General features: G+C 42.7%; 1 protein-coding gene across 1 annotated transcript; it reads right to left on the bottom strand.

The window, feature by feature from the left end:
- Nucleotides 1-55,559: 55,559 nt before the first annotated feature.
- LOC124304981 (uncharacterized) lies at nt 55,560-59,913 on the bottom strand. The gene is made up of 3 exons (XM_046763852.1): nt 58,191-59,913; nt 56,526-58,117; nt 55,560-56,318 (listed from the first exon to the last, which is right to left on the bottom strand). Exons 1-3 carry the CDS (start codon nt 59,911-59,913, stop codon nt 55,560-55,562), a joined length of 4,074 nt encoding a protein of 1,357 aa, XP_046619808.1.
- Between the last annotated feature and the right edge of the window lie 12,176 nt (nt 59,914-72,089).

Below are 72,089 nucleotides of genomic sequence, written 5' to 3'. Positions count from 1 at the left end.
TTCAGATACTGTTAATGTGTTATGCTTACGTTTGGACATTTTGTACACTTTTATTCTTATGTTTGCACGTCAAAACTTGAGATAGTACTGACAAAAGAGCATGTACGTGCGAACGATGCGAAAGAAATTCAAATGTTTGTAAACAAACGTGTCTAAGCCTGTCTCAACCTGATAAAATGTCTCGCTTATACAGGGAATTAAGCTGCAGAGTCCCATTTATAGAGGTAAATATCGAAAAAATTCTAGAAATCGAATCTCATTTAACCAGGTTCGTAAAGTTCCATTAACAGAGGGAATTCGATAAAAAAGTGCCGGGACCTCTTAGGAAATCTCAATAATAGAGGTTTCTCACTTATCCAGGTCCCACTTAACAAGGTTTCACTGTATTTTATAAAAATGTATGTATTATAAAATAACTTATCTTATAACAGTAACTTATAACTCTTGATCCTTACTTTTTTTTTTTAATAAATTTAATTCAGCTAACTCAGCTGTAGCTGTAGCTTAGGGTGCTTTTTTTGGACTATTTTTTTTTTTTCGGTCCCATCGTGAAATTTTGTTGGAAATACAACAAAAAAAATTCCCTGAACGATTAAGCCCTTAATATTAATATTAAGTGCTCGCCCAAGGCATGTAAAGATTTCCCGCTTAAAATACACGTAAACTTTAATATTTTTCTTCAAAACATCTACAGTTCAGAGGCATTCTATGGTGTAGTCTAGGACGTCAGTAGGTTTTCTTCGGAATGAAATGATCTACAAAAGTGCTCATTGCGGTGAAGTCGTAACTCACACCGGCGAAGTCGTATGGGCCACCCAAACCCAATTTTTTCATGAAATTCTTGTCTTTTTGCCCGTATCTCGTAAATAACAAGAGCTACAAAAAAAAATATTCATCAAATTTGTAGGAAATTTAATTTCCTACAAAAAAGTTCCAGAAAACCAAATTGCTAACATCGATATTTATTGAGATATTGGGCTTTTAAGGTGAGTAAGTATGGAATTTTCATGAATTATTGAGTTAAATTGTCGAATTATTGATTGTCGAATATTTTTTTGTTTTGTAGCTCTTGTCATTACAATTACAATTACAATTACAATTACAATTACAATTACAATTACAATTACAATTACAATTACAAGAGCTACAAAACAAAAAAATATTCGACAATCAATAATTCGACAATTTAACTCAATAATTCATGAAAATTCCATACTTACTCACCTTAAAAGCCCAATATCTCAATAAATATCGATGTTAGCAATTTGGTTTTCTGGAACTTTTTTGTAGGAAATTAAATTTCCTACAAATTTGTAGAATATTTTTTTTTTGTAGCTCTTGTTATTTACGAGATACGGACAAAAAGACAAGAATTTCATGAAAAAATTGGGTTTGGGTGGCCCGTACGACTTCGCCGGTGTGAGTTACGACTTCACCGCAATGAGCACTTTTGTAGAGCATTTCATTCCGAAGAAAACCTACTGACGTCCTAGACTGCACCATAGAATGCCTCTGAACTGTAGATGTTTTAAAGAAAAAAATTAAAGTTTACGTGTATTTTAAGCGGGAAATCTTTACATGCCTTGGGCGAGCACTTAATATTAATATTAAGGGCTCAATCGTTCAGGGAATTTTTTTTGTTGTATTTCCAACAAAATTTCACGATGGGACCGAAAAAAAAAATAGTCCAAAAAAAGCACCCTATTGTAGCTGCACGAATTTCAAAGTCAATTTTTTTTTTTAAGTGGCTCATTGTTAACTCGTGGATTTCTTCTTCATGGTTAAATTTTTGAATAAATAATTTTCCTTCTTGCTGCATAATTTTGATTAATCTTTGGCTCCTGTAATTTTTTTCCTCTTCACTACATGTATTTGCTTTACTGTCTTTTTTTTTACGAGATTTTGAAGCTGTAAAAATTCAAAAAATAATTATTGAATTGAATAATGACATTTGAAATCAATCTTCAAAGAAATTACTCACTCTCTCCCAATGATTTTGGGATTTCAGTAACATCTAAGGTTGAAATTTTACCGAAATTATCTTTAGCTTTCTTAGGTATGTGCAGGAAATCATCATCGCTTCCTTCGTCATTACTGATATTTTGTTTATTGCAATTTATTTTGCCAGAGTTGACAGCTGTAATAGTTCAAAAAATGTTAGACACGTCAATTTTTTAAACTCGAATTCAATGTTAAGACTTTACTCACACTCTGCTATTGGCCTTTTCATTCCACTCATCCCAGACGTTGATGCTTCAACTAATTTATCCTCCGATCTCTAAGGTTCATGCCTAAATTGTTGATCAAAATCAAAACTATCATTATCATCCAATGATTCGATATTACAATAGTCTTCGCATTCTAACATATCCACCACATCACGCTTAGCTAAAAAAAAGAAAATAAAAAAAATATTTTATAAATACATTGATATATTATATTGAACTATCTTGTTATTATTATATTAATAGTTAATAATTTAATCAATTGTAAAGTCGTGAAAACAGCAAACAGATTTGAAATTTTAATTAATAAAATGATCACAGAAGAAAAAATGGACTTTCAATCAGTAGTGCTTACCAGAAATTCCATCTTCATCCATGTTGGATGAAAATAAAGTTGGTGCGGTTTTTATTAAACTAGGAGCTGTGAAACTAATTTCAGGATCTACTTCTGCATCCTGAATTGGAGGACCACCTCCTGTAGCAAGGCGCTGTTGTTTTTCGCGAGTTAATGCATTTCGTTGTTGCGTTTTCATGTTGGACCACAGTTTTTTAAGTTGCCCGACATCCCTCTGCAATATTCCCAAATAATATTATAAATTCAACACGCTGTCAATTATTAAAGAACCTACCTTTTCCGAAATTACAGTTGATGAATTATAATTTTCTTTTATTGAATTCCACGCTTCATTTTTGTGGCTCAATGTCGCCGCATCACTTTTTTTGTTTTCAATTACGTGAGAATAATTTTTCAATATTTGAAGGAAAGGTTTTTTTTCCACAGAAGAATAATTGCTACCTTTTACTTTTCCTGTCATTTTTTTAAATTTTTTATTAAAATATAAATTTTTTCGGTTGCTCTTTAGGTTATTTATACGGTATATTTGTTGATATTACTCAATGTAGAACGCAATTGATTATAATAATAACAATAACATACGCACAGTACTTTTCAGCGAATCAGATTGTCGGATACATAAGAATTTTTACGGAAATTGACGAATACATATTAACATAATCTTAAGTTTGGTCTTATTAAAGCTGATGTCACACTAAATAAGATCACACTTAGGAATCTCATCTTACCGAAGATCAACTTATCGTAAATCTATGAATTGATCCTGACTGAAACACAATAAGGCGGCCTTCATGAAGACAAGCTTAAGTACAGCAGACTATGCATACGGCTCTTAGACACCAGCTGCTGTCGAGCTGTGCGCTACGTGTCCATTCCAAGCTAGGTCCGCAGATATATAAACACCGAAATTTCGAACTGTGTCAACGAAAGGCACAGATTTACCTTCGATGGTAATCAGTGGGTTTGATTGGCGTTTTAACTGCTCAACATACGCATAACTACCTAAAATAATTGCCTTCGTTTTGCTGATGGTTAACTGCGGGGCCATTTGTCCGGGCCCAATCCGCGACTGACTCCGCGTCCAAGTTCATTTTGGCTATGGCCTCTGTAGTGCAACTGGGTGGAGCATGCAGCTAGAGAGAGAGTGAGAGAGAGAGAGAGAGAGAGAGAGAGAGAGGGAGGGAGGGAGGGAGGGAGGGAGGGAGGGAGGGAGGGAGGGAGGGAGGGAGGGAGGGAGGGAGGGAGGGAGGGAGGGAGGGAGGGAGGGAGGGAGGGAGGGAGGGAGGGAGGGAGGGAGAGAGAGGGAGAGAGAGGGAGAGAGAGAGGGAGAGAGAGGGAGAGAGGGAGGGAGGGAGGGAGGGAGGGAGGGAGGGAGGGAGGGAGGGAGGGAGGGAGGGAGGGAGAGAGAGAGAGAGAGAGAGAGAGAGAGAGAGAGAGAGAGAGAGAGAGAGAGAGAGAGAGAGAGAGAGAGAGAGAGAGAGAGAGAGAGAGAGAGAGAGAGAGAGAGAGAGAATGAATGAATAAGTTTTATTATGCCCTGGAGAAAAACTCCGTGGGCAATGGGTACATGAAAACAGATTAAATATAAAGTAATAAGACTTAACCTAGGCTTAAAAACCAAGAAAGCTAAGAAAACTAGGAGGAAGCATACAGAGTATAGAGTCAAGACGCGGAGAGACCGCGAGCGAATATAAACACAAATAAAGTATAAATATAGCACTAATAAAGCATACAAATAGTGCAAAGAAAAAGAAATAATAATAAAAAGAAAGAAAAGAAAAGAAAAGGAGAGTAGCAAGCAAGCCAATTTAACCGCATGCAATGAAAGAAACCAAATATATTAGAGCTGGGATGCCAGCAAATGCGTCCGCAGATCTCTTTTAAAGGTGGGGAGACACTGCAGAGTTGTGATGCTAGGAGGAAGGGAATGCCAGAAATAGGAAGCAGAGAGAACGAAAGAATTGCGTAGTGTCGAGGTACGATGTAGGGGGATAGAGAATGTTGGTGTAGAATGGAGACGAGTTGGACGAGTAGATGTGGGAGCAAGAGAGAAGAGGTCACGAATGTAGGAAGGGACATCTAGTTTGAGGAGCTTGAAAATAACGATGCCCATAAAATAATTTCTGCGATTTGAAACCGTAAGCCAAGATAAGCTGTTGCGATATGGGGAGATATGGATGTCACGACGTACGTTAAAAATGAAGCGAATGCAGTTATTGATTAATCGTTCCAATATCAGGTTCTGTTCACCGGTTAAATCAATATAGGCGAGGCAACAATAATCGATTAGTGGAAAAACAAGTGCAGTTATAAGCGTGATGCGCAATTTCTTCGATAGAAGGTTCTTGTTATATTTTAGGCGAAAAAGAGTAAAGTTCACCTTGGCCGAGATGTGCATAATGTGCCTGTGCCACGAAAGATTTGATTGCATAATGATGCCCAGGTTGCGAGCGTGCGAGACATAGGGAAGCTCGTTTTCCCTGACTCGAATGCGAGGGAGAGTCGAAAAATCAATTTGATTTATGTAAGCACCACTGCCCAAAATCATAACCTTTGACTTCGCAAGGTTTAACCTGAGTCCATTCGCCACAGCATAATCAAAGATATAATTCACGTCGAGAGTCAGATCGGATAGAGCACGAGCCAGGTCACTGGGGTAGCAGGTGAGATAAATCTGTGTATCATCCGCATAGGTAAGGTATTGGGTATAGTTCAGACCAATGCCAATATCACGGATGAAGATTGAAAAAAGAAGAGGACCAAGAACTGATCCCTGTGGAACACCCATATTAGTGGGGCACCAGGAGGAAACAGCTCCCCTGTCATCAACCACTGCTTGCGATCGTTTAGATAAATATGAGAAAAACCAGGCAAGCACTCCATCCGAGCAACCCAAGAGACGAAGTTTACGTAGGAGTAGGCGATGTGGAACCATGTCAAACGCTTTGCTAAAATCAAAGAGAACAAGCACCGTTATTTTTCTGTCATCAACTGCCTGTCTGATGTCTTGATTAAGCTTAAGCAAAGTAGTTAACGTGCTATAACCCTTCCTGAAGCCAGATTGAAAGGGATCAGCAAGATCATTGGCATGGAGAAAGTCAGTAATCTGACCGAAAACAATTCGCTCCAGGGCTTTAGAGAGCTCACAGAGGTTTGCGACTGGTCTTGTGTCAGATGGAGACGACGGAGGAACAGTTTTAAGTATTGGGCGAATGAAGGCACGTTTCCATGATGACGGGAAATGTGACAGACGGAGGCTTGCATTGAATAAATCTAGAAGGCTGTTAAACAGAAGCGGGACAGCTTTACTAATTGCATAGTTAGAGAGTAAGTCGGGGCCCTGGGATAATGAGGAAGAGTGGGGAACACTCAAAACTGATGACAATGAATCAGCGGTTATCACAGCAAACTCGAACACAGGTTGAGAGGGAGACAGTGGGGGTAGACATAGGGAAGATAGAGAGTCTGGATAGGGAATATCAGAGGTTGAGACAGCAGAATAAAACTGATTCAGGCTATCAGGAGAAAAAAAGGAAAAAGGAGAAGATCCCCTAGCTTTGGTGAGACCGAGAGACGACAGCTCCCTCCAAATTCCAGACGGATCAGAGATCGACGAGATGCGGGAGCAGTAGAAATTATCTCTAGCGATACGTAATTCACTACAAAGGGCATTGCGATATTGACGGTAGACGGCCATGGACAGTAAATCACCCGTACGCCTAGCACGGTTATAAAGCGAGTTTCTATACTTAATTTTCGATCGTAGTGAATCGGTTAGCCATGGCGCCATCCTTCTGTTTGTGGTCCATTGCTTCAGCGGAGCATGGGTATCAAAAGCCTGAGCGATGGCAGACGAAACACCACGGACCATATTATCAAAGTGATTAGGTGAGGAAAGAGTAGAGATGGACGGAGTATTTAGTCGGGACAGAGAAGATGACAGCGATGCCAGATAATCTGTCACAACAAAGTGTTTTAGGTCTCTGCGGGCAATCATATGTGCTGGGCGAGGATCGGGTTGAAAATTGTAAGTGAGCTCAAGTAAATCATGACCAGCGATGAAAGGAGCCGAGGATTTATTAAAAGAAAGGACCTTAGAGGAAGAATCAACTAGGAAAAGATCAAGTAGAGAGTGAGAGGTACTTGTGTGAAAGGTCGCTCCAGCCTCAACAATATGAAGAGCTTGTGTGCTGGCAAATTCACGAAGTGAGCTTGATTCAAAATTATTCTGTAGTAGATTACAGTTAAAGTCGCCAGTTAAGATAATGTTTTGGTAGTTTATGGCGATAGAAGAGAATATGTGCTCAAAATTGTGAAATAAGAAGCCTTTTGGGCGTCGATATATAGTGGCAAACAGAACTGAGCGGTCCTGGGTATTGCGAGTCTCGAAGATCAGATATTCTGGAGCATTAGAGAAATCAGGGGTTGAGAGCGCCAGTAGTTTAAAGCGTAACGATTTGTGAATGTAGCAGGCAACCCCACCACCCCTTTTGCCAACTCGATCATTGCGTAAGAGAAAATAGTCTGGCAGTTGTACAAGATCGTCTGAAATATTGTCATGAAGCCACGTTTCCGAAATAGAAATGATGTGATAAAAGTTATGAGCAACATGCGCAATAAAGAACGGAAAATGGCCAAGGAGCGAATTAGCATTAAAGGACACAACCTTGAGATGTGACATAGATGGTTGCATTATCATATTCGGCAAAGTCGGCTTAGTACATCGCGGTAGTCAGGCTAGTCGATTGAGATCCGACTCGGACTGGAGAATTATAATATCAGGACAGCCTTCTTTCCGAACCTTGACAACACCCCGATTAGCCCACACATGGCTTAGGTTGAGTTCACGAGCTTTGGATTTGGCTAACAGTAGAAGCTTATGGATGTTTGTTGGAAGCAATTCGCTAATGTAGATGCGGTCATCACGGTTCATAGAGAAGATATCACGGACACCCTTCTAGCTGACACTTTTTCTAGGACGAAGTCACGAGTTACCGATGATTTCAGGCGAACCACTAGCGATCTCTTGGACACAGCGCTCGAAGTGGAGTTACGAACGTGAGGATCATTAGGCTGGCGCGTTTTGGGTTTCATGACGCGTGAATCAAGAACGTCACCTAAGAGCTGAGAGACACCCAGAGTGGAGAAGATGGCATTCACAATCTCAGAGTCGGATAGGGAGAGCTCCAATGGTAGACCACGAACAACAAATTCCGTTGTCGTAGATGAAGCTGGTGCAACAGAGAGAGAGAGAGAGAGAGAGAGAGAGAGAGAGAGATTGATTGATTGATTGATTGTGCAGTTTATTATGCCTTGGTAGCACCCTGAGGCAAATTACAAAGCTATGGAATAACTAAAAATAAGTCAGTAATTAGGTTTAGAATAATAAGTAGAAAAGAAATATAACATAATAAAAAAAAAATAAAAAAAAACCAAATAAGATAAAATAAGTAACATAATAATAAAAATAAAAACGAATTAGAAATAAAGATCTGAAGATATAATTGATAAATACTGAGTAATTAGTACTAATAATACAAAATAATTAAATGATACCAATATTATGAGAAAGACAGTAAAATGATTGATCCAACATATCTAAGTCGACGTGTCGAAAATGTCTACGCCATTATTCCATCTAAGGAAAAGAGGTAGTTTCGTAGCCGGACTTTTAGGATCGGAAGTGAAGGTGACGTAGCTACCTCTTCAGGGAGGGAGTGCCAGAAATAAATAGCAGACAGGAAAATGGAGTCCCTGTAGGTAGTTGTGCGGTGTTGGGGTATGAAAAAATAGTCCGTTGTTTGTTGTCGTGATGGATGATTTGGCTGATTACGTCTGGTGAATAGCTCAGTGAGATATGAAGGAGAGTTTCCATGCAATACATTATACACTAAAATGCCGAGAAAATACAGTCGTCTTGACTTCACAGTGAGCCAGCCAAGAACTCGTCGATATGGTGTTATGTGGGCGTCGTGTCTTAAATTAAATATGAATCTTATTCCATTGTTAACGAGTATTTCGAGCTTGGTGTTAAGCTCTGAAGTCACATCATTGTATACTAGGCAACAGTAATCAATTAGTGGGAATAAGAGTGAGACGATCAGTGTAGTTCTTAGTTCCTGTGATAAAACGTTCCTGTGATATTTTAATTTATGGAGAGAGAAATTTATTTTCCTAGAGATTAAAACTACGTGTTTCCGCCATGAGAGGTTTGACGACATTATCACACCGAGATTTCGTACTTCATCAACGTAGGGAAGAATAACGTTATTGACGACAATTGGAAGAAGAGATGTGACATCGATTCGGCTAATATAGTTAGTACTTCCCTGTATTAGTACCTTGGATAAGTTGAGCTTAAGCCCATTATCGTTTGCGTAATGAGCAATCACGTTGACATCATGTGTGATACGAGCGATACCCTCATCGAGTTGTGAGGGCAGACAGCTCAGATAAATCTGTGTGTCATCTGCAAAAATAATGTGTTTTGTGAATTTTAATTTCTGGCTGATATCGTTGGTGAAAAGGGAGAACAGAAGCGGACCCAACACAGACCCCTGGGGAACTCCAGCGGTTGTTTTCAACCAGACAGAGTGTCCGCCATGGTTATCCACTACTGCTTGCTGCCTGCCCGTAAGATAAAAAAATATCCAGTGTAGCACGTTGGACGAAAAGCCAATTTTATGCAATTTTGTGAGAAGTTTGAAATGTGAGACTGTGTAAAATGCTTTGCTAAAATCAAACAACACTAGGATTGTTAGCTGTCTCTCATCAACAGCTCGTCGAACATCATAGCATATGCGCAACAAAGCAGTGTGCGTGCTAAAACCTCGCCTGTAGCCCGATTGACGCGAGTCAAGGATTTTATTCGCTGAGAGGAAATCATTGATTTGCTTGTGAACTATTTTCTCGTATATCTTAGAGAGTTCACATAAGTTGGCTATTGGCCTGCAGTCAGACGGAGACAGGGGAGGATTCACCTTCAATAATGGCCGAATGAATGCACGCTTCCATGAAGTCGGGAAACACGATAAACGAAAACAATGGTTGAACAAGGACGCTAGGATTTCTGCCAAAAGAGGTGGTGCTTTTTGAATCGAGAAAACCGAAACGCCATCCGGGCCAGCAGAATGAGACGAGGAAAACGAATTGATAATTCGTTTAACAGCCTCCGAAGTAGTCGGTACAAACTCGAATTGCGGTTGATCATGCGAATCATCGGCGATAATGTCGTCAAGGTCTTGTATTTCACACGCCGGGGAAGAGCTGGAAATACTCGCAAAGTGTTTATTTAATTCTTCAGGCGAGAAAAAATTGAGCGGAGAAGACGTAGTCGGTTTTACAAGTCCCAAGTTGGCTAGTTCTCTCCATAATTTGGCAGTGTCAGTGATTGACGAAATCCTTAACAAATAGAAGTTATTCTTAGCTACCTTTATGTCGTTACTAAGTTCATCTCTGAACTTTCTGAATGTCGCTAACCCGAGGAGACTGCCTGACCTTCTCGCTCTTTTGTAAAGAGAGTTGCGTTTCTTAATACGTGTTTTCAGATCTTCTGTTAGCCAAGGCGCATGATGTTTATTAATATTGTACGTTTGCCTCGGGACATGGATATCCAAGATTGAGGAGATCATAATAGAAAGAGAATTCGTATGAGAGTCATTATTAAAACTGGACAGAAGTGGATTTGAAGATAACGCCTGGCTGGTCCGGAGTTCGACTGAAAACATATTACGAAACGCCAAGTCATCGAATATCTTGAAATTACGCCGAGAGATCATATGATTCAAAATAGGTGGTGTTTCGAACTGATGGACCAATTCGATCAAGTCGTGCCCGGCGATAAACGAAGCGTCAGACTTGGAAAATGATACTTTCTTGGAAGAAGAAGCAATAATAAAAACATGAAGTCAAGAGTGGGATGTGTTCGTGTGAAAAGTGGCGCCAGATTCTATTATGTGCAACGATTTAGATGAAGAATATTCTCTCAGAAACTCCGCCTCGTAACCCGAACTTAAAAGGTTGCAGTTTAGATCACCAGTGATAATTATATTTTTATACGCAAACGCAAACTGATCGAAAACAGAGAAAAAATCGGCAAATAAGAACCCCTTAGGTCTTCTATACATCGAGGTAAACATAAGAGATTCCTTGTTTTGACAGCGTAATTCCAGGATAATGTATTCTGGTGCATTTGAAAATTGGTTCGGTGAAGCGGCTAAGATCTTTACAGTAAGAGATTTGTGAATATAGCGTGCCACTCCACCTCCTCGTTTTCCGTGCCTGTAATTCCTTATGAGTAGGTAATTATCTAGTTGAACCAGATCATCGTGTATTAGAGGATGCAGCGAAGTCTCGGATATTGAGATGATATGATAGCTGTGGTTAGATACGTGAGCTCGGATAAGATCGATGTGAACCAATAGGGAGTTCGCGTTAAAATGCGCAATGCTGAGATCAACGTGAGACGAGTTAGTTTCTGGCGGCGGTGATATAACGTTGACGTTGGAAGAATTCAATTTGAGTCATGTGAGTGAGTCCAAGTCACTCTCGGCATTGATTTGGATAATATCGGTTTTTTCACTCCTTCGAACGTAAATATTCCCAGCCTTAGGCGATACGAACTTGTAGCCAAGTTCCTTTGCTTTCGCTTTTGTGCGACGCAGCAAGTTATAGGTCGCCGACGGCAAGAATTCGTTGATGAAGATGTTTCCTTTTCTATTAAGTGCGAGTAGTGTATATATGACAGCTCTAAATCAAAGATGGCGGCGCTCCCCCCTAGCTCCCCCCTAGCTCCCCCCTAGCTCCCCCCCCAACTCCCCCCCCCCCCCCCCCCCCCCCCCCGGTCATTTTCGGTGGCTATTTTCATAGGATTTGACAAACGCACACCCACACACCCCCACACACACACACACACACACACAAAATAATTCCTGTCGAGACTTGTTTGGCGCCGGAAAGCCGCACATAAATCGGATAGGGTAAAAACCCGCTAGATCTATTTAAAAAATTCCAGGAAATTGCTCTTTGAGATGGTGCCGACAATGAACTTTGTTGGTGGTGATGCACTTGAACCAATCTGGGGCAGTGGGAGTGGTCCCATAAAAATTCCTCGCACAATATGCGTGTCGAGACTTGTCCAATGGAAAAATGTAGTGGGGGTGGGTGGTATATAAAGCGTACGTCTATCGTGATCGTCACTCTGTTCTCATCGTATTCTCATTGTGAACTGTTCTCGCTCGTGAAATAACCTCGAAACGCGATGGATCTAGCAGAAGTTAACCACATCAGCCGCCTGGAGAATCTGCCGACCAAGAAGATGTCGGAACTCGAAATTGGGGGAGTGTATCACGTCATCGGGTTACGACTGGTCAAAACAAAACTCGGGGTACGTGTTCTGGCGACGATCGATGGAAAATACAACGTCTTCTCACCACCGAGAATCGCAAGAGTTCTACAAGAAGATTCCAGTCAGCTGACTGAAATGTGTAGTATGGCCGGGGAAAATCGTCTGCAAATGAAATACCTTGGTGGAGAATTCAACGAGTTCGAATTTTCATGCAGTTATGCGCCTTAAATGAACTATGCGATCCCCCTCTACTTCCACAAAATTCATCCACGAGGGGGTAAGAGCGGGTGTGCTTGAGATGGAATAGTCAGTCTTCCATATACCATCCGTCAGTATATAATCGAGCGCAACATTCCCACTCCTCAACATGGCGATGATCCTAGACGTGCAATGTTTTATCGGTCATAACATGAAGTTTGTACCCAAGGAAGTCGCAGTCGTGAATGTAAACGGGTCGGGTCTAGATTACATCATTTTCAAGCCGCCCTATGATTTGGCAAGCTTACCACTTGAATGTAGAGCTACCAATGTATGGTTGACGCACAATCACCACGGAATATCATGGAATGCGGGCAACAAATCTCACGAGGATGTGACGAAGATTGTGAGAAAAATGGTTGAAAATGCGTGTTACGTATACGTCAAAGGGGCGGAGAAGAAACCATGGCTGACGGAGATCGTCGATGGTACAACGAGGGTTATTAATATGGAAGATTTGCACATCATACCCCCTGAAATGGAAAAATTGAGGTATATGGAAGCGGCATCGTGGCACGACGCGAACCATGGATACTCTCCAGCGAATAACCTCCAGCAAGCAGCAGCGCCAGGCTCAATTTGGTATGATGACAACTCTGAATACATCCCGGCATACAATTGCGCCTTTGAAAATGTGCAGCGACTAAGGAGTTGGTATTCGAAGGAGTGTACCAGCTCCCTCGAGAAATCCTTCCGTCTGTACAAAGAATTGGACGGTTTAAGGGGAATGATGTCCGAGGATATAGCTTTTTTGCCAAAAGAATTTATCTGCACGTTCGCATCAAACTCCATCAATGATGCGTGGGATAAACTACCAGAGAATATGAAAATGGACTACGTCATCGCAAGGTTCCGCAGATGTAGCATACATTACACACCAGGACCCGATGGCGATATCGTGGATGGACCGAATCCTCTAATTAAAGACTGTTTAGGTTGCAATCGTGTGTATAGATAATATGGACAATATCTATCAAAATAACAATAGAATTTATTACGATATATACAATTATATTCGCGTTTATGTGTAGAAAATTCGATAGAATTAATCTCAATTATATCATAGCTTATACATAGAATTAAAAAAATTTACCCATTCTCGTCATACAAAATGTAAATGTTATGAATTTTTACTTGTGAAAAATATATAATCAATAATTATGAATTTAGCGTGGTTTATTCCTCGAAATAATCCATAAAATCATTATCGCTATCCTGTTCGTTAACATTATCATCATCATAATCATCGCTATTTTCGACATCTATAATTATTACGATAGTTTCATTCGCCCATTTTTCTACAATTATTTCCATACATATATCACCGTAATTTATATAATATTGGCTGTTTGGTCTCACTCGAGCAGCTCGCGCATCCTCAAGGAGATCCCGAAGCTCCTCCAACGAGAATTCGCGTGTTGCTTCGGAAAAGCCTATAATTATCTCTTCCTCAGCCTCCTCATCCTCGCCCCAATCAACGCTCGACCACTCATCGTCGTCATCACTCGAATGAGATGACATTTTTTTTCTTTCCAAAATTGATTCACGATGAAAAATCTGTAAAAAGAGCAAGCCGATATAGAAAAGTTGATGATGCTGCACTCATCATTTATATGCATGATAAATCTCCAATTCAAAGAAGTTTCCACCTATTCAAAATGAGTGATACGGAGAAGGTGTGGAAGATACTAGAATTTTATTTTAATGTAGTGCTACACACCAATCCTCGTCCGAATAATAACCATCATCGTCAGCTCTATGTCTCCCAGCATTTGACGGATTTGATCAATCTGATCCAGAAGTAAACCGAATTCGATGCGTACGTCATTACCATCACCGCCATTCCAAACACCCTCCACCTCCTCCTCCTCCTCCTCCTCATCCTCCTCACTCGATGATGATGATGATTCGAGATGATGCTCGCCAGCCAAATTATGTTCAAACTCGCGATGATCATCACCAACACTATCGTCAATACATCGCTCGGGGTCGATAATTAGCGTATCAGCATCACTATCAGTCAATTCATTCTCATCATCCTCCTCATAATAAGCCGCCCCTCTGCACACCCGCTTATATGTCGGCGATCGTGGTGGTGAATGGGGTGGGGAATCTGATGGCCCCCTTTTCTGTCCGTTCATATTTTTTTCGATATGATTCTAAAATTTTTCCAGAATTTCTATGGATACGATGATAGGGAATACAGAAAAGTTAAAACAAATCGGAATAAAACTTTTGTTAACATACTAATCAAATGCGATAATCATTACGGAATTCAAATCAACATTCACAGTATCGTAAGAGGATTGGCGTAGCACCATATACATATATGTGTGTATTCTATAAAGTACTCACAAAAAATATAAACTCGTTGAAGTCTTGAGATTTTTGAAATGAACACCGATTTTTTTTTCTTTCTCACAGCCCACTTTATCAAAAACGCCTGTTTTCACACGAAGGATTTTCAAAATTACTAGAGAAGTTTCAAACCACTGTTCGAATTTATACTGAAGGACTCGCACCCACCCTCCACCGAGCAAAACCCAGCCGGCTAATCATTCGTACAGCATGCACCACATGACATACAGACAAAAGAGTGAAGAGAGAAAATTTTCTCAAGAGCTCGCCAGCTTTCCGTTGCATACCCCACGCTAATATGGTTGGGGATGTGCAGGCTCGGACTTGTTCGCTATGAAGAGTCGTAAAACCCAAAACTGTGTGTACACATACCAGCCGGTCAGAAGCGGGCAAGACAGGAGTTTTCTTACACCAAACACTATTCGCCACCTGCTTTTCGTTGACCGATTTATCCCACCACATGTCCCACGCTGCTTAACGACTCATGAAACCCAAAAACTACATGTGCATATACCATCCGGTGAAGAGCGGGCAAGACAAGATTCTTTATACCTGCACCGCCCACTTCCTGCACTTCGTTGACCGATGTCCATTGCATGCTTGGGAAACTATACATTGCTACTTTGCTCACAGCATTTGCGCAGATTTTTGTACTTAGGTGGGCATCCATCGCAGGCGGCGGTGGGTTAGTGGACAGGGGGAGGGGGAGAGGGTGAAAACCTGTTCCAACACGTTTTTAGGCAAGATGCAGCTGCGGAACCGGGTGACTTCAAACGAGCAATAAACCGCAAAAATTTAGGGATGGTGGCGGCGGGGACTGCAGACCCCGCCGTCTTTGGTGTCATTTTTTACATGAATTTCATCATCTCTGCAGAGCCGGGAAAGCAATAAAACCCAAAAATTTAGGAATGGCGGGTCGGATAAAGGGTGGACCCAGTCGTCTCTGACGTAATTTTTCCATCCGATATGCGCAGAACACAGTGCGCACCGTCCCCAAATTCTTGCGATCTATCGGCCTATACGTAAGCTGAACGCATCCGATGCAGACTCGTCAGTCTTACACGATACGTGCAAGTAAAAAAAGTTATACAAATTTCAGCTTATATCAACTTCAAAGTCATAGCAGTCGAAGCGTATATGGGACTTGCGGAACAGATGGAGGGGGCGTGCAATTTGGTGAGAGAGCAACCACCCGGAGAAGAGAATGACGCTGTCATCAATCATTGGACTGATACTGGAATTGCAAATATCCAAGTTCTGCGCGATATTTCCATGCAACGAGGAACAACCGTTGGTGCGAAAATACGGTTCCAACATACGATCGCACTCCTGCAATCTTGGGTGACCAAGATCAAGCAGTTGCAGCAGCGCACAGTGGTGACGGGTGGAAACATCGGTACTCCTGCGGGTGTACAATGGGACGACGTGGATAGTGCTTTTGCCAGCCGAATCAGAACGGGGGTTGTCACAAATCTCCGTCATAAAAATTTGGACGCCTTTCTGGACGATGTGCAGCGAGTCGTCACCGAGAAGTTGGAGCTGATACTGCGCGAGGAGGGAAATGTGAAGGTTAACCTCATATTATCATGCAAATTCGAAAATGTCAAGCACGAAGAGATCTCCACTGAAGTTAAGAGTTTCAACACCTCCAACGTGGCAATTCTGCTCCCATAGAGCGATATAAATGGTTGGTTTACACGTGCACGGGGTGATCTGCTATCAAAGGTGGAAGATTTCGAGCCACGTGATTCCGGCTGGAGTATGATTGAGATCCTCAAGATCGCTGTAAATATCAATCGCTACCAGCCTCTTGCCGCGGGAGCTTCAACATTCATCGAGCTGCCCCAAAACATTCAACGGAAGAAGGCTGTGATCAACGTGAGGAACGAGGACGAAAGATGTCTTCTCTGGTCCGTCATAGCAGCCCTCCACCCAGTCAACACCCACACTGAAAGGACTAGCCGTTATCATCGTGTATTTCCGAGTTGGACTGTACAGGTATCAAATTCCCTGCTACTCTACACGATGTGAAAAAGCTTAAGAGACTGAATGATTTGCGCATCAATGTATGTGGTATAGAATCTCAAACTTTTTCGCATCATGCAAAATCAAATAAAAGCGTCATCGTGCCAATTTATTTAAGTAAAAATTTGCATAGCGTAAACATTGACACGATCCATCTTCTAATGGTTGAGAGCAATCCGGAAGACGATATGACTGGTGAGTTTGCACCGAGATTCCACTTTGCTTGGATTAAAGATCTTTCCCGATTGGTGAGCAAACAATTGTCCAATCATGATGGTCGACTGTTTTTATGTGACAATTATTTGTGCCACTTTAGCGTGAAACACGCCTACGACAATCATCGACAAGATTGTATTATGCTAAATAAAGTACGCATGGAATTTCCCAAGTGTAAAGATTTAGTATTTTTCAATTTTCAAAACAAAGGCACCGTTCCATTTGTCGTATACGCCGATCTCGAATGTATATTAATCCCTGAACCTGCAGATGAATTTAAAACTCGTAAGACTTGTGAAATTCAAAAGCATATCCCGCACAGTGTAGCGTACTATGTACATTGCGCGTACGATGAGACTTTATCGGAGTTTCACGGTAAACGCGGTGTCGATCGCATAGATTGGTTTATGAAACAGCTTATGGATTTATCAATTCAAGTAGAGTCACGCATCAAAAACATAATTCCGATGAAGTCTCCTACCCAAGTGCAACGCGATCATCACATGCGCGCAAAGAATTGTTATATTTGTGAAAAACCGTTTACCCCTGAGGAGAAGAAGTGTTACGATCACCGTCACTTCACGAGTAAATATCGTGGTCCTGCTTATAATCGGTGTAATTTGAATTTCAGAGAGTGGCACACAATTCCAATAGTTTTCCACAATTTGTCCGGTTACGATTCTCACTTTTTAATAAAATCCCTCGCGTCAATTTTTCCCGGTAAAATTACACTGCTACCCATAAATAAGGAAAAATATATTTCCTTCACGAAACGCGTCGATGGAACAATGATGCACTTGAGATTCATCAATTCGTTTCGATTTATGGCTAGCAGCATCGATAAACTTTCCAAATATTTGAATGATGCAGACAAGCCCATAACACGTAAATTTTATAATAATCCGACTCAGTTCAGTTTGATGACCCGCAAAGGCGTTTTTCCCTATGAATACTTCGATTGTTGGGGAAAACTCGATGAACAGCGATTGCCTGCAAACAAGCATTTCTACTCGCACCTCTGCGATGCAAATATTTCAGACATCGATTACGAGCAGGCGAAAACAGTTTGGGGGGAATTCCATTTAGAGTCATTGTGGGGCTATTCAGATTTATATTTAAAGCCCGATGTTCTTTTGCTTACCGATATTTTCGAAAATTTCTGCTCTAGCTGCTTCAAAACATACGATTTAGATCCGTTGCACTACTACACTGCACCGGGACTTGCTTTTGACGCGATGCTCAAGCATACTAATATAAATTTGCAACTTTTAGACAACACTGAAATGGTGTTATTTATTGAAAGAGCCATTCGAGGCGGCGTACCAAAATGTTCTAATCGACACGCTCGGGCCAATGATAGATTCATGGGAAAAGATTTTGATCCTAGTAACGTGGAATCATATCTCACATATTTTGACGTGAATAATCTGTACGGTGCAGCTATGAGCGTGCATTTACCAATCGGCTCGTTCGAGTGGGAGTATCAGCACATCGATATAACGAACCATCCGGACGATTCGCCGATCGGTTACTTTCTGGAGGTAGATTTGGGCTATCCTGTAGAACTCCACGAGGATCACAAAGACTTAACTCTTTGTCCCGAACATTTTACTCCTCCAGGTAGTAAAAATGCCCAACACGCGACCACCTTTCACCCCAAAAAAAAGGATACATTGTACTATAGAAATTTAAAACAGTGTTTGAGTTTAGGATTAAAAGTAACGAAAGTGCGCAGAGTTTTAAAGTTTGCATACAGACATGCGTAAGCGGTCTAGGAATGAATTTGAGAAAAACTTTTACAAACTCATGAATAACGCTGTGTTCGGCAAGACTATGGAGAATGTGCGGAATCATAAAGATGTTAAATTGGTCACAAAATGGGGGGGAAGAGAAAGTCCGAGAGCGCTTATTGCCCGGGCAAACTTTCACAGCTGCATCTTATTTGGCGCTGATATGGTGATCATTGAAATGAATCGTGTCAAAGTTCACTTCGCTAAACCTATTCACGTCGTGGCATCGATTCTAGATTTGTCAGAAATCATTCTTTACGATTTCCACTATAATTATGTGAAATCCAACTTTTCGAATAGCGAGGCCAAATTGTTGTATTCCGAAACAGACAGCCTCATTTATCAATTTAACGTATCAAACATCTACGATATCATTAAACGTGGTGTGGATACAATGTTTGATACCTCTGACTATCCGCCCGACAATGTGTATGGTATTCCCCTTAAAATCAAAAAACAACTAGGGCTAATGAAGGATTTAAATAATGGTAAAATTATGACAGAGTTTGTGTGACTGCGAGCAAAGCTGTACACATTTACTACGATGGGTGAGGATGGGGAAAAATATGACAGTGGCGTAAATTTGAGTAAGCGTGCCAAGGGTGTAAAAAATTCATCGATAAATAGCATCACGATTGATGATTATAAGCGTTGTCTGATAGCTTACTGAGAGTTGACTCTTCCACAGTGTTTAATACGCAGGAAAAAACACGAAGTATGACGGGATGACAAGCGACAATTGATAACTGGACAGACCGACACCGTACCTTGGGGGTTTGTCCCAGCCCCCCAATAGCTATAGAATAAACTGTAGACATAGAATTGATGTAAATAGTCGATGTTTGACGCCTCGAACGATCGACCATGGGGCGGAAACGTTTCACGATCAATACGATATTTAATGGATTCGAAGTTTCAGAATGGGAATTCATATACTCAACAATTGTTTATTTATTCATTATTAATATATCAAGCAATCATTCATATTTATTCTTTTACCACGAGAAAAGCTTTCAGAAAATGAAAAAAAATTTTCAGAAAACGAAAAAAAGTTTTCAGAAAGGGAAAAAAAGTTTTCGGAAAACTTTTTTCCCACTTGATTAACACGTAAAAAAAGTTTTCAGAAATTGGAAAAAAGTTTTGCAAAAAATAAAATGTGTAATAATCGTATGGCAAAATTTCATATTGTCATTATTATTATCATTATCATCATTATTGTTATTATTATTATTATTATCATTATCGTTATCGTTATCGTCATCGTCATCGCCATCGCCATCGCCATCGCCATCGCCATCGCCATCGCCATCATCATTATCATCTTCATCATCATTATCATCATCATCATCATCATCATCATCATCATCATCATCATCATCATCATCAGTACAGAGTAGTGCACATGTACGTACAAAGTAGATGAAATGTGGAAATGTTTGTACATTCAAAATCTTCTATTGTCGTTCGGAAAATGCATACAAATTATGTTACATGTCTGTTTCATTTATCCAACTATTGTGCGAACTATCAAAACCCAACCACTTCACATAGAACAGATTCCCCTGTTGCGTAATACTTTCTCCACAAGGTAGCCGTCGGGATATTTCACTTTGGCGAGCTCTTCCTCGTAGAAGCCCCCCTCGATGGGATGATTTTGATAATCGGTAAGTTTGTAGGTGGGTGGATTGCTATTTTTCACCTCACTCACGGTGAATATTTCTGTCGTCCAATTGGGTGTATAGCCTTTTTCGAATACATTCTTGTACTTGCTGATTCGAACTCGATCGCCTACACTGAATTTCCGCGCTCGATCACTTCGTTTGATTTGCCGAGGCTTGTACACGCTACGATACAGCTGTTTTTCATTCTCCGTGCTAACATCTACCGGTTTCATCCGAATCGTGCGATGTTTGGTGTTGTTGTAGGACTTCATTAAATCATCCAAAATATTAATCCACTCGTACGATCCTTGGAGAGTGAACCGCTTCCACATTTTATTCTTCAATGTTCGATTGAAACGTTCGCATATCGACGCCTTTAAGTTGCTAAATGTCAAATACATGTTGATATTGTGATGTTGGTATTGATGAGGGCTTTGAATTCGCTGTTGTAAAATTCTTTGCCTCGATCAACGTGCAGATGTGTAGGTATACGACTCTGGATCAGTACAGATTTCATGGCAGCGGCAACATTTTTTCTACTCTCGGACTTTATCAGCACCGCCCACGCGTACTTGGAAAATATATCGATGATTGTTAGTAGGTATTTGTATCCCTTGTTGCACGAGCTGTATGCGGTCATATCGACGAGATCACCTTGCCACGTCTCATCCAGCCCGCGTACATCTATGAATCGGTGCGGATAGTTGCGTCGAGCCTGTCTGTGAAGTTCGGCAGCTATTGCAGTCTTCATTGTTCCCAACTCTTCACATATCAATTTTTCGAATTGCTGTCCAACCACCCTGGTTCCTTAATCGATACTAATTCCCTGCTGGTCCGTCCCAACGTTGGTGTTGCCTGCTCCGCAATATGTTTGATGCAATTCAACGTATTTTCAATGATTTTGTTATTTATGTGTAGCTGTTTCAACTCCTCGTTGCGATTATGCGCGAAACTCTCAAAATTTGATTGAAAAGTATCCACAATATCCACAGCCATAGACTGTAAAGCAGTATTGAGAACTTTTAAGGAAACAGCGTCGGTGGAGTGCTGCGGATCAGCTGTGTTACACAATCGTTTACCGTCCAAATAATACTGATTGTCGCTGGTGGTTTTGAAACCAACACCCGGAGGCCCTCGAATAAATTTTTTACCCCCACCACGCTCGAAGTGTCGTCCGAATATGTCTATGCTCATCACTGGACGGTCTCTGAACAAATGATAATTTTATGTTTACACGCCGCTAATAAACGATTCCAGCCTCGCGCAACTCCTGAATAATGGAGACTATTTCGTTGGAATGGCTGGTATTGCCTGCAGCCTGTGACGCCATAAGCAGCCGGAGACGATCTACAATTTCATTTGGATCATCCCAGTAGACGTAATCGACATCTTGCCCCTCCTTTCGCGCAATCTTATAGTCGGGTAAGCCTTTACCTGATTTTTTCGGCGAGCCAACGTGTTGTGCAATGAAATTTCTATACTTTGCACTTTTTGAATCATCTCGAAGGCTTCCATCGGCTTGGTAACGTTTTCGATGCGCATTGATCGTCGTTACAATTTTCATATAAATATTCTTGTCCGCGTCATTTACAACCGATGCATCGGGTGATTTTTTAAACAGTAATTCGAGTAATCCAGGTGTTCTCTCATAACTTTTATCCCCCACATTGACCAGATTATCAGTGAAATTGATCGGTGTATCGCCAATCCTCATACCGCTTGTCAACTTTCGAACACCGTATGTGGTATCCAAATACCTCTTTTTACTTGAGCTGAACATTTTCAAATATTGTGCCGTGGAATCCCTTGTTTTCTTCACCGGTGTACTTGGAGTAGAAATTTCACCAAACTTCAGTGTTTTATCATTTGCATCCATGAAATTCCCCTCATCCATATCCACACCCTCTCCATCATCATCATCATCATCATCATCATCATTCCCGGTACTCTCGTCATCTTTTTCTTCTTCTTTTTTCATTGTCACATCCGGTGATTCCGTTTCAATTTCACGTTTAATATGCTGCTGCTGCTGCAGCTCTAAAGTATCCGCCCATTCTTGCAACAGCGTTATTAACGGCTTGAATACCTCTCCCATAACCTGTTCGGTCGTGTCCTTGTCCAACTTGAGCATTTTATGCTTCCGCCGTATGACATCGGATGCTTTTGATATTTCACTCAATGTATCGCTATGCTTACGAATCTTGGCACTCTCCATGTTACAGGCTCGATTGTTGCAACTAAACTGTGCAAGTTTATGTTAGTTTATGCTTATAAAGCAGTCAAACCCCATCCTCTATCGCCCCCCATTGATTTCGCTATCCTTGTCAATTACGGTAAAACTGTAATTGTCATCATTCCAGCATGCCGAGCACAAGTCTTCAAATTGCTGGTACGTCATGTCCGTGTTCACACGATCGTTGTAGATATGTTTCAGATTCATATCATCCTGCCGAAATAGCACCAATAAGTTCACATTGTCACGCACTAGGTGTTTTGGAATGCGCGCGTACGTTTGACTTAGATAAAAGCTATCGATATCGCTATGCCTGCCGATGCTGAAGTATGCTCTGATATTATCCTGCTTTTCACAAGCCACATCGTCGAAAATCATAACAGAGTAGGGGCGAGCATTTTCCGGTTTTACAACCTCATCGTTCTCGTGAAACGGGAAATAACCCACTCCCTGCACAGGTTCTAGTAACTTTTGCAAAAACTGATACTTTGGTTGGATGAGAGATTTCGAATGGACGTAGACATTTTCGAATCGCAATCCATTGCCGTGGGTGATGAGTGCGAGAAGAGCGTTAGTTTTACCGCAATCGGATGGCCCGCAAAAAATTGCTCTCACGGTATTGGGCAGCAATTTTCCATGTCGTTTTTATATCTTCCTCTTATCACGTCGAACCATTTTATCGAAATTTGCGATAGGTAGTTTATCGGGCTGATCTTGAAATCTCATGATGCTTCGTTAGCATGACAACGAGAACTGAGATAACGGTATATAAATTCCGCCTTTTATAGAAGTCACGTTAGTTCTTGCCCGACTATGAGGATGTGCACACGGAAGAAACGCGGTGGTGGTTTGTTAAATAAAATCATCAATCATCTCCCAGTTGAATTGCATGCGCCAGGGTATCAGTACTGCGGACCTGGAACGAAATTGGCCAAGAGGTTGGCTCGTGGAGATTTGGGGATCAATCCGCTGGATGCCGCGTGTAGAGACCACGACATTGCATACGCAAAGAATCGCGATATCGCAACGAGAAATCTTGCCGACAAAGCGCTCGCTGAGAAGGCGTGGAATCGCGTCTTGGCCAAACACGCTAGTGTGGGTGAAAAGGCTGTAGCCTGGGGAGTCACCAACACCATGAAAGCTAAATCTAAACTCGGAATGGGCTTAGCTGCGAAGCGGTCGAAACTTTGAGTGACTGCGAAGAAGAAATCTGGAACTGGCGGGAAGAGTAAACAGCGGAAGAGAACTGTGAATCTTAAATCCATCATCACAGCAGCAAAGGTCGCCATGCGACCGGGTTATAAAGCCGTCGAGTCGGCGTTGGCGGGTGGTCGTGCGGCTGCGCGTGGAACTGGGAAGAATATTCGTATGCCTCGCGTTATACCTGTGCCTGATAAAATTGGCGGCATCCTGCCGTTTCTCATTCCAATTCTGACCGGTCCAAGCTCTACCGGGGCTCTTGCGGGTGGTGCTGCGGGTATAGCTAAAGCTGTCAACAAAGCTAGTGTCAACAAACATCAGTTGACTGAGGCCAAACGGCACAATACAACAATGGAGGCGATTGCTTTGGGCAAGGGATTATACCTGCGACCCTGCCGCAGCGGAATGGGCCTGTACTTACTTCCGACAAAAAACTAGTAAAGCTGCCACACCGAGCTCTCACCAACATTGATTTACGCAACTATGCTGAAAAATTGAAAATTTCGCATTTCCGAGGTGTTTTCATGCGGAATGATCTGCCGAAATCAGGACCAAAAATGCGAGAATCCGCAATTATTAATCTTGATGATAAAAACGGTCCGGAGGCACATTGGGTTGCGTACAAGAAAAATGGCGACCATGTTGTGTATTTCGATAGTTTCGGTGATTTCACACCGCCTAAGGACTTGATGAGGTATCTCGGTGTTGGTAGCGTTGAATACAATCATAAGAGGTATCAAGAATATGATACTGTGATTTGCGGCCACTTGTGCCTCAAATTTCTCAGCGAACAACTATAAAAAGACAAGTGTTACATGAGCAAGCATTAGTCATGCCGGAATCGTTGACGTTAACACTGTCAGGCACATCCTTCGTGCTGGAGGCTCAATATTTCCCCCCAATCGAGTTATCACCAGAGAAGAACTATGTTCTCGGACTCGTCGAGTTTCTGACATTCAATTCAATACCCAATATTCATAAGAGGTGTAATAAATTTTACCTGGAACGAGCTGACAACAGCAGACAGAGCATCGCGATACCCACGGGAAGCTATGAAATTGAGGATATTAAAAATTTTCTGCATAAGGAGCTACCCTCCGACATCACCCTCAGTCTGACAGCTAACAACAACGAGCTGAAAACTGAAGTCACATGCAATCATGTGGTAGACTTTAAGCCCAAAGATCCGATCGGCCGATTATTGGGATTTAAGGCGGTTGAGCTATCACGAAACGTTACTCGTAAATCTGAATTACCCGTAGCCATACTGAAGGTTAATACTTTACGCGTTGAGTGTAGCATAACCACAGGGGCGTACATAAACGGGCATCGAGCTCACACGATTCACGAATTTTTCCCAACCGTTCCATCGGGATATAAGATTGTCGAAGTGCCCACCAACGTCATTTACCTGCCAATCGCCGTACAGCCGATACATCATTTACAGCTGAGAATAATCGATCAAGACGACGAGCTGATTAATTTTCGCGGCGAAACGATTACTGGTACGTTTACACGTGAAATCACTCAGATAATGGGAATCGTGTTTGAGACGAGAAAGTTGGGCAAAAGTTATAAAAGTCAAACGTTATGGTCAAAAATCATCAGTCGCCCGACACCTCTGACAACGTTTACACCGCCTGCGAGACTGACACATCTGAACGTTCGGTTTCTCCAAAGCCTGGGTCTTCGATTACGTGGAAATTCCACAAAATAAGAATTCGTGTTTGCTGCATCCTGTGTGTGTTACCATGGAAGAAATAATAAGAATACAGAAACCTGTGGTATTCGACGAATCGATCGCGCACTCTGAGATTCATGCTCATCAACCGTTTGCATTATCCACCTTCCAGAACAACGATGAAATCCATATTGTTGTTCAACATCAAGACCTGTGTCTACTGCCCAGTTAAAGCTCTCTACACATTCATGGAAAAATCACAAAAAATGATGGTGTGGCTGCGGTGACGGTTACAAAATTGATCAATATGGCCGTTTGTCATTTGTTTGAGGAAGTTCGCTACGAGTTGAACGGTGTAGAGATTGATCGGAATAAAAATGTTGGCATCACCAGCACTATGAAGGGTTACGTATCCTTGACTCCAGGCCAGCAATATAGTCTGGAGAATACCGGGTGGTTGAGTGGGGATAAGGAACTAACCGATGCTGCTGGAAACTTCGATGTTGTTTTACCGTTAAATTATGTGCTAGGCTTCGCCGAAGATTATCGTCGAGTCATCGTTAACGCTAAACACGAGTTAATTCTCACACGTTCCAACACTGTTTTTAGTGCCGTGATTCAGACCTCGGCGACGGAAAACTTTAAAATCACCCTGAATAAAATCGAGTGGTTGTCGCCCTTCATCAAACTGGCCGATAAACCGAAAATCCAGCTACTCAACTACATCGCCAAGGATCCGGCCATATCCATGAGTTTTCGTTCTTGGGAAACGTACGTGTATCCGATGTTCCCATTAACAACGCGGCATAAATGGTCAGTCAAGACATCGACGCAGCTTAAGAAGCCGAGATATGTCGTTCCAGGATTTCAAACTGCGAGGAGAAACGAGCCGCTAAAAAATGATGGCGTATTTGATCATTGTTGGATCAGACATGTAAAACTCTTCCTCAACTCACAGTGCTATCCCTACGCAAATATGAATATTGATATATACAATAATCAATACGTCATTCTCTATGATATGTATGTTCGGTTTTAAATGAGCTACTATAACAAAGAAGCTGAGCCTTTGCTATCGAGGCGGAAATTTATAAACCAAGCTCCCCTTATCGTCATCGATTGTTCCAAGCAGAACGAAACATTGAAAACTGGACCTATGGACATTCGATTGGAAATTGACTCTAGCACTATGTTCCCACCACACACTTCTGCCTACTGCATGATCTTGCATGATCGCATTGTTGAATATAATCCGATCAGTGGTACTGTTAAAAAATTCGTATAAGTCAATTTTGGAATAATAATGTGTTTAATTAAAATGGATATTGAAAATAATATGTATAATTTTACTCGTTAAAGTTTAGAATAAGATAATCGAGAATACAATAAGAAAACTAAATGTAATTGATGTTAAAATAAGAAAATTGATAAAAGCATTCAAAACGCCATTTTAAACCTTCCTTCAGGGGTCATTTCCAGGAATTTTTTCAATAGATCTAGCGGGTTTTTACCCTATCCGATTCATGTGCGGCTTTCCGGCACCAAACAAGTCTCGACAGGAATTATTGTGTGTTTGTGTGTGTGCGTGTGTGTGTCAAATCCTTTGAAAATAGCCATCTTGCGGCAAACCGCGATAATGACCAATTGGGCGGGGGGGGGGGGGGGGGGGGGTAATGCCGCGGCTTTGGGGGGGGGCAGCTAGGGGGGAGCTAGGGCGGAGCTAGGGGGGAACGTTGCCATCTTTGGATCAGAACTGTCATATACACACTACTTTTATATTTATAATTTTTCATTGAAATTTGCACAAAGAGCACCACAATAACTGGTTTTCCTAATAGGCTCTGGCCTCGAGGAAAACCGTACTGGTTACAATACATATATGTATTCACATGTATACATATATGTATTGTGACGTGGATTTTTCTGCACCTCGGTCACTCGGAGGAAATAACCGGGAACTTACCGCGTGCACAATAATTTGGCGTCCGCGAGGTATCCTGAGCCTGAAATAATATCGCGAAGTTTGTTGGGCGCCTGGCGTGATCAACACGCCTCGAAATCGGTAATACGACACACCGCGACCATATGCTCGGTAGCTCAGTACCGCGGAGAGGGGAGGGGTAAATTTTTGGGTCGAGAGAATTGCAACACAAGTACGCCAACGCGTGATGTGGCTAAATTACTGTAAAATTCCAATGGTATATTTCTCATCAGCGATAATACAAAAACAAAAAGAAATAAAAATAACAAAAGAATAAAAAGAATGATAATACGACCACGCAAGTCGTCCTTCGCGATTCCAAATACAATGTTACTTTTATCTAAACTAAATAAGAAAGGTAGAAATACTCCAAATAAAATAAAAATAAAAAAAAATAATAACAAAAAAAAAAAAAGGTGAATAAATCTAGGAGACCTCTACGGCCTACGTGCGCTAGTCGCCGTCTTAACAATACCCTACTTCATAAAAAACCAAAAACAAAATCGGACTCGATGCGCTGCCCGCGAACGTCCTTTACAAAATGGCGCTGATCGCCAACTTAATACTAACTGATAATGCAAACAAAAAAAAAAGAAGAAAAAAAAATAATATTAAATAACTAAATTGATGCGAGGCTCGTCGCGACCCCCGCGATCCTCCTCTACAAACGCATACTCTTATCAGCACGCACCCGAGCTTCACTTCCTCGGCGACGGCGGGGCGCCGTCGCGAATTCGAATGCTTCCCGTGACTGCTCGCGACCTACACGAGAATCGAGGATGTGCCGGATGACGTGAAATGACCCCGTGTAACGGACTTCGGTCACACTCAAACTCGAGACAATAACGTCTCGGCTCAACCCGTGGCTCGACTCGATTTTCTGGATCCCCCGAAATTAACGTTACTCTCTTACGCGCAACTCAGGCTACGGTCACCAAGCAAAAGAATCGGCAAACGAATTTCGAGTACTTTTCGACACGCAAACTACAAAACGGCTATCCTTTATCGGATCAGCCTTTACTCAATTACCCTCGAAATTCGATCGCGAGAATGTTAACAACGCTTACCGCTCCACATCCACTGCACAAAACTTGCAACTCCCTCGTGACGGCTCATCGTCTTCCTCGCAACGAACAAAGAGAAAAAAATCTCTCAACGGGCACCAAGCAACCACAACTCTAACGCAAAAGGAAAAAAACAACGACTGCCTCGTTTCCTCGCCAGAACTAGAGTGATCTCGGATGGTCGTAACGCCGATCTCGTCGCGCTAATTTTTCGTGACGTCATCACCCTAAGAATGCGCAACAATCGATCGGTCATCGATTTTGGGGATTGCGCAACTTGCCGCGCACCTGTCGTCTCTACGCGGCGCAGAACTTAAGGCTAGATCGCGATGTCGTCTCCCGCGCAGCTGTACGTAGTCCTGGGGTTGGGCGGGGTGGTGCTCCCTCGTCGCTAGCTGGTGCCTCGCGGTTGCCTTGGTTGGGCGTAAGCGGGGTGAGCGGGGAGGCTGCGGCGCGCCGGCCGCCAGCCGGAATCCCGTCCGCCTTGGATTCCCTCGCTGCAGGGATCTGCGTTGCCTCCCCCTCCGCAGCCTCGGTGTCCTTCCCGCGAGATCGTCGTGGTTTCGCCTTGCCTCGAAAGATGTTCGGTGTCGGAGTTGGTCACTGGAGGGTAGCCGGTGCACTCGAAAAAAAAATAAAAACAAAAGCCTGAAATATCTGGGTCGCAGTGCTCTATTTCGTCCCTGTCGAAGCTCGGGTGCGTGACTCCAGTTCTGGCGCTCTCTAAGATTATTCCGCGACTCGATTTTCTAGGCCCTGATTCTGGGATCTCGCCCAGGGTTCAGGGAGTCTCTTGTAACGGGCAGGCCTAACCGAACTGCCACGTTACAGTATATATGTAATGTTTCTTTCTACAGGAGGTTGGGGTTGTCGAATAAATGAGCTAAATTTATTTATCTGTAAATAAGAGATCTTAATGTTATGACCGATGTTACTATTTACAACATATACACAAATTTCCAAGTACCTGTAAATAAGAGAGACGACAATTAAGGCCACTTATTCGTCTACCTTTCACCGGTCTGTACATTGTTTATAACTCGTAGTTATCTTAACGCTACCTTTATCCTGGCACGTATTCTCTTTTGTGTCTCTTCTCTTCATCTGTCCCTCTCTATCTCGCCCTCTCCCTCTTTCTATCTCGACTCTGTTTACCTGTCGATCCATTTCATACTCGACAAGGCATCTATCAGGTGTCATATGAGCGTGCGTGGAGACCATTAAGCGCGATAAATTTACAGAGAATATATTCTCTTTGGATATATATTAAAAAAAAAAAACCAAAAAAACCAAAGAACTACATCTAATAGGTCTAAGATTTGCAATAAATATACATCCTTCATAAACATACATACCTATCATCATAATCATGTGTTCATAAAGCCAATATACATACATACTCGCAACAATTACATCTCTGATCAACTACCTTTTGACATAGAGGACGAGGCGACTCATATAATTACAATCGAACTTCACTTAGATAAGTTCGTTAGATTGTTCAATTATATCCCAACTAGGAAACGATCTCGTCCTGTATTAGTTCAGATTCTTTCTTCGAACTATTATTTATTTGTGTGAATATTCAAACCTTGAATCATTTCGACCCTTCTTACAATTCTCAAAGAATTCTTAAAAATGTCATTTTTTATTCCAATCATTTTGAGGATCGGTCTCATTAGAGATCGGTTTTTGGAATTTTTTTCTCCACCACTTCCATGACGTCTGAATATTTTGGATCGAAAAGAAAAATACTACGAATATTTTATTAATGAAAATATCAAACGTTAAGTTTTTAAGTGCTAACACTAATCTTATTATAATATTTGAGAATTGTATTGTTTTTTTAGTGTCTTGAACATCCAAGCATTGTTTCCTGATGTGAATATTAAAAATGATATTCAAAATATTTAAAGTTAAAAGAAAAAATAAAGAGTGTTATGATACGAGGAGGAAATGACTCGAGATCAGATTGATACAATATTTTTTTGAATTTATTGATTCAAATTGAATCATGTGATTGTTTCATTTTAAATAATAGTAGTATGGCTATGAGAGTTCTTCACGCAGATTCCGGTTACCGACACTTACTGACCGAGCCGCTCCCCGCAGCCCACCAAGCCGCTCCGCGCAGCTCAGACTCAAACCCTTTTCCGCTCCGCGCACCCCAGACGCGAACCCTTTTCCGCGATGACGTTACAGTCTGCCGTACCGAAGGTCAAAGTCTGTAGTGCTCGCCTGCCGACGGTAGAGGGCGCAGCGGGGGGGGGGGGGGGGGGGGGGGGGGGGGGGGCGAGAACTTTTTTACCGTCCCGCATTCTTTTCCCACGATATGACTGCTGATGTGTAACATTAACCACTCCGAATTCCTTTCCCACCTTATCAACCACGTGACATTCCAAAATAAATAGTTCGAAGAATTGTTTTTTATCCACTCGGATATCACTGACGTGTAACATCAACCACCTCACATTCCTTTCCCACGTTATCAACCACGTGAAATTCCAAAATGAATGGTTCCGAGAATTGTTTTTCATTTACTTGGATGTCGGTTTGATATCCAAGGTCGACCGATAGTCGCGGTACATTCAGAGCCATGGATCTGCGGTGTTGGGTTACCATCGCTCTTGGAATGCTAAAAGGTGCGCGCGCATAAACAAACATACGTATTTGATATCAGCCCCGTGACATTCCTTACCCTCCACCAAATTTCGAATTATGTGGTGGGGGAACGTTATATAAGCGAAAAGTGAAAACTTCATCGCCAGTCTGAAGCTGTTCTTCTTGCAAATGAGAAGTGCTCTGGAACAACAACGTGAGTTGAAGAAACGACTAGAACTGCTCCTCAAGAATATTGGAGAAGTCAAACATCTGCTGAAAATCAGATCTGACCTCAATCAACTCACAAGAGATTTCGAGCACATACAACTGGACAGTAACGATCATGGACTTTTCAAAATTGAACGAAGTCGCTCGCCTGGAGACATTTCTGCCCTTAAAAAAGCTTTCAGACCTCGAAGTATACTTCGAATACCGGGTCAGTGGCGTTCGTCGGGTTAAAACAAAATTTGGTGACAAAATCGTTCTGGACTTGGATGACTCTTTCACGATTTTTCTGCCCAACTGACTGACCAAGGCCCTCCACGAAAATGAAGATTTGTTCCAGAAGGTGACGACAGCTATTAAGGAGATACGGTTGCATCTACGCTATCTTGGCGGACCGTACGGTCAACTTGAATTCGTATACGTATAATCTGAGTATCGCATACGAACATCCAATGTTCTGTGTAAGTCTTACGTTTAATAAACAAAAAAAAAGATTTAAATTATGAATATTTTTTCATTCATCCATCTTGTATACCTTTGATCCTACGTACGTTTTGTACCTTGTAATTGTATCTAGAATTAAGTCTCAAAATCTAAGAAAATGCTACTCCGAACACCACTAAGCAACGATGAAGGGTTTCGAGCTGCGTCTTGTAATGTGAACTCTACGATGAATTTTGGACGGGTTCAGACAAGACCAGAGTGCAAGGTCGGCCGATAGCTGCGGTACATTCAGAGCCAAGGATCTGCGGTGTTGGGTTACTATCGCTCTAGGAATGCAAAAAATAACTCGGTTTGAGTGAGCAAGGTCGAATCTTACATAAGCTTCGTATCGAAAAAAATTCTCTCTTAAGAGCTAAGGTGAAGGTATAAAATTATTTCATGAATATTCTTTAAAAAAAAACAGTTTTATTGAGTACAATTTTTAGAGTACGGTTGACAATTCCTTCACAAAAATAGTACAATAATTCTATTCAACAGTATCATGACCAGGGTGATATATTCGCCAGGAATGCGGGACCGTTCTTGTAGACGCTTCTGCGCAGTAACACAAATCGTACAGCCTCGCCATCCGGACAGTACGATGATTTTGTAGCCAATTCTGAAGTATGCAAACGTTTCGTGCTGCACAGATTGCGTTGGGTATTGTGTGAAGGTCGCATCTCAGAGACACAGCTGAAGTTTTTTGCAGTGTTTCAAGCGACGGGCATTCAAAGTCCAGCATATCGATGATTTGAACTTTCGGAACGATTTTGAGCAACCAATCTCGTTTTTCTTCTCCTTTTACGTACACGGTTTAAGCTTTGCACAGCCTGTCTTCAATGGTCCACTCAACTTCCTCAAAAGGTATGGTTCCACAGCTCCAACGTAAGCCGTGGAAATCGCGTTCTAACCAAGAATTTTGGCTTTTGTATTTGACGTCCAGTAAATTCCATTTGTAAGGTGGCTTAAAGAAAAACACTGATGGAGATGCTTCCGAGTAGATTGAAATTATAGCCAATTCTTTTAATGTGAAGGTATTGTTGAAAGGTCTACGAAAGCCTTGTATGTCAACGATAAGCTCCATCTTTGAACAGTGCGAGATGGTGGGAACGAGTCAGCTTTTATACCAACTTTTTCACCCCACCACTGAGCGGGTTGTATTCGACAATACGATCGTGAACAATCAAGCAGTACGCTGATGTTTCAGCGGGAAAGTTGGCTTTAGCTTCAAATTCAAGACGGATGTCGACAGGTCCGTACTTCAAAGATTCGTTTTGTTTTGAACAGTCGATAACGAATAAGGGGACGTCTCGAAGGAATTCACTGTTTGTCAGCAACGGCTCGGGGTTCTTGTCGTAGAAGGTACCTTGGAAGTTTGCGTACATCTCGTACAGGAGCGCGTACAGATTACGACTCATGTTGAGGTTCATGTTACCGTACGGATAAGATTGAGAGTTCAAAAATAGCTTCACGTCCGTGATATTGCAATGATCGAAATGACTTGCGTTCTTGCCAGTCTTGTTCTTTTTACTTGTTTGGAAACTCAAAATGACGTACCGAGGTTTTTCAAGCTGAGTGGAAGTTTTCACAGTCCAAACGTGTTTCGATGTTGTGGGAAGTAAGGGATATTCGTACAATTCCCAACTGCGGAAGCTCATCGAAATAGGCGGATCTCTCTGAATGAAATTTAGTAGGTCAACTTTTTTCTGATCCGCGAGTTTCAAATACGGTATTAGCCATTCCACTGCATTGATCGTGATTTTGAATTCCTCCTCCTGAGTCTGCATGATTGCGTTGACGTCAGTTTTTGATCACGTCAAAATTAACTCATGTTTAGCATTGACAACGATCTTGCGCTAGTCTTCGGCGAAACCCAATATCATGCTGAGCGGTATCAGTACGTCAAAGTTACCATCGGCATCGGTTAATTTTTTCTTCTCTTCTACATCGAGCCATCCAGCGTTCTCCATCAGCCAAGTCTGACCAGGGTGCAGGGAAGCGTAACCCTTCATGAGACTTGTCAAGCCAACGTTTTTGCTTCTATCAACCTCAACTGCGTTAATTTCGTAGCAAATTTCTTCAAACAGATGACAGATGGCGTTGTTTACGAGCTGTGTGTTCACAGTAGCTGTACCATCAGGTTTGAGGAGTCGTCCGTGGATATGTACCGAACTTTTGCTGGGTAATATGCATAAATCCTGATGCTGAACGGTGATTCGAATTTCATCGCTGTTGTTGAAAGTTGACGAGGCGTAAGGTTTGTGAGCGTGAATCACGTAATGCGCAACGGATTCGTCAAAGACGACTGGTGTTTGAATGCTCAAGATTTCCTCCTCCATGGTACGTAGCAGATGACAAAAAAGCAAAATCGGATTTTTATTTGTCGGAAATTCCTCTTCCAAAAGGTGTCAGTTTCAGACCCAGAGCTATCAGAAACTCTACGTTTCGAGGTGTTAGCGGTTCGGGAATCGATCGACGACTGACTTGATCGGGGCATGTCGACTTACTGATATACCTACTCTTTGACAGTCTGTTATATACAATTCCCATCGTTCATTGCGATTTGTTGTGTAGTCTCACAGTCATAATCTCTCCACGAAAATTAACCAGGTCTCCGTCTTGATCCACTCACCGGAGCTGAACGTGATCTATGGTCTTGACGGTGATCGGAAGGTAAATGACGTGCGACGGTACTTCCACGATCTTATATCCTGGTGGGACGGTCGGGAAAAACTTGTGAATAGTGTGTACTTTGTGTCCATTGACCTAGGCGCCCGTTGTAATGCTACACTCGACTAGCAACGCGTTGACCTTGAGTATAGTTACAGGCACGTCTGATTCGTGAGTTTTATCAACCTCCAATACACGTGGTGTAAATCCCAAAAGTTGAGCAACGGAATCATTCGGCTCAAAGTTAATCGTGTGGTTGCATGTGATTTCGCTGCGTAATGTATTATTGTTGGGTTTGATGGCGAGCCTGACATCTGTATTTCTTAGCACGTTTTGAAGAAACTTTTCTATGTCCTCGATCTCCTAGCTGCCGGTAGGTATGGTGATCACTTTGTCAGCTACGTAAATTTTAATGTGACCGACATCAACGTTGGGAATCGAATTAAAGGTTAACAATTCTACCATAACTTTTATCACGAGCAAGTTCGATCGGTGGGAAATATTGTGCCTCGAGTATCGAAGAGGTTCCCGAAATCGTTAACGTTAACGAATCATCCATGACTGCGAGTGGTAGACTGACTTTGACGAATCACGCACCATGTTTATATAGCTCACCACTTAGAAATTTCAGACACAAGTGTCCGCATTCAAATGTATCATAATTCTGGTACCTCTCACGATTGTATTTAACGTTACCAACGCCGAGGTATTTTATAAGGTCTGAGGGTGGTTGAAGGTTGCCGAAACTGTCAAAGTAATCGATATTATTGTCGCGTTTCTTGTATGCAACTCAATGTGTTCCCGGACCGTCTTTGTCGTCAAGGTTGATTATAGCTGACTCGTTTTTTCGTGGACCGTTTTCGGGCATTTCGTTTCGCATTAAAACACCGCGGAAATGCGGAACCTTAAAGATTTTTGCATATTTCAACAAGTCCCAATCAGTCAACGCTCGACGTGGTAGCATCGTATTTAGTTTTTTGGAAGATGGAGACCAAGACCTGTTTCGTACGGTTTCATATGAAGCCCTTTGCCCAACGCGATAGCTTCCATAGTTTTGTTGTGTCGTTTGCTTTCCTCCAATTTTCGTTTAGCCGCGCTTGCATCGTTCACAGCTTTTGCTATACCTGCCGCACCACCAGCTAACGCACCCGTAGCGCTGAGACCAGCAAAAATAGGAATCAGAAACGGTAGAAAACCACCGACTTTCGAAGGTACCGGTAGGACGCGAGGTGTTCGCACTTTACATTTACCACCCGCTTTTTAACGGCGTTCTCAGCTCCCTTTAGCGCAGATTCGATAGCTACTTTTGCATCGTTGCTTGGAACCATAGAACGTTTTGCAGCATTTACAATTTTTCTCAAGGTCACATTTTTTGACTTTCGAATTCCCATTCCGAGTTTTGGTTTTACTTTGATTGTATTAGCTATTGCCCAAGCGTCTGCCTTCTCACCCAAATTTGCGTCCTTTGCGAGAACCCGTTGCCAAGCTTTCTCAGCCAACACCCTAACAGCCTCGTTTCTAACCTCAAGGTTCTCACGATTTTTCGAATACGCTATATCGTGTTCCTCACACGCTGCATCGAGAGGATTGATACCGGAATCGCCTCTCGCGAGTCTTTTCGTCAACTTCGTACCAGGACCGCAGTACTGGTAACCGGGAACATGCAACTCGATCGGAAGTTTGTCGATGATTTTATTTATCAGACCCTTGCCACGATGTTGCCGCCTGCTGCTGCTTCGTTTACCTCTGTACGTGATCATATTCGTGCGTTGACTGAAGGAAAGTGCTTGAAAACGGGGTATTTATAGCAAATCCGATCAGTGTGACGTCCCAGACGCACTAATCAACAAAAAAAAAACAATTCTTATCGTTGACGTACGCGGCGCGACACTGAAATAACGGAGCCCTGTTTTATTTGAGGGACCCGGGCCCCCGCTATGGATTATATTCGACGTGTAGAGGGATATGCGGTAACGTAAAAGAGCGTCCTACCTTTAATCGAGGAAGATGATCTCTGGTTCTGAGTCCAAGTCGATGCTTCTAGGTTCTTCTACCCAGTCGTATACGTGTGGTACCGGGAATAGCTTCCGCCTGATGTCGACCTGCTCGTACAGCAGCCCCTCGTTGACTCTCGTAATCGTCTGTATTACCTCTCGCTCTACTCCGTGAGTAGAAAACGGCTGGTCAACCTTGGGATGGCTGAACGTATTCGATGAGAAGGTGCCCGATTCTTCGTTGGAACTGGTTCGAGTATAGATCGGAAGGATCTCTAAGCGGCTATGAATGCGTTTGACTCTAGCTTGTAATGCAGCTTGTTTCTTAGCTCGCAGTCGTCGGCCTGCGCGATGTCTATTCTTACGGTTTTGACGTTTGCTGGACTTTGACATCTACCGATGGAGAAAAGGGTGTAAGGATTAATTAACGTTGGAAAAGCTAGTTTTGCAAGCTTAATTATGTCAGCGTCTCCGCTAACGACCAATATTAAATGAGGTAAAAGGGGAATTACCTTGGAGGATTCACTGACTCTAATTTTAGGATGCAAAGAAATGAATACTCGATGAATTAAATCTTTGTGTTTCGATATATTGTTACAAATAAGTCGGCAAAAAGTACAATGGTTAATATACTAGACGCGTATAACTAATGTTTAACGTAAGGCAGAGCGCTAAGCTGTTAGCGAATTTGTACAAGTCCTAAACGTACAAGTTAATTATTTGGCTTGAGGAGCTTTACTAGAACTTGACTGTTCAGCTTGAAGCGCGGATAAGAAGTGACGTCCAGAGTCTGCGGCGTCGACCGTCTCGGTTGCTGGGCGTGCTGGTGCGCATGCGCGGGGCTGTGTTGCGCGCGCAGTTGTCCCGCCTCTACGCGCTCGGTGTCACGTAGGCGCGCGTGACGGCGTATTGTGAGTGCAGGGATAAGGTTTCCCTTTGCGCGACGATGGCGTGTACTCCTTTTGTATAGCATGTATATGGGTATATTATATTTGTGGGTAAGTCCCTATGATTATTTATTATATCTTATTTATTTTATTATTCATATATTTCTAGTAGTGTAATAAGACAAGTATGTTGATTATGAGTATGCATATATATATGTATACGATGAGTAGAGCAAGCCAAGATGGCGGCCTTTTACTTACTTAGCGTGACTGTGAACACGGCTTGTTGCCTGGTGCTTTCTGACGGGTTCGCCATGTTGCTTTGCCCTTTGCTTACGATATATGCTTATAACTTAGGTATAATGTAAGTACGTGTTATAATATAATAGTATGATCGAGGTGAGAGAACAACAGTCCTGAAATGATAGTAGGAAAAAATATATGTATGGTAGACGTTCTCCTGGGGACGTCACATCAGTCATGTCCGAGATGCGGTTTGAGAAACAACCTACCAAGCTTCCCGTGATGAATTTTGACAAACTTTCGGAACAAAATGTCAAAAGGCACAAACGGCACGGTGAATTACTCCCGAACAGTGTACGTGCAATATTCTGTGGACCGTCGAATTGTGGTAAAACTAATGCGTTGCTCACACTTATAACCCATCCCAACGGACTCAGATTCAAAAATATCTACATCTACTCGAAATCTCTCAACCAACCTAAATACCAATTGTTGAAACAATTGTTGGACCATGTTAAGAATACGGAGTATTTTGCGTTTACCGAGCGTGAGCAAGTGATTTCACCGGAAGAAGCACGGCCCAATTCAATAATCATATTTGACGATGTAGCGTGCGAGAAGCAGGACAATATTAGAGCCTACTTTTGCATGGGTAGACATCACGACGTTGACTGTTTCTATCTCTGTCAGACTTACGCGCGTATTCCCAAACATCTCGTGCGCGACAACGTAAACTTACTCGTGATATTCAAACAAGACGATATGAACCTGAGACACGTATACAACGACCATGTGAACACCGATATGTCTCACACAGAGTTTAAAAGTGTGTGCTCCTCATGCTGGAACGGTGAGAAGTACGGGTTTCTTGTGATGGACAAAAACAGTGCGCTCAACAAAGAACGATACAGGAGGGAATTCGATTTTTTTGTTAGTCTGGAAAACAAATAAAATCTAACGTTCTTGAGCGAGAGACGCAGTAGTGTTGCAGACTCAGTTGCGTCAACATGCAGAGCTCTGAAATTTCCGAGCAAATGAATGTCCCACATCAGATCGCTCAAGCAAGTGCAGCGATTCGCCGAAAACAGAGATTGCTCAAATCGGGCAAGGAATCTACGGCTCAGAAATTGACTGACGTCTTCAAACCAGTAGTGACTCCGGCGCAAGAACTGGTGAATGTTACAAAAGATACCAAACCTGTCAAACAAGAGGTGGAAGAAATTAAAGAAGAAATAAAGCAGATGAAAAATAAAACGAAAAATGAAACTGTCTCGGAAACGGACGATTCCTTTGCTTCAGCGGGGGATGAAACAATCGTAGAAACACCGGTCGAGAAAATCGAGGACGAGTATTTTGCACTGATGAGAGATGCGAAGACAAAAGGCGAATTGGACAACGTGTACGGTGTACGCAACCTCTCAAACGGACTAATGATTGGTGATTCGTTGATATCTTTTGAGAGTGACTACATTCGTATCGGCGATACGCGATACGCGTTACCCGAAAACGAAGGGTTTGCTGGAACTTTTGTTAAAAAAGAAGCCTGACGGTTCTTCTGTGAGCGCCGGAGATCGGGAAAATTTTAAAAACATAATCCTCGCAACGAACGCGAGCACTCGCGGTCCTCCGGGTGTCGGGTTTCAAATAACAGCGGACGGGCATTACGATATACGGAACAAGAGACTGTGCAACGTTGCAGATCCCGCAGAGCCGAACAATGCTGTAACTTCAAAAACCTTGAGACGAAAATTCAACGTGCTGCAAAAACAAATCGACAACCTCGATCAAATGATCGAAGCTTTGGAGATCACCACGAAGAAAGCTTCGGATACCTTCTACACAGACTTCAAAACAGACAGAGACTTGTCGATTCGAAACGCGGAAATCATTTCCAAATTGGACACCAGACTAATAGCGTTGGAATATGAACGAGAAAAAGCAAGCACTGGTGACGGAACTGCATAAGCCTGCACGCCGGAATTACACGCGTCGACGTGTAGACGTGCGCGGCATCGACGAGACCTGGCAGGCGGATCTTGTTGATATGACGTCGTACGCTGGACAAAACAAAGGTGACAAGTATATGCTCACAGTCATTGATATCTTTTCAAAGTATGCGTGGGCCATACTGATAAAGAGCAAGTCTGGAGATGATGTTACGAAGGCAATGGAATCTGTGCTTGTCCAAGGACGGGTACCGAAAAATTTACACGTCGACAGAGGAACGGAATTTTACAACTCGAAATTCGAATCGCTTATGACACGCTACGGAATCAAACTTTACTCCACGTACAGTAATTTGAAGGCTTCGATCTGTGAACGTTTCAATCGCACGCTGAAAGGTGAAATGTGGACACGGTTCAGCATACAAGGAAGCTACAAGTGGCTCGATATCTTATCCGATTTGGTTTCGGCTTACAACAACGTCAAACACCGAACCATAAGAATGAAACCGTCGGATGTCACCGTTGCTAACGAGAGGCTGTTATTACGTCAGGCGTACGGAGGGCTTCGAGCGATACCTACTGTATCGGCAAAATTCAAATCTGGCGACAAAGTTCGAATCAGCAAATTCAAAAATGTCTTCAAGAAAGGTTACACTCCCAATTGGACGACTGAAATATTCACTATAAGTCGAGTAGAAAATACTCATCCTGTGACGTACAAGCTCAAAGACTACCGAGATCAACCCATCGCTGGTGGTTTCTACGAACAAGAGCTCCTCAAGGTTAAGTATCCAGATATCTATCTGGTGGAGAAGATGCTCAAGAAGCGCAGGAGAAAAATATACGTTAAATGGTTAGGTTTTGACAATACACACAACAGTTGGATAAACGAATCGGACATGTAACTTTTGAATAAATGAATTTTTTTGTAAAAACGTATGTCCCTCTTTATTTTATATCCGACACACAACAAGTATGCGTCTTTATTTTTTATACAATCGACAGACATATGCATCGTTGTACAATTTTTTATAATTCGGAGCGTTCTTATTCACTACATAATAATATTTTATACATCATTGTACAGTTATAAATCACAAAGCTAAAGTGTGCAGGCTTGTAGCCCCACGGAAGCGTGTCGGTTGTGTTTTGAAACACGATCCGCTTGTCGTCATTCCAGCTCAGTGCTACTTTCTGCTGTTATACGGTGTATACCTCGTGCTTTCGACCGAATATCAAATGCTGATTCGAGGATAGATTTTCACGGTTCAAAACACATTCCAAATAATCGTTGAAAGTTATTTTTCTCAACGCTGATCCTTTGACACCTTTGGCACGTTTATTGTCTTTCTCATCTCCCAAGACTCGGAATGCGTACTGTTTAGCTCTTAATCCTACAAATTCCAGCATTATTTTTCCATTATTCTCATCTTTCATCAAGCCGAGAACTTTTTTGTTTGCTCGAGGTATTCCGTAAACGTTGTCAAGCGGATAATCAGACGTACCGAATTTGTGCAAGTCCTCCTTCATGTGTTCGTATATGTCGGGGACGGTAAAATTGTAAATCAAACTGTCGGTATCCGTGTACATTAATTTTGCTCGGTTGCCGAATTTCTGCTTAATGTAATTGTAATGAAAATCGTAGATGTATGTTTTGGCCAGATCCATGATGGAGAAACCTGCATACAATGGTTTATTCAACTAGACTTTCGTCTTACTCATTTCAACGATAATTATATCTTTGCCGAAAACGGTGCAGCTGTGAAAATTGGGTTTGGCCATGGTAGCTCTAGCACCGTATCTTCCATCCCATTTCGTGATCAGTCTGACATCTCTATACTTCCTAACATTTTCCATTGTTTTGCCAAAAACTGCGTTGTTCATCAGTTTGTGAAAATTTTTCTCGAATTCGTTCTGAGATTTTTTGCGCAAATCGGTATTCAAATCTATGTATTTTTTGAGCCACGGGGTTTGTCTGAATTTGAGAACTCTGTGTATTTTGAGTAATTTTAAGCCTAATTGTAAGCATTGTTTCAAAACGCGGTAGTGAACAACGTAGTTTTTCTTGGAAAGTAGCGTGGGCGTCAATTTCGGTTGCTTACTATTCGAGATCGGAGGTATGTAGTACTCCGGACACAGTGGTAAATCCTTATGAATTTCATGCAGTTTCTCAGGATATTCTAAATCCACCTCCAGTATGTAACCGAACTCCGCATCGTCTGAGATGGTAAGAACGTCGCATTGTCCGAAGTCTGATAACCATTCGAAGGAACTGTATGGCAAAGCAAAGCTCATAGCAGCACCGTACAAATTATTAACGTCAAAGTACATGAGATAAGTTGATTAAAGTTATTCTTGGATATGAAGGTCACAACTCAAAACACTTTTTATCGTGTTAACGTTTCGGCCCTGGTGGGGGCCCTCCTCAGAACAATTTTATTCAAAAATATCTGTCACGAACAAAATAAAAATGATATACAAATAGGTTTGACAAAGTAAGACATGTTGATGTAACTGATATGCAAAGGTGTTGAAGAAGTATAAAAGAGAGATTACCTCATATGTGATAACACTTCCGATTAATTAATGCGTGTTGATAATTAAGTATAAATAGAACAAATAGGCAAAAACGACAGAAAACGAAACACACTGCGTTCGCGACACGTAACTCCCACGAATTCATATTTATAGTTGGTATGTTAAAAGAATTAAAATGCACAGCCGTTATGGTTGAGTCAGAGCACATAAGCACAGTGGAACGTCTAATGTGTAGTGGGAAGAGGTCGATCTCAATAGTTATCAGAGCAACGCAGAGTCAACGGGTTAGACAGAAAAACAAAAAATTTTTTTTTTTTTTTTTTTTTTTTTTTTTTGTGTTAAGAAGGTAAAATCGAGAGCAAGCTCAGTCGGTAATGGACAAATTACGAAGGTCGTATCACAGAGGTGTAAATATTGCTTAGGTGTTCTATGTCTTGTTTACGGTTGACAGAATTAGGATGTGCTACGATATTGCACATTTCCAACAGAAGCCTATTATAATACAAAGGTTCGACATCAATAATACTAGCTTGAGAATAATTAAAAGAGTGGTCGAAATCGATGGCATGTCTCGTCAATGCAGTATAATTATCCTCGTGTTCGTGGATGTTGCGTCTATGTTCGGTTATCCTGGTGTGTAGTTGTCTACTAGTTTGACCTATGTAAGCCTTGTTGCAATGATTGCAAGGTATTTTGTAAACTACACCCGAGCGATTGACCAGGGGTAAGGGGTCTTTACCCGAATCGAACATCGAGGATAAATCATGTGCACATTTGCCCACAAATTGAATTTTGTATTTAGAGAATGTATACATTCTCATTCATACATTCTCTAAATACAAAATTCAATTTGTGGGCAAATGTGCACATGATTTATCCTCGATGTTCGATTCGGGTAAAGACCCCTTACCCCTGGTCAATCGCTCGTGTGTAGTTTACAAAATACCTTGCAATCATTGCAACAAGGCTTACATAGGTCAAACTAGTAGACAACTACACACCAGGATAACCGAACATAGACGCAACATCCACGAACACGAGGATAATTATACTGCATTGACGAGACATGCCATCGATTTCGACCACTCTTTTAATTATTCTCAAGCTAGTATTATTGATGTCGAACCTTTGTATTATAATAGGCTTCTGTTGGAAATGTGCAATATCGTAGCACATCCTAATTCTGTCAACCGTAAACAAGACATAGAACACCTAAGCAATATTTACACCTCTGTGATACGACCTTCGTAATTTGTCCATTACCGACTGAGCTTGCTCTCGATTTTACCTTCTTAACACAAAAAAAAAAAAAAAAAAAAAAAAAAAAAATTTTTGTTTTTCTGTCTAACCCGTTGACTCTGCGTTGCTCTGATAACTATTGAGATCGACCTCTTCCCACTACACATTAGACGTTCCACTGTGCTTATGTGCTCTGACTCAACCATAACGGCTGTGCATTTTAATTCTTTTAACATACCAACTATAAATATGAATTCGTGGGAGTTACGTGTCGCGAACGCAGTGTGTTTCGTTTTCTGTCGTTTTTGCCTATTTGTTCTATTTATACTTAATTATCAACACGCATTAATTAATCGGAAGTGTTATCACATATGAGGTAATCTCTCTTTTATACTTCTTCAACACCTTTGCATATCAGTTACATCAACATGTCTTACTTTGTCAAACCTATTTGTATATCATTTTTATTTTGTTCGTGACAGATATTTTTGAATAAAATTGTTCTGAGGAGGGCCCCCACCAGGGCCGAAACGTTAACACGATAAAAAGTGTTTTGAGTTGTGACCTTCATATCCAAGAATAACTTTAATCAACAAATCTCCAAGGTCAAGATAAATCTTCTTCTACATGAGATAAGATTCTTCGACCTCAGGATCGAATTCCTCTCCCATATATCTATTGTTGGCCTTTGCGTATCTGTTCGAACACTGTGAGACACCACCACGAATACCCTTTTCGATAAACATAACCATGTCTATGTCGGTGAGAAGCTCGAGTTCGATGCCTGTACATTTGAACATTGCATCAAACGACAGACCGGGCGCTGTGTAGTAATGTAACGGGTCCAGTTTGTACGTCGTCCAACAGCTCTGTCGAAAGTTTTGACAAACGTCGGCTAGTAAAAACACGTCCGTCTGTAAATATAAGTCCGAATACTCTCCCAAAGTTTGAACGTTAGAGGTTTGCCAAACTTTACATGCATGTGCATAGTCGTCGTCTGATATATCCCGATCATTTAATTTTGAGTAAAATTGTTGTTTGGATGGTAGCCGTGTGTCCTCGAGCTTCTCCCAACTGTCTATATATTCGTACGGGAACACTCCTTTTCTGGTCAATAACTGAAATTTATCTGAGCTACGATAAAATTTTCGTGTGATCGATTTCTGATCATCACCGAGATACGTTGCTAATTTCTCAAGACTACTGGGCATGAAACGGTACGAATCTACGAATCTAAACTTTATATCTGTCCCCTCGACATATTTTGTAAAAGAAATGTACTTTTCTTTGTTTACGGGTAGAAGCTTAATTCTGCCCTCGAACGATGTAGCCAGTGCTTTGATCAGAAAATGTGAATCGTAACCCGACAGATTGTGGAATATCACTGGGATAGTGTGCGAATTTTGGTAATTTAGATTACAACCTCGGTGAGCAGCACCACGGTACTTTCCCGTGAAATGGATCACGATGTTTCACGTCTGCGAGTGTAAACGGTTTTTCACAAATGTGACACACTGTCGTTGAATGAAATTCGTTGATTTGATTGAAATTGAGCGGTTTCATCGGTACAACAGTTTTGAAATAAACTTCTAACGAATGTGACAATTCCGTGAACTCGTTCCCAAACCATTGAACGCAAGTCTCTCCGCGATTAATTCTGAATTTTGAAAGCGAATCGTCAAACGCGCAATGCAGATAGTAAGCTATACTATACGGGAGATGCTTCTGATAAATTGTTCTATTTTCCCCAAAACTTTCATGTGTGAGTTGCAGTAAACATTCTAGATCTGCGTAAATGCAGAACGGAACGGTTTCTTTGTGCTTGAAATTTTTAAATTTCAGAATTTTTTTCTCCTCTGTAGGTAGAATAACTTTGGTTTTGTTTAAATTCGTGCAATCTACATTGTGCTTTGTTAAACACTCTTCAGAATGAAAGTAAGTCAAACATCTATCGCACAACCAAGTACGACCATTGCGTTCAGAAATTTGAGAACTTGTTAATCGAGACAGATTTCGAATACAAGTAAAATGAAAGATTCTATTTTTTTCATATTTTTCCATATCTACATCATCATCGTCATCGTCAGTGATTTCAGTTTCTATTGCCAAAAGATGAATCACAGGTTTATCAGACTCATTCTGACTCAGGTGAATCGGTACTATTTCACTTTTTTTCGATCACCTTGGTCTATACCGTAAACGTTAATTGAAAGACCGTTAAGCTTCTCAAATTTTTAAATGGTGTTTTTGTCTAGAGACATAGAAAACTTTATACCATCATAACGTAGCACTGAGCTGAAATGCGGGTACGAGCTGGTCGCGTTAGGATGGTTGTTGTCGGCTGGGAACAGAGCTGCGGTGACCGACCAAAGAAAGCAGTAAGAGTCGTTGTTTCTGATGTTTACTACAGCTATGCTTTATCACTGATATGCTTAGGTAACGGGGTGTACGTGAAGACACCGCCTCGTAGTGGCACGTACTTGTTGATATTCACAGTCAAATTGATTATTTCGGTCAGCGACCAGCCTGAATCCTTTTCCTGGAAATCTTCCACCTTTTTCAACAAACGCTCCGTCGCGTTTTCGATGGACCATTCGTTTATATCCGTTGTCTGGAGGATGATTTCATTTCTCGTATTAAAAAATTTGATCTCTTCTACCGTGCGATTATCTTTTCTAAGTTCAAATTTACAAGCCAGGATAACGTTGGCTTTCAAGCTCCTGTCTTTCTTCAGAGCGTTTTTCAGTCTCGTCACAGCTAATACCTTCGCGTCTTCTAGAAATGTCTCCACATCTTTATGCTTCAAAATGACGATGGATCCAGTTCGAATTCTCTTCTCGAAAGCTGATTCCAAATCTTCCCACCGTACTCGATCGCTTCTTCGTCGGCTTCGTAATCCGTCACCCACTTTTTGAAATTGTTTAAATTTGACTGTCAACGATTTCAGAATTCCAATTGTAGTCAAAATTCTTGTCTTCTCCCCGATCGTTGAGGCGTTGTTGCGTAAGATTCTATTCAAAAGCCTGATATTTTGGGTTCCGAATCGAATCCATTTTGCAATTTCTGCCGGCGACGATTTTTCCGACAAAATCTTGAACGCTGATTCCGTAATATCGATCAATCTCAAACTCTTCGCGGATTCCATCTTGAGCTTTTTCCTCACGTATACTTGACAGGTTGTGACGTAATGATCGTTTGCAGTGATGAGCGTCCTTTTTATAGGGCAGCTGTACGGATGCGCGCGCACCTTTTAGCATTCCCTGAGCGATAGTAACCCAACACCGTAGATCCTTGGCTCTGAATGTACCGCAGCTATCGGCCGACCTTGCACTCCGGTCTTGTCTGAACCCGTCCAAAATTCATCGTTGAGTTCACACGGCAGTTACAAGCCAAAAAATGTCACGTGGTCGATATCAAACCGACATCCGAATAAGTGAAACACGATTCTCGGAACTATTAATTTTGGAATGTCACGTGGTTGATAACGTGGGAAGAAATGTGAGGTGATTGACGTCACACATCAGCAGTCCTACCCCGGGAAAGGAATTCGGAGTGGTTAATGTTACACATCAGCAGTCCTATCGTGGGAGAAGAATGCGGGACGGTAAAAAAGTTCTCGCCCCCCCCCCCCCCCCCCCCCCGCTGCGCCCTCTACCGTCGGCAGGCGAGCACTACAGACTTTGACCTTCGGTACGGCAGACTGTGACGTCATCGCTGAAAAGGGTTTGCGTCTGGGGTGCGCGGAGCGGAAAAGGGTTTGAGTCTGAGCTGCGACGAGCAGCTTGGTGGGCTGCGGGGAGCGGCTTGGTCGGTAAGTGTCGGTAACCGGAATCTGCGTGTAGGACTCTCATAGCCATACTACTAATAATTTTTTTTTTTTTTAAAATGCATTCGAATTTATGACTTTCGATTTTTTATTGATGATTCTCGATAAGTCACTGTAATTCAAGTGAGTTTTAAAAAATTTCAAATCGCTTTTTTGTATATCCTGTTAATTAAAGTTAATTCTTTTTTTCAACACAACTTAATTTTTTCATTGCATTTCATTTATTTTTCGAATTTTAAAGAGATGATTCTGGCACTTTACATGAATTATAAATAATTCATTGACACATCAATTCAGCAAGCTATTTTCCCCTCGTCATTATAGGGCCGTACTGGAAAGAATTGTCATAAAAGTTGGAATATTTGCCAGTTTTTTGAGAATTTGTATGAAGGTAGAACTTTGCGAAGGTTTGAATACTTCTGAATGAAGAAAGATTTCAGAGGAAACTGTGGGAAAATGCAGAAATCCATTTTTGAGTTATAACAGTCGTATAAAGAAATTTGAATCAAATAAAAAATGGTGAGGGTCAGACATTAGTTATTTTGGCGTAGAATACCTTATATGAATACTCATTTTTTCACCTTTTTTTGGATAGTTTAGTTTAAAATTACGTTCAACATATTTCCGAACATCGTTCGTACATTATACATACTTTGAAAATAATAAGCACAATAGTACAATCATTTTGAATTTTGCAGCTTATTAAAAAACCAGGACTTTGCATACTTTGCCAGCAATATTGTAGAACGCTTTCAAACGAATCTGAAAGTACGTATCACATTCCTCCAATGAGAAAACGGTTTTCTTGAACCCAGAAACCAATACCGTCTCGCGGGAAATTGGTCGACAAATATAGAAACAAGTTATGAAATTACAAAAGAATATCTGGTTCATACGATTCATCTACTTCCTGCACAAGCGAGATCAGTATCGAATTGACATCAGGTTTGTAATTTTTTGACATTAATAACATCTTCACCATTTTTCTCATAATTTTACAGTCAATTTGCTTCCAAATGCTTTTCACTCGATCGAGCGGTGAGTTATATATTATCGTATATGAGGGTGTTGATGATTTTTCTTCAACCTCCCCTCCCCCCAATTATCTTCAAATAATTCAAAAACAATTTCCTATTTCTTCAGATTCTTACCTTAACTCGAAGACGTGCCACCGACAGATAAATGGAGGAAATCCATGCTGTCGGTGGCATGTGTTAGAGTTGAGGTAGGAATCTGAAAAAATTAGGCAATTGTTATTGAACTATTTGAGGTTAATTTGATGAACGAGGGGCGGGGGGATTCGTCAATATCTTAAATACGTAACACTGTAATATGTATATTATATCAAATTTATACTACTGAACTATGAGCATTGGATTATATGAATCAATCAATTCGTGGGTTACCGTATAGTAATTCAATTCCTTGTGTTTCGAGAATGTTTGCAAATCGGGTTCGCAACATGATCAATACCTTTGTCAGACATCTATGCAAAATTGCTTTATCAAGTAACATATTTTGGTCCGAAAAAGACAAATTTAAAAATATTTCATTTTAACTTTTACGAAAATTTTGTACATGTAGAACAGATTCAGCAGAGTACCTTGTGACTACAGCACAACTGAGAACCCTGGGAAACTGTATTAAAACATTGGGAGAAAACTGCATCAGTGCGCCACAACGTATTAAGTAATGCTGCTCTGAAAAGTGTTGCTGATTTGGTGGGTGAATGGAAAATTCTCAAACGTCCTATGGATGACACCTTGATAGATCTCGACTTCACTCATATTTATGATGATACAAATCAGGAAGCTCCATTTGGAAATTGGGAGAATTTTTTCCAACAAATCAAGAATTGGCGGCAGGACTCAGAATTGATTAAGGTAAAAAACGCTTTAGATTTACTAGAACTACGTAATCAGGAAAACCTACCGAATGGTAAGAAACTATTCAACCTGTACTACTCACCCATCCATAGTTTTTAGTTTCTATGTAACTGATTGCATATTGTAACGTGGCAGTTCGGTTAGGCCTGCCCGTTACAAGAGACTCCCTGAACCCTGGGCGAGATCCTGGAATCAGGGTTTAGAAAATCGAGTCGCGAAATACTCCTAGAGAGCGCCAAAACTGGAGTCACGCACCCGAGCTTCGACAGGGACGAAATAGCGCATTGCGACCAAGATATTACAGGCTTTTGTTTTTCTTATTTTTTTGTGTGCACCGGCTACCCTCCAGCGACCAACTTCGACGCTAAACATCTTTCGAGGTAAGGCGAAACCACGGAGATCTCGCGGGAAGGACACCGAGGCTGCGGAGGGGGAGGCAACGCAGATCCCTGCAGCGCGGGAATCCAAGGCGGACGCGATTCCCGCTGGCGGCCGGCGCGCCGCAGCCTCCCCGCTCACCCCGCCTACGCCCGACCAAGGCAACCGCGAGATACCAGCTAGCGACGAGGGAGCACCACCCCGCCCAACCCCAGGACTACGTAGAGCTGCGCGGGCGACGACATCGCGATCTAGCCTTAAGTTCTGCGCCGCGTAGAGACGACAGGTGCGCGGCAAGTTGCGCAATCCCCAAAATCGATGACCGATCGATTGTTGCGCATTCTTAGGTTGATGACGTCACGAAAAATTAGCGTGACGAGATCGGCGTTGCGACCATCCGAGATCACACAAGTTCTGGCGTTCGTAGCGAGCGAGTGAGCTAGGCTAGTTTGCGTGTTTCTTTTCTCGTTGGTAGCGTGGGTACGGAAAATGACAACCAGGGATCACGAGGGAGTGGGCCCGTTCGTGCATTGGATGTGGAGCGGTAAGCGCTGTTAACCTTCTTGCGAGAAAATCTCGAGAGATCATTATTAAAAAGGCTTGCCGAGGACGGATAGCCAGTGAGGATTGGCGTTAGCAACTGTACTCGAGATTCTTTAGCCGATACATTTGCTTGGTGACCGTAGCCTGAGTTGCGCGTAAGGGAGTAGCGTTAATTTCGGGGGATCCAGGAAATCGAGTCGAGTCACGGGTTGAGCCGAGACATTATTGCCTCGAGTTTGAGTGTAACCGAAGTCCGTTACACGGGGTCATTTTACTTCGTCCGGTACACCCTACATTCTCGTGTAGGTCGCGAGCCGTCACACGGGGAGCATTCGAATTCGCGACTGCGTCCTGCCGTCGCAGAGAAAGTAAAGCTCGGGTGCGCGCTGATAAAAATATGCGTTCTTAGAGGAGGGTCGTGGGTGTCGCGACGAGCCTCGCCTCAGTTTAGTTTTTTTTTTTGAATAATTAGTTAGTATTAAGTTGGCGATCAGCGCCGTTTTGTAAAGGACGTTCGCGAGCAGCGCGTCGCGTCCGATTTTGCCATTGGTTTCTTTTAGTGTGTGAATTAGCGGTCACGAGTAGTATAGTGACTGGCGCACGTAGGCTGTAGAGGTCTTCGGGATCCCTTCATATTTTTGTTTCATCTTTTTTTTTTCTTTTCTTCTTCTTGATTGATTATTTTGTTGGCTCGTTTCTTTTTTTTGTAAGCTAAGCGCTTGCGTTTGGGATCGCGAGGACAAGCGTCCGCAGTATTGTTATTATTTTTAATTTTTTTTTCGTATTATCACTATTTTGAAATATACTGTTTAACTTTCTCGCTGCTTTGTGAAATAACTTGTCAACGTACGTGTGGCGTATCTCTCTCTACCCAAAGATTACCCCTCCCCTCTCCGTGGTACTGAGCTACCGAGCATATGGTCGCGGTATATCGTATTACCGATTTCGAGGCGTGTTGACCACGCCAGGCGCCCAACAAATTTCGCGGTCTTATTGCAGGTTCAGGGAACATCGTGGACGCCAAATTATTGTGCACGCGGTAAGTTCTCGGTCATTTTCTCCGAGTGACCGAGGAGCGGGAAAAATCCACGTCACAATATTTATCTATACATATTGCGGAGCAGTTGTTTAACTATTTGTCCTGCCATATTTGATACCACCAAAAGGAAGAATTCGTTACAAGACTCAACACTGGAAACCATCTATTGCTGAATCCCAGGAGCGTATAATCATTCACGTTAAGGTGAGCAAAGTTAGGAAATCATATGAGCTCAAGTTTCGGTTCAGTATTTTTCAATGAAAGATTAAATACATATAAGATAAAACTATTTAAACAAAATTTAGTCTACATTTTCCGTCGTAAACTTCACATTTGCACACTTATTAATTATTGAGCGAATCTAACGCATGCGCATTACCAAATTTCATATCAATTTTTGTTTACAGTTTTATTTAATAGTTTACTCGTAATAACTTCGCATTATCTTCTATACTTGGATTATTTACACGTAGAACTTTTTTTTAGCACCGAGGAGACATAGAGGGTGCCCAAGAAACCAAAAGGCAAAAATTGACGAGCCTTGGAGTGACAGTTCAAACCTACGTAATTGTTGTTGGTCCATCTCTGGAGAGTATGCACAGTTCTTACGTGTGAATCGATTCGATACTGTACAAGTTTCCATCCGCTCTCAAAGCACTAGATATAAGTTTCAAGAGCTTCCACGTGTTGAACGCCCGGTATTCTCCGGCCAGCGAACACATCTGATATTTAATACAGTAAAGCCTTTACAAATTTAAGACCAAATGGGATGGACAAATATCTTAAATCATGGAACTTGTTACGATGCTTATGTTATTATTATTTGTACTTTTAACTAGGAGTTTTATGACAATTTTCCAAGTTACCTATTTGCAGTCGTCGTCCATAGAAATAAGTCAGAGATGTTTCAATGTTCGTTTTGTCAGTTTCACGCTTCTACGCCCAAAGGTCATTTGGTTCATATGAAAGTAAGGCATTGCACATTAATTCACATGAATGTCGAATGTCAGCAGAGAAAATGCTTGAGAAGGTTTAGTAATACATATGCTGCAATGCTAAATTCTGTTACCCTCAGATGAGTACTTACCGTTGACACTTTGGCGCGATTCTCTACTTATTCTGAACACTAAGCTATAACAAAATCGATTACGTTGGGCGCCAGACATGGTAGCGTCGAATTTTCAAACAATAATACGAATCAAGAAAACAATACGACGCCATACAGAAAATAACTAGAGAACCCGTTGTTTGGCTGGCTAGGCTCAGGTACTCACACAAACTGGTAAATTGGCGGTATTCAAGGCAGCTAACGATAATTAAAGAATTGAAGAAAATAAAGAATAACCACAAGTCAGGGAAAAAGAACAGGTCAATAAGTCATATATTGTCAAGTAGTTTACAGGTTCACGACAGGCAAATCATATGGCATCGATAGCAGTAGTTTACAAAACAGGCAATAGTTGTTCACAGAAATTTCGGTAGAATAGAATTAAACGATAGCTTTGAAACGAAAGACGAGAGTTAACAGTGAAAAATGAGCGTAGGTCGGGAGAAGCGATATAATGCAAGAATTTACTTAAAACTACATGTCACTGGGTGACGTGATCTTACCCAAGTTGCAAATGACGCTACGCGAATTATTATTCGGTTAGTTAAAAACGAGAGTGAGAACTTTATTGCAATCGGTAGAAAACACAATAACGATAGCTCGGGAGGTAATAACGGGAGAATAGGACGAATTCACCATAGATTCTAACCAGTGCGAACGATTGACATTCATTAATAATTTACAAAAAATCGGTAGCGTAAACGATAGACTAGATTTAACGGTCAAGTACGAGAGATAATTTTCGGGAGGGTTATTCATTAATGATAGAATCAATAATCTACAATATTTAGGGACCCGAAGAATTAAATAAAGAAATCTTAAAACGTAACTTTCGAGAGAATAAAAAATTATGAGAGAGTGAGAAATTCGGAGAATTCGCAAAATAAAAAAATACACTAAATACACCTCAGTACAAAAAGAATCAAGAATTATACGCAAAACTTATATTAAAAAGGGAATATGATACTGCGAAAAGACACAGAGAAAAGAATAACAAGCAAAAATAATATAAGATTGCCAATAGCAATAGAAAAAGGTGCGGTAGTATTTAAAGGCTAATTCTACGCTCGATTATACTCCAAGGAACTCGATATACGATACAATAGGCAGGATATGTATAAAAATATAATAAGTAATTCCAGAAATAAAATACAAGACACACTAGTATTAAAAAAAATTATGAAACCGAGGTGGAAGCCAATAGGGCTCAAAATCAGTGCTGGGCAAAATTGTAATAAAAAATTAACAATTACAAATCACTAAGGATAATTTTTAATGACATTGAATGCCATTGAAATTATTTTCAGTAATAATAATTGAATCGGAGTTCGGTGAAATTACTTTTGATAATTGTAATTGACTCAGAGTCCATCGAAATTATTTCCAGTAATTGTAATTGAATTGGATTTCATTAAAATTACATTGAGTAATTTGAATTTAATCAAAGTTTATCAAAATTACTTTCAGTGATTGGAATTTGATCAGAAATCATTTCAATTATCCTCAGTGATTGTAATTAAATCAGACATTATTAAAATTCTTTTGAGTAATTGTAAACCACACGATGTGGTCCAATTGAATTTTTTTCTCTAACGTTATTCCTGTGAAATAATAACAAATAGACAAATAAATTTACTCCGTTTTTGGAGTATTCAAATGGTGTGATCGGAACAAGTCTTTTACAGTCAATATGTGAATGGGCTATGGTTACCAAAGTTTTTTGGGTAGCTGATCGAGGATTTCACATCACTTTGAAAAATTAATTTGTTTAAATAATTTGCTTGACCAGTCAATGTGAATATGTAAGCTCCATGAAGTTCCCGATGTTTTCGGAATTTGAAATTATGTTGAGAATTCGACATTACGTTTCCAAAGGTAATTTGTTCAAATAAATTATGAAAAACAATTGAAATTTATAAAAAAAAAACAATCATTTCCATTAATTGTAATGGATAACAGAAAAATTACAATTGTTCCAAGTAATTGTAATTATTAGCAAAAAAATTACAATTTTTTCAAGTAATTTTAATTGACAACAAAAAAATTACAATTATTTCGAGTAATTGTAGTTGATAATCATAAAATTACAATTGTTTATACTAACTGTAATTGGTAAATCAAAATTTATAATTATTTCCCGCAATTATAATCAGTTACTAAATATTACAGTTATTCACAGTAATTGTAATTTACGGGTAATGAAATGACGAAAGTAATTTCTGCTGCCCAATTCTGCTCAAAATACGATAGAAACTACAGAAGTAGACTAATAGAAATTCATAAATAATCAGAAAATTCATAAATACAAAAGAATTCATTATTCGGCAGTTACGAGGCCACTCAGACACGGAAATTATTAATTACTGAAATCATGCAGTCACACGGCGGCTTACCGCAACTCTAAGCCGTGGACCATGATTCACACAAAATCGGCATCATACGATGCAACCACGAAACGATAAATACAATAAGAAAGAAAATGGAAATCATGAGCAACTTCGTAACGATACAATACAAAGCCAGAAGCCTTAATGGACGATTTCAGGCACAGAATACTGAATTTATTTCAAAATAGACTAAAAGGAAATAGCGAGAGAAAATAAGGAGGGAAGGTAATTTAACGGAAAGGATGAAGCTAAAGGTATTACAACGGTAGAGGGTGGTGAATAAACGATAGATAACGATAGCGGTACAATAAACGGTAGAATAATAGCGATAAGGTAAAGAAGGAAGTATCGGTTAGCTTAAATCGGGAGAATACGGAAAATCGTAGCTGCCGTCTTTTTTTTTTTTTTTTTTTTTTTTTACGATGGGAAAATGCCTTATGCACACCCTGCGTTTCACGCAAGAAACGCAGGGCAGTGTGGGACCCGCCCCCACTAAAAACCCACCGGCCACCCTGGTACGGGATGGGAGACTCCCCGGAACCACCGAAGCATAACTTCGGGGGGTCTCCCGGCACCTCAGCGCCTATGCGCTCGCTCCTAGCTTGGGAGTTGCGTCTCCCCTCCCTCCCAATCCGCTCGGTTCACGATGCTTGGCTCACGTCATGCCTCGGGACCAGCTCCGGTTTCTCGCTGTTGGCTGACGCTCCATCGCTGGAGCCGCTCAGCGTGCGGACGCTGCCTCCCTGCGCCAGCGGCTTGGTTTTTGCCCCCCTCCGTTGGCCGCCCATCCCCTCGGGCGCCGGGGAGCAGAAGCACCAGCAAAGCCGTCCTTCTCCGCCCCCATATTGGCAGTAACCACGGGGGGGGAACGGGGGGCGGAAGTAGAGGGGAAAGGGGAAGGAGGCGGAGCACGGGCGCCCGTGACGATACTTCTAACCTGTCACCTGCTATCCTATCGTCAACGACGCCACGAGCGCCCCCGCCCGCCTCCACCCCCGCAACCTCCGAGATCGGCACCCCCGCCCCGCACACACCACAGCCATACCGCAGAGGGCGGAGGGGAGGCCCGCCGGCCAAGGGCCCGCCAGCCCTTCCGGGCCCCTACCCGTAGTTACCGGGACCTGCTTGCGCCACCCCTCATCCTGTTTCCCATTTCGGAGATGCGCAACTCCTTTATCCCCCCGAGCCCGTGTCGCTGGAAACTCTTTCCGCCGCGCGCGCTAGGCCCTGCTGGCGCATCCGCTCAGCTTGCTCCTTTTCCCTCATGATGGCGCTCGCGAACACCGGTGATGGTGATCGCGTCAGCATGGATGCTGCTACCAGAGATACGGTACGGTACGCCGATGCGACCCTTATCTGTACCGTACGTTTCATTCTTTGTAGCCGTCGCTTAACGGCGCGGTCAGACGTCGCGTCGCTCCACGCTGGAGCTCCGTAGAGGATGATCGCGTATATCACCTCCGCGTACAGCCTCCTCCTCTGTTCTGTGGGTCCCCGCAGGTTTGGCATCAGCCTGAATAACGCACGCGTCGATTTCGCCACCTTGCTCTCCACTCGCGCGAAGTGCTCACGAAAGTTGAGCCGGGCGTCTAGCGTAATTCCCAGGTACTGCATGTAGCTACTTACCGCAACTGCCTCCCCCCCTACCCTGAGGCATGGGCTCTGCGTTGCCCAGTGTCGCCATTCCCGGCCCTTGGTAATCGCAACCACCTGGGTTTTGGTGGCCGACACCGTCAGCCCCAGGCGGTTAATCCGCCTCACGACCGTCGCCACCTGGACCTCAGCTAAGACGATCGCGGTAGCCATGTCCCCCGCCGAGCTGAGAACCAGCGTATCGTCCGCGTAGCAGAGAACGTCGCACCCCTCTTCCCTGCGTACCCGAAGGACCCCGTCGAAGCAGAGGTTCCACAGGAGTGGGCCCAATACCGACCCCTGCGCGCACGGGATAGCGTCCCGTTGTTCCCGATCGCTCAGGTACGACCCCGTCACCCTTCAGAGGTACCTCGGCACCGCTCTGTCCTTTAGGGCCGTCAGTATGGCCCCCCACGGCACGCTATTAAAGGCATTAGCTACGTCTAGGGAGACCGCGATGGCCACCCCCCCCTCCCTTGACCACGCGCCCTCCACAAATCCGCGCACCCTCAGCAGCGCGTCGCACGTTGCCCTGCCCTCCCGGAAGCCGTACTGACCCTCTGCGAGATCCGCCGCAGGGTTTTCCGCCATCCACCCTTTCAGCCGCTCGACTACCACTCGCTCGAAGCCCTTGCTGATTTCGCTCAGCAGACATATGGGCCTGACCTTTGGCAGCGGGTCCCCCGCCATGCTCCCCCCTTTGGGGATAAGCACCAGTCGTGCCGTCTTCCACTCCCGGGGAACCTCCCCCTCCTGTAGACACTTGGAGTAGCACTGGGCTAGGAGGGCCACCATGTCGTCTGGGACGATAGCCCAGATCTTCCCCTTCACCCCGTCCAGTCCCGGTGCCGTGTTTTTTTGCCCCCCCCCCCCCTTTTTGAGGGCCGTGCGGACCTCTTCCGGGCTCACTGCCCACTCGTCTCGCCATCCCTCTTCTCCGCGTGCCTCTGCCTCCTCCTCCCGTTGGTCTTCGCCGCGCGAAGCCCGGTGCGGGAATAGAGAGGACAGCAGCCCCTCGGTGATGGCCGGGTCCAGGGTCTCCGTCAATCCTGGTGAGGACCCCCGCAGCCTGTTAAACACCATTCTGTACGGCAGTCCCCAGGGGTCCGTCTCCACTGCACTGATCAGGTCCTGCCAGGCCCGAGCCTTGGCTGCCTTGATCCCTTCTCGCAGTTTGCGTTTGGCTTCCTTGTATTCCGCCTCCCACAGCGAGCCCGCCCACAGGGTGTGGTCACGCCTTGTCATCCGTCTCATAGTTCGGATGCAGGCCCTGCGCAGCTCGGCTACTTCGTCGGTCCACCAGTGCACGGATTTCCTGTGCGGAGGTGGGCGGGACCTGGGCGCGGCCGCGTTGCAGGCTTCTATCATCGCCTGCCCGATCCACCTGGCAAGCCCATTTGCCGTCATCCGGTCCGGTCCAGTCGGTCCCCACGCCAGCTGTAGCGCTAAGGACTCGTGGAACCTCTCCTCCTTGAACTTGTTTAGGTTCCAACGGCGGCCAGTCGTTCCTCTGTTCGGCGGGGATTCACCGGCCTGAGGACGGTCCACCACCTCGAAGGCGATGTACCGGTGGTCCGAGAGGTTCTCGATCCCCGTGAGAACCCTCCATCCCCTTACCCTTACGGCTAGGCCCGGTGTGGCCCAGGTGGTGTCCACGACTGAACACCCCTGGGGTCTGACGCAGGTCGCCGTTGCGCCGGTATTGAGTAGGCAGAGCCCGAGGGATGCTGCCCAGCTCCCCAGGATCTCTCCTCTACGGTTCGCGCCTGTGGGGACCCACGCTGGTGAGCGGGCATTGAAGTCCCCGCCCACTATTACCCCCTGGTTGCGGTCTGCTGATCGGACGGCCTCCCCTAGGTCATCGAGGCGTGCGGTGAAATCCTCCAAGGTGATGTTTGGGGAGATATATACGGAGATGACCGTTATCTGACGGCAGATAACGGAAACGTATCCCTCTCCTCTGCTACCTAGCCGGCAACCTTGCCGAAAGTCCCCTGACCCCCAGGTTACTGCTGCCCGTCCCTCCCTGCTGCTGACCCAGCGCGGCGAGTCCGAGGCGGTGGGTGGCGCCGAGATGATACACACGTCCGTCCCCGTCTCTGCCGTGTGTTGTGCCAGCAGGTCCCGGGCCCGCCAACTACGGTTGAGGTTTCACTGCAACACTCGCAGTACTTGGGGCAGCCTGGCCATTTCGGTTCGTCACCGCTGCGGGCCTCCGACCCCGCTCCTCTACTGCCGGACATTGTCCGGAACCCATTCTATGCGCGCTGTTGCCGCCCCTCTCTGCGCAGATGGCGCATCTGGGAGCCGCCGTGCACGTTCGCGCCTGGTGCCCTTCGCCGCCGCACCTGTAGCACGCTGCCCCGTGCGCTTTGGGTGCCTTGCAGGTCGCCCCAATGTGACCGAATTCCCAGCACCGAAAGCATTGCCGCGGTCGGGCCTCGAGGAGGTTGACTCGCACCGTCGTCCATCCTACCGGTATCTTCCCCTTTGCGGCTATTTTCGTGGCCGCTCCCAGCGGGCACTGGACCCACGCGCTCCGCAGGCCGTTGGTCATCTCCCGCAGGGGTCCGACCTTTACCGCCTCGATTCCGCACCCTCCTGTTGCAGCCATTATGGCGGCAAGCTCTTCCGCTGTTACGGAGTCGTCCATGCCCAGGACTCGGATTTCTCCCTTGGTGATGGGGCGCGAGATTCGAACCGCGTCCCCGTATTCGGCCCTCGTCATCTCGCCGAGGTGTGCCGCCAGTACGTCGGCTTTTTGCGCTCCATCTGGGCCGGCTACTTCGATCAGTACTCCCCGGTTGGCAGAGCGCCGGATCTTGGTCGCTGGCATTTCCAGCTCCGTGAGGGAGATCTTCTCTCTCACCCTGCGCAATATTTCCCCGTAGTTAACATTGTCCCCGGTCCCCTTGATCGCCACGGCGGCTGATCTCGGGGGCCTCCGACTCGCGTTCTTCTTAGACACGGTCACCTGTGCGTTAGCGTTCCCTTCGTGTTGCCGTCCGCCGGTAGGCCTGGCGGCGGTTTGCCGGGCCGCGGCGGGAGCCCCTGCTGGCGGCTCTGCTCTGGCGGCCTCACCCTGATCCCTCCTTGGGTTCCGCCTACCGTTACCAACGGTTGTCCACCCGTCTTCGCCGCCCACCCTTGGTGTGTCGGTTGCACCTCCGCGGGTCTCGATTATCCCGCTTGTTGTTGAGGGGGGTTCGGGTTCAACCGGTGTTTGCGACGCCCTCCCTCTGTCCATGTCCCCCAGGAGCTGGATCTGTCGCGACATCTTCCTTAGTTCCTTCCAGACTTCACCGATGGAGGTCAGCTGCCGCTCAAGGGCTGTCTCCTTTTCTCTAAGGCTGGCCGGGAGTAGCCCAAGCTCGGCCTCCGTTAGTCGTAGCCCCGAATCCGGAGCGCTACCGGGCGTCGGCGTTTCCGCTGCTGGGTCAAGGCCTTCGTGCCTGCTTTTAGCAGCCCTTACGTTGAGCGGGGTGAGCGCTCGGCCCTGTCCCATTCTGTCCGATCGTGAGGTGGCCCTCGCCCCTCCTCCTGCTCCCCCGTCACTGGTCACGCGGGCGTAGGTCGTCACGCTACGGTCGACCGCCTGCTCCTTGGCTCTCTCTAATTCCCGCTTTACCTCCGCGAGTTCCCGCTGCGCTTCCTCCTTCTCCCTTTCAGCCTTGCGGAGCTGGGCTGAGAGCTCCGTGTTTCGCGCCCTCAGCGGTGCAGGGTCGTAGGCCGATACTGCCTTCCCTGTAAGGGTTAGCAGTGCCTCCTTCGCCCAGCTTAGCCGCTTCTTTATGTCGCCACTCAGCCTTCCCGAGATGGACCGACACTTGGCCCGGATGGCATCCGTCTCCTCCAGCCATTCCCGTATCTGAGCCCCTAGGTCCGCCGCAGACATGACCCGGTATTCTAGTGGGCCTACTCCCTCTGGGGAGCTCTCCAGCGAACTCGCGGCCGTTCTCCTCTGCGGTTTGGGTTGCCGCGACGTTGTCGGTGCTGGCGGGGCGGGCCCCGTCGCCGGCCTCGTGCTCGGACCTGGTTCGTCCCGCTCCGATCCCTCATTCGCCATCCCCCCGGCCCCTCGCTGGGCTTTGCATTGGGTGTGGCCTTGCGCCTCTTTTTGCCCTTGGGGCGCAAGCCCCTCCGCACCCTTCCCTCTTCCTCCTGTTCCGAGGAGGCCCCCTCGCCTAGCTCATCCTCTGTTGTGGAGAGTTCTGATTGCCGGGGAGGCCCCTCCCGCTGTGCACACCCTGCCTTTTCCCCAAGCTGCCTTGGTTGAAACAGCTCTTCCTCAGAGCCCGGGCGTCCGTCCGATGGTATCAGCTCCTCTCCTTTCCGCTTGTTCCTTTGCGGAAGCGGTGTGGCGTCCGATGCCGTGAAGAGCGGTTCCTCTCCACCTCCTGGTTCCGGTGTATCGTTGCCGCGGTGAGTGCTCGGGCCCTCCCCGCTCATCGGCCTTCTCTGTGTGGCTGATCAATCCTCGCGTGCTCTTAGAAGAGAATATACATATATATATATATATATATATATATATATATATATATATATATATATATATATATATATATATATATATATGTATATATATATGTAAGGTAGACGCATTGCACTCCCCCAATCTCTTAATTCAAAATCTCCCGCACGAAGTGTGGGTAGATAAAACAGGCATCTGATTGTGCGACAGAGAGGCATTACGTAAGGAGAGACACGTGGGGATAAAAGTTGGTCGAAGAAGAGCTCTATAAAATGACATAACAACAGAAGTGAAATAAAGAAAGAACAGCGTGGAAAATAAACATTGAATGTTGTTTCTTTGTTTTACAGGTAATAGTTAAAAGCTAGAATATAAGATATTGTTGATTATCAAGTTTGTAAGATTGTAGAGAAAACGTGATTAAAGAAAAACTTTGTTTTACAGAGAAACCATCCGTTTATTCACTCGCCATTAATTCCTAATTCGAGAAGAACATGTTATATATATATATATATATATATATATATGTATATTAAAACGATTCGAGTTTGCACGCTTTCGCCAATGAGACGTACAGTTTATTCGCGGGCTTTGTTTCGCCCAAAACTACACACGCTATGTGTCATATTTAGCGCATACTCGAATGATATATTTGTTTTGAGAGTTTCCTGTCTCTGGGATAGAGCTGCAGGATTCGGTCTCTGGACACGGAAGGAAGGTGGAGAAGGATGCTTGTTAATTGTCTGATTGACTCCGGGAACAGCCCGAATAGTTTGACCACTCCAACTTGGTTTTTCGAGATAGCCTCAGAATTTGTTTTCTCACCCTCATGTGCACAGGCACGAGTGGAATAGACCCATCCTCATAGGCCGTGTAAACGGTTGAGGGTCAAACTTGATCTGTGAGTGTGAAGCACGCACAGATAGATCGCTCTGAGCGGTTGACTCGTGATGCGAAATTATTTATTTCGGGAAAGGAAATATAGCAATTATACGTCAATGTTTTGCTCCCGTGAGGCGGGATAAGAGACAGGATGAAAGGTTGTGAACTTATTCTTCTGGTAATCTCTAAGAGGTTCTCGATAATTTAGGAAGGGATAGTTCTTCCTTATTTGCTCTGATATTAATGAAGTTTGCCTGCGGCAAGACTGACTATTAATTGCGTGATAGCGTGTTGGTCAGAGGGACGGTATTTGATTATTCTGGATCGTTGACTAGTCGGTTTTGGTGATGGATAATGATTCGTTTAGTGGGAACTAAGACAGAATATTATTCGTGTACTAGTACGGTAGTCGGAAGGACTTGGATGGTAGTTTAGTTTACCTATGGGTAGACTCAACATTATTTATGTGATAGCCTGGTCGTCAGAGGGACGGTATTTGATAATGAGGAATCGTCACTGACAGTTGATTTTGATATTGTAATTATTCGTTTAGATAGTACTCAAACAGAATATTACGTGAGTGATAGCATAGTAGGCAGAAGGACTTTGATAGTGATTCAGTTTGCGTATGGCAAGACTGGATATTACTAGCGTGGTAGTTAAAGGCAAGGGGATTCTACGCAAATGTACCTTCACCTGTATTAAGACTTTCAGTCGCTATGACCGTGACTCTCTACGGGTTCAGGTGTCCTACCTACGGGTCGGGGGATTGTGAGACGATCACCGTATCTGAGCTATGAGGTCAGACGCAATGCTGTTCTTCACTCAGACACGGCTCCCTGGTATCTAAGGAATTTATTTTATTGAAAACGAATAGGATTTATTAGTACGCTGAATGCCCTCCTTTGATGGGAAGTTGTGTTGAGGATTCCTTGCACGGGTACTCCACGTCTCCTGATCGTGGGTCCGTGGTGTCCGGCTCCTCGTGGATGCGGGAAGTATGGGTCTTCTCGTGGAAGTCTGCGATGGTCTATCCTGGCGGTTGCTCAATAGGTGATAGATTGATTGATTGAATGAATCTGAAATGGCGTATAATTGTAATTATGTTAAGTTTTTGTTAAAATATTATAGTTTTTACTCAAGTTATCTGTTCCTAGCTAATAGAATAATAAGCTTTTACCAGATTGTACTAGTTTATGTTTGTTTTGTTGTGTATGTGATTTGCATTTTAATTGCGTTGTTGTTCTAATTTTAAGATTTTGGCTATTTTGCCTGCCTTAATCACCTTTGTTAGTTTTTTTTTTTTTTTTGTAATGAGTGTATTAAATGAACTGTGTTTGTGGGAGTTTGTGTTTTATTTTGTACGGTATTAAGTCTGCATCCACTAGAAGGCTGTCCTCCGGGGATTTAACTCCTAAGTTGGCGTAAAAGCTCTCGGCTTGATTTGTGATTATGTCGCGTACCATAGGTACGTCGGCTTCCTTGTGCAGATCTTCAATCTTAGTGGATTTTTCGGCTTTGAGAGCTAATCTCAAGCATTTGTTCTGAACTCTTTGCAGCGATTCCATTGTTGAGTTGGAAATAATTCCTCCCCACACTGGAGCTGCATAGATCAGTGCTGGTCTTATTATCATTTTGTAGACAATAAGCTTGTTTTTTGAGCTCATGGAGCTTCGTCTGCCCATTATGGGCATCAGAGCACCTATGGCTTTATTAACTTTGCTAATCGTTGTTTGAGTGTGTTTCCGAAAGTCGAGCTTTCGATCAAGTATCACTCCCAGGTACTTGATCACCTTCTTTATATTATTTTTCCTCTACATTTGCATTGATGTTCATTCCGCAAAACACCTCTTTCTCTTGTGGTCAACATCGATCCTGGTCATCCTCTTACCTGGTTATACGAATATTTGATGGATATTATTCTATGGCTTATTTGGTTCTTCGCACTTACAATTTTACTTTCCTCTTTCTTTTGTGATACTTCCGACCATCCACCATCTTCATCGCCTTGTCTGCTGCTTGAAACTCCTCCTTTCTCCATTGTCATCGTAAATCCTGGCTGTCCTTTTGACTGTTTGGTGATATATTTAGATTTACTATTATTTGATTGTTACTTTTCATACTTATTACTCACTATCTGAATTTTATTTTGGTTCTGCAAGACATCAAAGAGTCCACTGTCTCCGTTGCCGGTGAAGAGCAGCGAGAATTGTGTTCCATTTTGTGATCCGATCCGGTGTGGATGAATTTGTTCTTCGCGATACACGATTAAACATATCTTAAAAATGTCCGCAGCTGCATATATTGCATTGTTACTCATATGTAATTTGTAATCACCAGGTGACCTAATCACAGGACCGTTTGACTCATTACCTGTAATAAAACCCGCAAATGTAGACCAATTATCCACTATATTTAAAACGATACTCAGTCTCACCTCTGCGTGTCGATCTTGAGTGCCGTATACACAATACGCCAACGCGCGAAAAAGACAATTCCCGTCGGGAAACATCTTGATAATTTTCGTTTGCATGTTCATTTTTTGCGCGTCAGAAACAGATACCTATAAAGATATTTGTCAAAGACTGTCATAAACAGCCGATGACAGCTGTCAGAGAAAGTTTTGTTTGCTAGATGCTTTTTGTTTTGTTTTCGGCATCTCACCCCACCGCCAACTTCATGCGTATACTATTCTTATTATAATCTTTTTTTTACTATTGTTATTATAATCTTTTTCTACGTTCATTTGTTTGAAACTTTTTTATTAAATAGACAGATACTTCGACTTCACCGGTCGACTCTCGATTCAAATATTTATGAGAAATTTTGCATGTATATCTCGAAATATATCCCGAAATGACGAAGTTTACAATTTATACCATAAAAGTTCAAATCAAATATCGAGGACCCTGACTTGTGTCTGGACTCAGTAGAATCACCCACGTATCATTAATTGTCATTGCGGTTGATTTCTACTTTTCCTAAATATCATTGAATACCCTGAGAATGTTCTGAAAATATCTTTGAATTTTTTATGGATTTTTTTGTAGGCACCACGAATAAAATGCGTATGCTCTATTCGAAAGGGTGAGCAATGTAAAGAATGTCGCACGAAAGCTGGTTGTGTTGGGATAATGGTCAACATGGAGTCGAATGCACCATGTCCACTCCTTGTGCTGTCATTTCAAACAGAACAATCACTGGGAAGACGTGCACTTGGCCAAACAATCAACGAACGTACGTCAGAAAATAGAATAAATGTTGTCATTACCCAATATTATTATTATTCTTATTACTATCAGGAATATCATCATTATTATTATTAGTCTTTTTTGTATGGTTTTTATTTTTACTGCATCAATTTTTGTTACATACGATTGAGTATCGTGTTCACCACTACTGCTAACGCTCGTTCCTCCGTCGTCCGCGGGTCCGAAGACGTCTGCTTCGACGGACCCTCAGTGCGAGTCTTTCGGAACCGCGGATTCCGAGACACTCGCTTGTCCCGCTAGTTCGAGGTGGATCTGGCCACCTTGTGTAGTTGCGGAGTATCTGACGCAGATGCGGACGTTTTTTCTTTTTGTTTTCTGGCCTTTTTTTTGTCCCACCATCGCCAATTTTTTTTTTCTTCGTATTCTCGTTCGGGATAGCTGTAAAAGCAGAACAACACAACTAAGAGTAACCTATTGCAGTCCACTACAATCATCTACGCTGGTTCGCGTGGAAAATTAAAAACACACCATATAAGGTCGTATACGACTTCACCCGATTTCTTTTTAACTTTCTTTGAAGTATTTGTAAAAAAAAAATTGAAAGTAAAAGCTGTAGTTTTCGATCTTCTTTTTAATAACATTTGCATCATAATTTTGACGGCCCTGTAAACTCTATTTTCCATGAAACAATTTTTTTTGAATTGTTTTCTCCAGACAGACCACTTTTCCGTAAGATTCCATAAAAAATCACCAGATCGGGCCCGCCTAAAGTTCTGGACTTAAAAAGTAAATTCTAAATCAAATCATGCGACTGTACAATGTTTTTTTTAGAGTCCACAACCCTACACGACTGCATTCTGACGATTCTTTTACTGAATCTACACATTTGGCCGAAGATTTACTAAAGTTGGTAACAAAATAAATGTATTCTTTTTATTAACAAAACAATCTAAATATGCAAATTGCATAAAGTATCCATCCGCGAGCAGGGCTTGCTATACCTCTTACTCTTTCGCAATACCGAATGGAAAACTTACAACCTTCTCCAGCATTGTCTGTGTAAGCTATGTGTAAGGCTCCACTGTATGTTTGGAATGCCGATATTGAAATGGTGAATAAAAAAGCGCACCGCATGCATCACACAAGTACTTACGATTCGGAGTTTTTGGGACCTCCGCGCTGTCCAAGGCAACACCAGGTTGAGGCGTTGTACTTTCATCCATCCTGCAATGAATAAAATATTCTTTGTACAGATGGGGTGTAGGGAATAAGACCGGAATAAGTCGGGATGCGAACATGTCGGGTCAATTGTTATTGAGGAAGGGGGACTCTGCATAGAGGCCTTAACATTTTTTTATTTATGGAAACAAAAGTCGTATCTACAATCCGAAACGATAGATTGTTCGAAATGCTTCAATCGGCGTGTTAGAAAAATTGAAATTGGTATGTAACAAATTGTCGGAAGCGTTGTTTAGGAAATATTTTTTTTTGTTTAAAAAAAATGCATCTCCTACAATTTATTACATTCCGATGTGAATATTTGATGACATGATTGTTGAACGGTTACCAACAAACGCTGATTTGGGATTTCCAAAGCGATTTGTGCGCGTACTCACATTTCGTCCTGGTTGACGATCCGGTTTAACGCCTCCATCTCAGTCAGTCGCCAGTCGTCAACTGGATTCGTCTGTACATAAGACAAGGAATATGAGATAATTCTGTTTGCAGCATTCAGTTTATTACGACTGCCATTGTTTCGTCCTATGAACGATTAAAATGCTAATCGACAACGCATACTGAAATGTTGATACAGGATATTCTTTCTCAACTCTTACGATTCTGCGTACGCGGGTTAGCGATTTTACCGTTTGTCTGAAAATTACTTTCGTTTTACTATCTACACAAGGGTGGTCGTTAGATGGCTTTTTTGGAATTTCAATGTTGGATGGTCGTAGATCAGCTTGAAATATATTTTTTTTAAATCTCTAATTTTTAAAAATTTTTATTCTGAGCCCTTAGTGACCCTGCTGGCCCGTAATTTTCTTCGCTCAAAATAAAAATCTGAAAGAGATTAAAAAATTTTTTTTCATATATTTAAAGCCGATCTACGACAATCTAACATTGAAATTGCAAAGAAGCAATTTAACGACCAATCTAATATCTATGGGGCATTCCACATCAAATTGCAACCAATGTACCTCACCTCCTCTCATTTTGATAATTGGTTAGTAGGATCTTGCAACCGACCCACAAGGGTCTCTGAATTTTTTTCAGATTTTTTTAGCCACTGGTGAAATTTAAAAAAAAACGGAAAACCAATTTCGAAAACGACTTTTTTAAAAATCTGAACAAATTCACACTGATTTTATGATTTAAAATACGATCCCATTATCGTGTCGTGCTTACAAATCATATTTTTAATTATAAAATCAGTGTGAATTTTTTCAGAATTTTAAAAGAAGCGTTTTCGGAATTGGTTTTTCAGTTTTTTTCTATTTCAGTGGTGGCTAAAGAAATCTGCAAAAAATTCCGACACTGTTTTAAGTCGGTTGAAATCGTGGTTGCAACATCATACAATGATCAAAATCGAAGAGGGTGAGGTACATGGGTTGTAACTTTGACGTGGAATGCCCCATATACAATATATATCTATTAGGATGGTCGTTAAACGAATTTTTTACGTTAATGGCTTCGAACATAAAAAACCATCTCTAATTTTTTCAGATTTTCATTTCGAGCTTTTAGTGGCCTTATTGGTCAGTGATTTTCTTTTTAATCAAAAAAAAAAGGGACTTTTATGATTTCCGGAATCTTGCCTATTGACAGTGGTCTCAGATAGGAAATATCTTCAGGATTACGGAAAAAATTATTTAAAAAATCCCACCTGTGCGCAAAATTGTTAAGAATCGATTTGAATACCAAAGAATTAAGGATATTTGGAAATTGAGGAAAATGTTTTCCCAAAAGAAAAAAAAAAAAAAAATAATCGAAAATGTGTACTATATTCTTGGGCATTAGAAGGGAATTCCCCACACATCTTCCTATACAATCAAAAATGAAAACCTTTGCCAATTCAAGGAAAATTAAATAAAGTATAAAATACAACTACAGGTCCTTCCCTTTATTACTCTTCTTAATCTAAGTAAATAGACGAGCGTCAAACCTGCCGGTTTTTCCATACATATAAAATAATTATGTTATTTACTTACCATCTTCATAACTCGAGAGCTGGCACTAAACTGAACACTGTGAAGCCTCTTAACTGGCTGCCTATATCAGAAATGGAGAGGGGTCCATACATTGTTGCGACTGAAATAATTTTGTCGTTCCGATCTCACATCTCTCAAAATTCTTAAGAAATACTCGTCAAGACTGATATAAAATGGGCGTATGTTTTTTTAATGAGGAAAAGTTCTGACAGTAATGGAAAATAGAGATTACTAAAAACACATGTATTGTTTTTTAATAATAATTTTCTGTATCTCTTGTCGTTTACGAGATAAATGCGAAAAAACGCGAATTTCATGGAAAAGTCAGGTTTAGTGGCCCGTACTACCTCGCCGGTGTGAGTTACGACTTTTCTGCAATGGGCACTTTTGTAGAGCGTTTAATTCTGAGAAATACTTGTCTATGGTCAAAGCAATGCCATTAAATGCCGCTGAGCTACAGAAATTTAAAGATAAAAAATTCGAGTTTCCGTGTATTTTCAATGGGAAATCTTTACACGCCTTGGTCTAGGACTTAATATTAACATTAACAGCTCAAACTTTCAGGGAATTTTTTTTTTTGTCTTTCCAAAAAAATTTCCTGATGGGACCGAAGAAAAAAATAGTCGAAAAAAAGCACCCTAATATACCCCCCTTTGGTCGTTTACCCACCGAAAATGTTGGATCCAAAAATTGAAAGCTCATTGATTTTTTTTTTATCACAATCGACTCGGTTTATTGTTTTTTGCATTATACTTCGACTTCGCCGGTCGACTCTCGATTCAATTATTTATGAGAAAATTTGCATGTATATCTCGAAATATATCCCGAAACGACGAAGTTTACAATGTATTACATTGTATGCGATCACGGCTTCCCCCAAATCTAGCTACCAATTTTTCGATCGTCAGTCGCAACTCGTGTTACAAATACTCAACATCGTAATCTCGTAATAAGGGAGTGACTTCTGTATGTGCTTTGCTGCGTCGAAAAACATACAAAAATGGATAAAAACAAACCGCAACGTGCGCGCGATCTCTTCGCTTACCGTGGTTGTAAGAATTCTAAATTTACGGGAACAAAACTATACAGATTTCCTGTGGCAGGAGATTGCCGCCTTGATGCGTGGGTAAAAAATACCGGTAAGTGTTGCATTGTAATTATTCGCATTTTTTCTCGAAATGGAAAAGTGCAAGAATCTCGAAGAACAGTGAAATCCAAAATAACTAACGCTATGCGGAAAAGGATGTACTGAAGAACGCTTGGTTTATTTATTTCTTAATTTTTTTAAAAAATTTTTTTTATTTTTTTCGATTCTATCCAGCATACAAATTTTTTTTTTCTAAATTTCATTTCCTAAATGAAAAATGAGTGCTTTCATGAATCATGAGAAACGTCTGCCCTGTGGCAGACGTCTGCCGAGAAACGTATGCCGTGTTTCTTGATAATGCAAAAAACTTGTAAAAAAATTGTGGTGGGAAAAAATTGTTCAACAAATTTCCGTTCATGTTCCTTTCTTATATTATAGAATGAATTTGTTCTTTTCTCTGAACATGTATGAAATTGTTCAGAATTTTCACTCCATTTTAAATTCAATTTTTATAATTTTGGTAAAATCGTAAAGGGTGAATTTTTGATATATGTTAGGAGAAATATTCCGTGTTGCATCTAAGAAGTATGCGGGGTATTAAACGATCCGAAATTAAACCTATAAGAATTCTCGAAAACAGAAATTTTCGCAAAGAGACAAAAAAAAAAAAAATCATTGCACTTGCTTGCAAATATATTTACATTAATTTCATAGTAGAAAAAATAAAGTTTTCTGAAAGTTTTCTGAACAACATTTTTTTAAACGATTGATTTCAAACTTTTTCACTTTACGATGACAACAAAAAATGTTCTTCGCATCTGCAGAATGTTTTTTTTTTACTGATTTTTACCTTATCGCAAAGTACTCAAAATTATCACCAAAACTTACTTTTGGTAGGAAAAAAAATTCTTCTATCGAGTTTCAAAGTCAATATATTCACACGGCGCGGTTTGGCGCAGATGAGTCACTTGTTAATGCAGGTACATTTTTTCCGAAATCGCAGGCAATAAGTACTTGCTGACTTTATCACCGGAAACATTACGGACGTGGGGGTTATGCCGGGAGCATTTCAGCCCGATGTACTTCATTAGCAACAGACTTTCGCAACAGGCGATTCCTCTTATGTTTCTCGAGAGTGTTGACGATTCGAAGGCCCACCCGGAAGTCCGAACTTCATCCACATATGTGGAAGGTCCAGTGGATGATTGCGCAGTCCGTACAATGGTAAGTGATGCAATTTCTCTCGCAACGCCGCACCCGGTCGTGTTCGAGTCGTTGATTCTCAACGATTCTGCCGATGAACCGGTGCCGTTCATTTCCGCGTTTGCGGCGAACCACTCTGTCATACCGGCGGGTACCGTTTCCTCCGGTTTGACGGAAACGGTGCTTGTTATGCCTTGTGACTCTGTAGAGGTACAAAGCACAGGTGAGTCCGCCTTTGATACGGTTCACTCGTCGGCATCGGCGTGTGTGCCTACGGGCGTAGGTGAAGAAGATTTGCACGTTTCGGAGCATGCGCGTAAGTATAGAAAGACAGTGGTGAGCTTTGCTGATTCGGATGACGAAAATTGCACGTGGATGAGCGTAGAACCGCAACCCGATGATAGTAACCCTGCATGTCAGACGCCTGAGGGACACATGTCATGTGTGGGTGATCTGTCACTTCATGCAAAAGTGTTGCGTCATCTGCGTAAACAAAATGCCGCTTTGATACGGGAAAATGCATCGAAGACGAAAACGATTCGACAACTCCGTCAGAAGCTGAAACGAGCTTTGAGGACAGGTGCACGTGTGGAGAGAAAAAAATTGTCCCTCGATAGTTTTCTTGATCAGCAAAAGAGTTTGCGGCCGGCAGCAAGAACGATGATAAAGCTCCAATTGTACTGGAAAAATGCTCCTTACTCGGAGGAAGAAAAAGATCTTGCAAAGCAGCTTTTTTATTACTCAGCGTCTGCGTATACGCGTTTGAGAGATGCAGGATGCATGTTTCCGGCGGAAAGTACCGTGCGCAATTGGATCTCGGGGGTTGACATAAAACCCGGCTTCTGCGATTTCATATTCCAGAAGTTGAAAGTCAAAATTGAAGAGTTGCCTATCGAAAATAGGGTATGCGCTCTAAAATGGGACGAGATGACAATCAAACAATTTGAAGAATATTCGGAGAAATTCGATTGCATCGAAGGTCTGGTTGATCTCGGCCCACTCGGTCGAAGGGATGAACGCGCGCGCTACGTCTTCGTTTTTTGCGTCGACAGTTTGAACGCAAATCAATCATGGCGTCAACAACTCGCGTATTTTCTTCCCGGGACTGGCATGAAGGCCGAGGAGATTCATACCTTGGTCGATGAATGCCTCCGTCGATTGCATGAAGCTGGAGCCGTAGTTCACCTCGTGACATGTGATCAGGGTCCCTTGAACCAAAAATTGTTCAATTCTTGTTTAAAAGTGTCAGAGGAGAGTCCGTGCTTTATGAGCGGTGGCCGAAATTACTTTGCTTCATTCGACTTTCCTCATTTGATAAAACGTCTTTTGAGCACGTTGCGAACACACAAAATACTGTACTGGAGGGGTCAGATTATCGCTTCGTACGAAGATTTTGTATAAACTTGGAGATACGATAACTGCAGTAGTACCTCGAATCTACTCTCTCACATCTCCGAGGCGCACTTGTTTCCATCGTCCTTTCAGGCGATGAAGGTTAAGCGTGCTTTTCAAATTTTGAGCCGCCCTTTTGCAGCGGCAATAACAACTGCAGGCAAGGATCCGCACGGGCTCAACACGGAAACGTGGCAGGCTAGCGCAGCTTTTGCTGAGCGTATGAATAAAGTCATCGATTCATGCAATGCCTATGAGCTTTTGTGCCGAAATCCTGATAAGCGTTCGCTTGCCGACAAGAATCCCGAAATCGAGGAAACGCTGACAGAGTTCGTGAAGTTTTCTTCGGAATGGACGATTGCTGACCCAAGGAGAAAGGGGACGGCTGAAAATACTTCGCAACCACCGGTAATGAAAAAGGTGCCTTGTCTGAGAGGTCTGCCTCTGACAGTAAGAGCTATTCTACTTACGTATACGACGATAAAAGAGAAGTATCCCGGATTCGAGTTGGCAGCCGGACTGTGCAACCAAGATTCCGTCGAACACCTCTTCTCGAAATTTCGCCAGCGAGGTGGTCACAACCCAAATCCCACGGATCGGATGGTTCGCTTGTCT

This window comes from Neodiprion virginianus, chromosome 5 (genome assembly GCF_021901495.1).
Source record: "Neodiprion virginianus isolate iyNeoVirg1 chromosome 5, iyNeoVirg1.1, whole genome shotgun sequence".
Classification (NCBI taxonomy): Eukaryota; Metazoa; Arthropoda; class Insecta; order Hymenoptera; family Diprionidae; genus Neodiprion; species Neodiprion virginianus.
The sequence above is the reverse complement of the archived record's forward strand: the minus strand, read 5'-3'. Positions and strand labels throughout refer to the sequence as shown.

Coding starts and splice junctions, on each gene's coding strand:
- LOC124304981 (XM_046763852.1), bottom strand. CDS start 59,913: ATGTCTGCGGCGGACCTAGGGGCTCAGATACGGGAATGGCTGGAGGAG. Junction 58,118..58,190: donor AAATGGCCAGGCTGCCCCAA/GTACTGCGAGTG, acceptor AACACACGGCAG/AGACGGGGACGGACGTGTGT. Junction 56,319..56,525: donor CGTGCGACGCGCTGCTGAGG/GTGCGCGGATTT, acceptor CCGTGCGCGCAG/GGGTCGGTATTGGGCCCACT.